The 72,089-nt window shown below is 38.9% G+C and overlaps 1 protein-coding gene and 1 non-coding gene across 5 annotated transcripts; one reads left to right on the top strand and one right to left on the bottom strand.

Annotated features, from left to right (window-relative positions):
- Window positions 1–6,888: 6,888 nt before the first annotated feature.
- LOC123648750 lies at window positions 6,889–6,991 on the top strand. Its single transcript, XR_006738764.1, has one exon. It is a non-coding gene; the product is annotated as a small nucleolar RNA U13 (small nucleolar RNA).
- A 29,383-nt stretch (window positions 6,992–36,374) lies between these two features.
- On the bottom strand, window positions 36,375–71,395 carry SREK1 (splicing regulatory glutamic acid and lysine rich protein 1). 4 transcript variants are annotated; one of them, XM_045566595.1, is made up of 12 exons: window positions 71,024–71,395; window positions 62,207–62,340; window positions 56,434–56,549; window positions 53,606–53,770; window positions 53,288–53,466; window positions 51,950–52,080; window positions 50,951–51,065; window positions 45,967–46,086; window positions 45,224–45,598; window positions 41,298–41,393; window positions 39,893–40,037; window positions 36,375–38,564 (listed from the first exon to the last, which is right to left on the bottom strand). In XM_045566595.1, exons 1-12 carry the CDS (start codon window positions 71,182–71,184, stop codon window positions 38,415–38,417), a joined length of 1,887 nt encoding a protein of 628 aa, XP_045422551.1. In that variant the 5' UTR covers window positions 71,185–71,395; the 3' UTR covers window positions 36,375–38,414. The 4 variants fall into 4 exon arrangements, with proteins under 4 accessions (XP_045422551.1, XP_045422552.1, XP_045422553.1 ...); XM_045566596.1 differs by having other exon boundaries at window positions 39,893–40,034; XM_045566597.1 differs by lacking the exons at window positions 62,207–62,340; window positions 71,024–71,395 and adding exons at window positions 56,837–56,960; window positions 58,445–60,469.
- Window positions 71,396–72,089: the final 694 nt, after the last annotated feature.

Below are 72,089 nucleotides of genomic sequence, written 5' to 3'. Positions count from 1 at the left end.
AAAACAGGTGGCTGACTGGATTTGACCCACAGGTCATAATTTGCTGACTCCTCGTTTAAATCTGTAATAACGTGATTAGGCTGCATGTCTAAATATGTTCCAAATCTTAGGCAATTACAGGAAGCAGTGATAAAAAGTGAGGTGTCAACTTTGATTTTGCCCAGTTCTGGGTCCAAATTCCAGCCCTGCTGCCATGGGCTAGCTGTGACATTGGGCAAATGACCCAATCTCTTCGAAATTCAGGTTGCTCATCTGTCAAAAGGGATAAATAATCGGGATCTGGCAGGGCTGTTACAGGGCATAAATGAGAAGTGTGTGTAAAGTAGCCACTAAACTGTACATGGTAGTTCTCAGTAGTGACAGTTATTGTTACTAGGTAGCTCCTGTGAATCCCCATTAGACCGTGCATCCCTTGGGGTCGAGGGCTCTCTCTTTTTCCATTTCGGGGTCTCCCTAACACCTAGTTCTGGCCTGAAGATATCTGTACCGGGCATTTTATGAAAGAAAAGTGAAAAGACACATCACTTTACATAGTGCCTGGTAAACTTCTGAACTCGAGAAGTAACACAGATTTTTTTAACCAAGTTCTGGAAGCATTTAAAGAAATGAGGCTTAAGGACATTGCGGCTGTGGAATTAAGATACCAATATCGGGAACTAGGAAGCCAGCATAGTTTTCTCTAGTCCTCAGATACGGGTAGAGACTGCAGATTGTCACTTCCATTCCAACGCACTGGGAGCCTTGCTGCACACGCTGGAGGCTGGCGAGCAAGACTGCATTTCCCTGACCCCTTGGAACTCAGGCTCTGCCTAGGACCTGGCTGCCACCAAGCAGACACTCCACATGATACTTGCAAAGCCTCGGTGAGGTGGCTTTTGCACTGGCAGAGCACAGGGTCCGGCTTATTGGCTCAGATGCTGGCTGAGGCCGAGGTTTACTGCGTCCCCAGCAGTGGAAGCAGCACCCTTGGTGAGCTAATGCTGCACTATTGTTCTGGAACCTCCGCCCCTAGCCCAACCAACAAAATGTATCAAATCCGTGAATGCTAAAACCAATCAGAGTGATTGCTGCCACCTGAAACCCTGACTGACACAGCTCCTTTATTAGACGCCTGACCGGCCACTTCAGATCATCAAGTCTCTTTCATAGCATAGAAGAGACTCGAGATATGATCTCAGACTGATTCTATTAAATAAGAAGAGAAAGGCTTGTCCTTTGCAACCAAGTGGAGTGTGGAAGGACAGAGATTTAAACAGATTGAGACAGAAGCAGGCAGGGAGGCCCGTGCTTCCTAACCCTCCCTCTGCAGGACAGCAGGCAGAGGGAGAAGGCGCGGTGGACAGGTTCTGCCTCCACGCAGGGAGCTCAGCATGAGGAAGAGCCCTGCCCGGGGACGCCTACGTGAACACGGGACAATCACAGAACTAGCTCCACTGGGGTCCTGAGGTTTTCAGAAATTTTCACATGCCTGTGCAATGAGGTGAAATGCAATTAACAGATTAGAAAACAATATTGAAAAGGAAAAACTCATTTATCTCTACACACGCTCACAACCCTTTACTTCTGACACCAGATGTGTGGGGAGTTTTCTCACCAACCAACTCGCCCCCTCTCCAGATGCCAACTGACTGTCCCACAATACAACTGCAACCCTACCTGGAGTCAGGGCGATGCCGCAGGTCCAGCGCTCGGTCCCACAAGACTGCCCCCCATTTCAGGCAGCAATCACAAGTATGGGTCCCCATGCTACCCACAATTCTGTCCAACTTGGCTACTAATTGGGGGTTCCCATGGCCCCTTCCTCATGTTCAATAATTTGTTATAATAGCTCACAGAACGCGGGGAAACACTTAACACTTACTGGCTTATTATAAAAGATATGATACAGGGTGGAGATGAACAGCGAGATGAGGGAGTACGTAGGGGGAGGTCTGGAAGCGTCCCTGGCGCAGGAGCTTCTGCCCTGTGGATTTGGGCTGTGCCACCTCCCTGCCATGTGGATGTGCCCACCAGCCTGGAAGCTTTCTGCATCCCGTGCTTCAGAGATTGTGACGGAGGTTTCATCACAGGCACAACAGACTAATAACTCCCTCTCCAGCCCCTCTGAGAGGACGGAGGGTAGAGCTGAAAGCTCCAGGCTTCCAGGCAGGGCTTGGTCTTCCCAGTGACCAGCCCCACCCAGGAGGCCACCCAGACTCACCTCGTTAGAACAAAAGCCACTCCTGTCACCCAGGAGATTCCAAGGCCTTGGGAGCTCCGTGTGAGGAACTGGGGTCAACTACTAGAGCGCAAATGCTCTTAGCACCCCTATCCCTCAAGAGATTAGGGGAGTTTTATGAGTTCTGTGTCAGGATATTTCACAAATATCAAGGCAATATCATTTCTGTATTTAAAAATGGGCTCTAGACAGTGTGTTTGTGAACTTTTAGTTGTTCAAAGAAAAAGTTCTGATGTTAAATATCAAATTGTGAGCAGTGGTTACTTCCCAGGAGAAACGGAGAGAGAGGGAGGGAGGTGGAACCTTCACTTTTTCTGTTATAACGTTCAGTACTGTGGGAATTTCAAAAAGAGAACACGGACTTCCTTTGTAATTAAAAGAAAAAAAACAACCGTTTTTTGCCTCCTTCACAGCTGTTGGCCAAATGGAAACCACCAGGTGTGGATAGCTGATGTCAAGGTTTGTTACACTGTGATCTGGTCCAGGCACTTTATATTCAAACATCAATACATTAATATTCTAAAAGTTTCCCTCTGTCATTTCTAAGAAAAAGGACACTGGTGATGTCAGAATGGTTAAGTGAGCCTGTCCCCCAGGCCAGTGTTTCTCAAACTTGAGCAAACAGAACCCCCTGGAGAGCGCGTTGAGGCAGAGACTGCCGCCCCTCACCTCCGGAGTTCCTGGGTCAGTGCATTTGGGGTCAGCCCAAGAATGTGCATTTCTAGCAGGTTCCCAGGGGGTGCAGCTGCTGCTGCTGGGTGCCGCACTTGCAAACCTTCTGCCCTGGACCCTGCTGCTCAACCTGTGGTCCCAAGACCAGCAGCAGCAGCAGCATCACCCGGGAGCTTGTTAGAAATGTGTAATCCTGGGCCTTGCCCCAGACCTCCTGCAGCAGAGCCTGCAGCCTAACAAGCTCCGGGGCTCCCACGTATGTGACAGTCAGAGAACACTGCTCAAGACCTCCAGAGCCGTCAGCCTAGCGCTCGGAGATGTCGCCCCTAAGCACAAAGCCCTCCGTGAGCTGCCACTCACGTCCTGGCCTGTGGTGCTGAGACAGGACAGAGCCCTGTCGGTGCTCAGGCCTGGGGGCTGGGGGAGGAAGGAGATCCTGACCATGACAGAGAGGCCTCGACCACAGCCTCCGAGTGGCATGGAGCCGGGAAACACTTTCCCTCTTGGCGCATTTCACAGCCTGTGTGGAGCTCAGCAGTGCTGCCGAGCTACATCCTCCTGACCCCTCAGAGACGCAGAGGCTGCGCCCCATTCTGGATGGAGCCCCCAACGGCACCAGGCTGGAGCCCCCTGGCTTAGGTCCTCCCACCTCTATCAGGCTCTCTCGGAAATGTGTAGTCTGCAAAACCGTTGCTCAAGCAGAATAAAACCCAGCCAAACTGAAGGCCCTCTGGACATTTTAGAGACAAAACAAGCATGATTTCTACCAATTAATTTTATCTCAGAGTCCAAGTGATAAGATCTATGATGCAGGCCACATGCCAAACCTAGTTAAGTGCCTGATGGTTGTCAAGCTTTCTACATCCAGATATTCAACACCATTTGTTTAGGACAACCAGCCTCCTCAAATACACGCTCGGTTTCTATGGTCCAGCGAGACACAGAGAAGACTTAACTGCCTCCCTCCTGCCCCCTGCCCAGACCTGCCTCCAAGCCCTTTTTCTGCCGCAGGGATTACGAGGCACACAGGACCCCATGCAACCCTGCAGGATGCAACCACATCAAAATGTTAGCTCTCTCCCTAGAGGACCAACCGGGAGAGGAAAATGAAAATTACAAACAAACAAACAACAACAACAACAACAAAACCTTCAGCTAAATAGGTAGGTTTTTCTCAGTGAATCGACAAAGATGTGCTTCTCCACAACTCATTTAAAAGGATCAATGCCATCCCACAGAGAAACAGAGTGGCGTCAACTGCTCTTCAAAACAGTGTCTAGAACTGGCTGGCTTGCTGAATGTTTGAACAAAAATCAACTGGAAATAAAATAATGATTCCCAAGTGAGTAAGCAGGTATAATTCTTCTATATATTGGTCTAATTGCAGTTTTAAAAGAAATCCTAACCCTTATCAACACTACCACCTATTGAGTGTTTACAATGGGCCAGGCACTGTGCTAAACAATTTACAGGATTGACTCATTCATTTTCACAACCCTGTGCGGTGGATACTGTTCTCTTTTTTTATACAGATGGGAAAACTGAAGTTCAGAGACGTTAATTAACTTGCACAAGACCATGGAACTAGTAACCTGGGTAGGCTGATTGATCACACGTCTATACCGCCTTCCCATCTCATGGCCTAATGGGACATCTGTCTTGAGGGAGAAACAGAAAACACAGTGAAGGGAGGGAGACCCAGATGCCTCTGAAAATACTGGAGGGGCCACGTTGCTTTTGTGTAGGGGTGGCAGTCACCGCACATAGTTGTGGTGTGGCATATTTTGGAGTATGCTAAGGAGGCCCAGACGGCTGGTGTGTTGTTTGTTTACTAAGGAGGCAGTCACCCCAGCATGGGAAGAGGAAACAAAGGTGTGTCTCAGCTCCAGACCAGCTCACCACGGCTGCCAGCTGCAGAAACAATTCATTTGGTCGTGACCCGCACGTTAGTGCTGACCGCTTTGACGTGTGAAGAGGCTCCAGGTTATCAGCCCAGAATGACAGCACAAGGAGACTTTCTGTTTCTCAGTCCTGCTCTCTATGAGACTCATTCTTCAGTGCCAGAATGACAGATTGCCTTGTGTCATACTAAGGGAAAAACACATGCGTGCGTGCACACACACACACACACACACACACACACAAACAGGTGATGCCTCAAGGAAGCCCAGCTTCACGTGAAAAGCATGAGGTAATATAAATTAAGGAACGCTGCTTACATAGGTAATTTCATATGGGAAAAGGGAGCTGGTTTTTATTATTAAACCAAAGAATGATTTAAAACATGTTAGAGAGTTGGCAACCTCACGGTAGACAGAATCATTTTTTTGTAAATGCTAACCTCAGAACTTCAAGTCAGACGTAATTCACTAGAGAAAAAAAATCAATGCCATTCATGGGTAAAGTGCAGAAAACACCCAAACCCATAAGAGTTCAAGAGAGCTAGAAGGGCAGTGGGAGGGCAAGTGGGACTGTGGTTGTAAAGAAAAGCCAGCTCAGTGTTTAAAATTGGCCTCAAAGCAGATATGACATGGCATAATAATCACAAATTCGCTCAAATGTCTTGAGACAAAATAGAGCTAAGAAAACTGGAACTATGAGCTGATTTATGACTGGTTATAATAACAAAAAATGATAATTTATTGGTGATCTACTATGTACCAAACCAGATAGATATTATTTCCATTTTACCAATGCGGAAACAAGTTTAAAGAGATGGAATAACTTGCAACAGATGCCCCAGATGATAAATAGCAGAGCCTGAATTCAAACCAAGGTTGAGGCCTGGCGCGGTGGCTCACGCCTGTAATCCTAGCACTCTGGGAGGCCGAGGCGGGTGGATCGCTCAAAGTCAGGAGTTCGAGACCAGCCTGAGCGAGACCCTGTCTCTACTAAAAATAGAAATAAAAATTATCTGGACAACTAAAAATATATATAGAAAAAATTAGCCGGGCATGGTGGCACATCCCTGTAGTCCCCAGCTACTTGGGAGACTGAGGCAGTAGGATCGCTTGAGCCCAGGAGTTTGAGGTTGCTGTGAGCTAGGCTGATGCCACGGCACTCACTCTAGCCTGGGCAACAAAGTGAGACTCTGTCTCAAAAAAAAAAAAAAACAAAAAAACAAAAACCAGGGTTGAATAGAACACAAAGCCCATAATTGTTTTAGACTATGCTAGAAATGGCTACAATTTTTTAAGACTACAAACTGGAAAATGGCACCCAATCTGAGGTATGCCTAGATATGCCTAAAGCAAACCTGTTAGTAACCTGTCCAATATCCATTCTCCCTTTGCTCCTTCCTGCCCAAACCTCAATTATGTTTGATATTAATCATGTGATTTCTAATTCCCAAAGGGAGTTCTGATTGATCTAAGATGTTCCTTGATTAGTATTCTTTTAGCATTTGTGATTGGTCTATGAGTGAGCACGTGACCTTAGATGGCCCAGCTATACTGAAGGGAGGAGCATATATTCAGTGCTTGGGAGATAGACTTCTCTTTCTCCTGCATAGAAAAGGAAGCGTGTTGCCCTCTGGCTACTGGCAGCCATATTGTGACTATGAAGAGAACCTAAAGACAAAGCCAACACCCCAACGATGGCATTATGGCAAACTGGAAGAAAAAATTGGGTTTGTGGGAAAAAAACCATTGAGCTGCTGACTTAACCAATTTTGGAAACTGTCCTACTTCTAAATTTCTTATGTGAAGTAAATTGTGCCATTATTTTTAACTAATTTAAGGCAGAGTTTCTGTCACTGACATATGAAAGCATCCTAACTGATATTGGCTCCATGCCCAAATTAGCTTCTTGAGTACACTACCAAGTCCTGTGCCTCACAATTCGAGATTTATTCCTTTGAATGTTTGTGTTCCCTAATAGGTAATAGGTAAATAACTATATAATTTTGGAGAGGGAACTAATTTTCTCAGCATTGCCCCAAAGAAAATGATTTATAAAAGAAAATATTAATACATTTAACTACATAAAAAGTTAAAAGGATCCTTTGTAGTTCATAAGTGTGATGACTGGGTTTTCATACCCATGTGTGGAATGTGCCTCCCTCAAACCTTATTACGACATTGTCACATTACCCATCTAATGTGAAAAAAAATAATTAAAACTTTTGGTTATAGGAATGTGCTAAATAAAATTTAAAAGGAAATAACAAACTGGATAACAATTTTTATGTATACAAGGAGTTAATATTCTTTCTATATAAAAAGCTCTATAAATAGATGAATTCTTTAAGAGAAAAATATACAAGGGATGTGAACAAGCATTGGCCACTAAATAGATTTTTTAATGTTCAATTTTACTTGTAATCAAAGGAATAGAAATTAAGATACAATACTAAGTTCATTTACCAAACCTGTGGTTGTTTCCTTCATAAGGGTCTTTGGTTATCAGCTGGGTGCCCCAGCCCTCCGCAGTCTTCATCAAGCCAGCCCCCGCTTGCTACCACGGCAGAGGCAAGGATGCCCCCTAGGCCACAATCACTTCCACTGCATCACATCAGCCCAAACGAGTCACAGGCCAGCAGAGATTTGAGGGAAATTGTACTGCCTCTTGATGGGAGGATTTTCCAAATCACATTGCAAAGGTTGTATTTACAGGGAAAGGTGGAGGGGGCCAATTTTCAATCTATCACAAGTGTGTACTACATTATCCCAATTATGCGTTCATCAAAAATTTTATGTGATATATGTATATACATACATAGGCCATCCACTGAAATCTATACCCAACTGAACAGGCACAACACAAAAGAGAACATCCAAATGGCCAATATGTCTATGGAAAGATGCTCAGTAGCTAGTCACCAGGAATGGAATGTGTCCATTTCTACTCAGTTGAGTACATGCACACCCTATGACCTAGCAATTTCACTCCTAGGTAAAATATATCCAAAGGAAATGCACATATGTGCATCAAAGGACATGTTTAAGAATATCACAGAAGTGTGTAAGTGTATGATAGCCCAAATCAATTTAAATGTTCATCAACAATAGATAATAGATAATGGATAAATACAGATGCTCCTTAACTTACAATGGAGTTACATCCCACTCAAACCATCATAACTTGAAATACTGTAAGTAAAAAATGTACTTAGTACACCTAACCTACTGAACATCATAGCTTAGCCTATCTTAAAGTCCTCAGAACACTTACATTACCCTACAATGTGGCAAAATTATCTAACACAAAGCCTATTTTATAATAAACGTTTAATATCTCATGTACTTTATCAAACACTAGACTGAAAGTGAAAAACAGAATGGTTGTATGGGCACTCAAAGTATGGTTTCTACTGAATGTGTACCACTTTCACACCATCATAAAGTGGAAACATCGCCAAGTTGAACCGTCAGAAGTTGAGGGCCATCTCTAAATTGTGAAGTTTTTTTCCACAAAATGGAATATTACACTACAACAAAAAGAACAAATACTGCTACTAGCAACAACCTTGATAAATCTAACAGACATAAGATTGAATTTAAAAAAAAAAAAAAAAACCAGAGCAAAAAATAAACGTATAGTTGACCCTTGGACAACACGAGTTGGAACTGCACAAGTCCACTTATACATGGATTTTCTCCCACCTCTGCCCGCCCCCCAGACAGCAAGACCGTCCTCAACATACTCAGCATGAAGATGACAAGGATGAAGACCTTTATGATGATCCACTTCCATTTAATGAATAGTCATCATATTTTCTCTTCCTTATGATTCTCTTAATCACATTTTCTTTTCTCTAGCTTACTTAAATAAAGTACATATACATATAACATATAACATAGATAATATTTATTAATTAACTATTTATGTTATTAGGAAGGCTTCCAGTTAACCATAGGCTATTAGTAGTTAAGTTTTTGAAGACTTGTGGATTTTTAACTACACAGGGGACAGCCCCCCAATCCCCTCCTTGTTCAAGGGTCAACTGTATATACCTATGATTCCATTGATATAAAGTTTAAACACAGGTAAAGCTAATCTGTAATTATAGAAATCAAAATAGCAGTTGTCTTTGACAACAGGCTGGGTGATCCAGACATGGCACAAGGAAGGCCTCTAGGGTGCCGCTTACACACTGGTTTTGACCGGGGTTGTGGTTTTACAACACAAAACTTCAAGATATACACTTAAACTTGGGCTCTTTGCTTTATTTATGTTACATTTAGTAATATTTACAATGGCAATATTTGCAAAATAATAGTAAGAATTAGATTTGTTTAAAAGAGTCTCCTATCAAAATGCAAATGCCTCTCAGGAAGATTCCTCATTCTAACCCATTGCAGAGCTCTCTTGAGGAGACATTGGTTGGGCACAGGCTGAGAGACAGATAAGAGCCTGAAGTGTGACCAGGTCCAAAAGACCCAGCATGTAGCGGGGTGGGAGGAGAGGGCCTCTGAAGGGACCCACAGGAAAACAACAAGCACTGCCAGTGGGCAATAACAGCAGAGGACTCTAGAGAGAATATGTGTGCAAAGGGCAGGTCCGTGTCCTTGGCTCTAGATTGCTCTAGTTACCCAGGTCCTTCCTGCTCTGCTCCCCGTCCACTAATCAAGTGCGAGGCTTGGCTTTCATGATCTCCCTGGCTCTTTTAAATTACCCACACACAGCAGAGCCATTATGCCAGTTTCTAGTGAGAGTTGCTCCAAAAACATCATGAGAAGTGACAGCAAGTTTAAAGGGACCCAAAGGCACCCAGCTGAAAAAGCTCTTTCTTGTAGCTCTCTTCCATTTCCCTCTCCTCTTCAAGTCTAATTTTCTCCACCTAATCCCTCATTGTCAACACATTTAGAATTTTCTCATTGATAAAAATGAGATCCATGTTCCCTAGGCGGGGGACCACCTAATGGATATTTGGGACAAGTTGCTAGTATGCAAGGAAGGCTAGAAAAAAAAAAAAAAAAACAGAACTCATTCGGGAGGACTCTGCCATGAGGCAGATTATTAATATAAATCATTGCATTTCCATAACAGTAGGGGAAATTTATCATTTCATTTATTCAGACTTCGCTCAACAATTTTTAAATGTGCCACAGCTTGCCCCATAGGCGTCTGAAAACACATGTGATGTTAACCAGTGGAATGTTCGAGTGTGTCTGGCCTCCGTCAAGGTTGATAATAAATTTGATTTACTAAAATATAGCAAAGTAGGTCACTGCTGTCGGCAAACACAGCTCACGGTAATCAAAGGAACAGAGAGAGAAAATGATGGGAAACTAAATTTCAAGGTGGAAAATCAAATAACGTACCTTTTTTAGACAGATAGAACCCACTGCAAAAGCACAACACTGATTTGCTTTTGAGCCACCAGGACCTATCCTTCCTGTAGCCATGTGGGACTAAGTCCCAGGGTAGTGTAAATAAAATCAGAAACCATTTGGCAAGTAGCATCTTGAGAGGTTATATTGACTTTGTGTCCTTCATTGTGTCTCACTATGTTAAGCCAACCAACGCTGCGGGTAAATCCTACCCCATGTAGGCAGGGATTATACAAATGTTTTATGGCCAAAGTCATAGTGACTTCCCAAATACCCCCCTGCAGTCTCACCCACCTCCTGACAATGTCATGACTCCCATATAACAGAGGAATGGCAGTTACGGGGATGCCCTGCTCCCTTGCCCATAATCCCAAGGGATCTGATATTTCAAACGGGCAGCGTGATCAACTCAGCTCTCAGAGCTAACCTCAAAGACACTAAATTCTAGATTTCATACACCAATCAAAGGAAAACATAGTACTCTTCTATCCAACTATAGCTATGTTTATCAAAGGCTACAACTGGGTCCAAAGCCTGGATTGAGCAGGTTCAGGTAAAGAGGGTGTAGATATCTGAGGAATGCAATCCTGTTTTCATTTTCATAAGATTATTAGTTACAAACTCTGCTTCACGAATCTTCACTCTCTCGCCCAACCAGTGCGTCCCGACCGTCAGCTGCGAGCTAGAAGCCGTGCCAGGGTGGGGAAAACAGTGATTCCTAATAAGACACAATCCCTGGCCTTGAGAAGCCTTGAGAAGTGGGAAGACCTGTGTGTGTGCACGTGCTCAAAGTCAGTCATTACAATCGAGTGTGCAGGTGCTGTGGCTGGGGATACGAGGGCCGGTAACACATGTAGGAGGCTGACTAATGGCCGGCCACAGAGGTCAGGTCCTGTCCCCTGGAGCCTGTCAATGTTGCCTCATAAGGAAAACAGATCTTTGCAGATGTGATTAAGTTAAGGATCTCGCTGTGGGGAGATTATCCTGATGGGCCCTAAATCCAATCACAAGTGTCCTCATAGGAGAGAGGCAGAAGGAGATTTGATACAGACACACAGAAGACAATGCCATGTGAAGACGGAGGCAGAGATGAGAGTGATGCAGCCACAAGCCAAGGAATGCCAGAGGCCACCAGAAGCTGGAACAGCCAAGGAATGGATTCTCCCCCAGAACCTTCCGAGGGAATGCAGCCCGGACCACCCTTTGATTTTGGACTCTGGTATTCAGAACTGTCACAGAATACATTTCTGTTGTTTTCAACCACCAAGTCTGTGGTCATTTGTAACAGCAGCCACAGGAAATACACCAAAAAGTTGGGAAAGACTTTCCAGGGAAAAAAAAAAAAATGCCTGAGCTGAGTTGCAGAGGGAGTGGGGAAGGTGAGGAGTCCTGGTCAATCCGGGCTGGTGTATAAAATGCAGGCAGGAGGGAGATGAGACCAGGCCTGGGCTAGATTATGGGAAGCCCAGTCTGCTTTTGTTAAACATTTGTTTTGGTTGACGTTTATTCCCGGTGGATGAGGGAGAGCTATTGCCGGGAGTTAAGCCATGGACCATTCAGATTTGCACGTTAGGAAGCTCTCTCCATCTGCACCGTGGAGACTTTCTCTTACAACCAGCACCCTCACGTCCAGTCTATTAGGAAGTCCTGCGGGCTCTATATTCCAAATATATCGCAGTTCCTACTTCTTTCCCTGTAGCCACTGCCACCATCATCTCTTCTGGATTTTGAAAAAGGCTTCCATCTGGTCCCCTGCTGTCCGGAGCCTTGAGGCCCGGCTACAGCATTGCTCTGACGCCTGAGCTCAGTAGTTTTCCACTCCACAAGCAGCAGCACAGTCAGTTCCACTGTGGGAGGAGCTGACATTTCCCGCCTTACTTAACGGCCGCCTTGCGGTTTGCCCTTACCCCGCCTTTTCTTTTCCCGCCTTGCTGACCTATATAACCTGCTGTTCAGCGTACAATAAATGAGACTTGATCAGACTCCTGTCTTGTCTCCATTTCTCGCGTCTCTTGTCCCCCCAATTCCCACTCCCTCTTCCAGGGTTCGCATTGACAGTCCTGCGGGTCGGGACACCCTGCTTCTCTTTTTGCCTGCCTGCAGCCTCCTCTCCCAGCAGTCAGCACAACCCTAATAAACTTAAGTCAGGCCATGTCACTCCTCTGCTTCCCAGTTCACTCAGAGTGAGATCTAGAGCCCTTAGAATGTCCCTTCATGTGCTCCCCTGCCTTGCACCACTGGCCTGACCACTCTCGCTCACCCTGTGGCAAACACAGTGCCTCCTGCTGCTGTCCCCAGCACACACCAACGGTCCTGCATTAGGGCTTTTCATAGACTGCTTTCTTCGCTGGAATGACTCATTCCCCAGATATCCTTTACCTCCTTTAAGTCTTTGCCTAAATGTTGCCATCTCAGTGAGGCCTACCCTAACACACCGTATTTTAATCTGCAACTTCCTGCTCCTCTTACTCTGCTCTTCTTTTCTTTTCTCCATACCGTCTAACGTATCTATAGTTTACTTATTATGTTTATTGTTTAATGTCCATCTCCCCCTCTAAAACATAAGCTCTGTGAAAAAAGGAATCCTGTTTCATTCACTGCCATAACCCAAACATCTAGCACATAGTAGGTGCTGACACACAGTAGGTGCTGAATAAATATTTGATGACTGACTAAGCAAACAAATAAAGGGGGACTGGATGGAACAGCTTCCTGGAGCCTGGGAAGCCAGATGAACTCAGATTAAGTGACTGATGACAAGCCTCTAACAGGCAACTTGAAGGCAGGGCCTGGTGGCTCATGCCTCCTAGCACTTTGGGAGGCTGAGGTGGCAGGATCTCTTGAGGCCAGGAGTTCGAGACCAGCCTCAGCAAGACAGTGAGACCTCATTTCTAAAAAAATACAAAACGTAGCCAGGCATGGTGGTGTGCGCCTGGCCTGTCCCAGCTACTTGGGAGGCTGAGGCAAGAGGATTGCTTGAGCCCAGGAGTTTGAGGTTGCAGTGAGCTACGATGAAACCACTGCACTCTAGCCTTGGTGATAGAGCGAGATTCTATCTCAGAAAAAAAAAAAAACTTTACAGTTTGATAAGAGAAATAAGATATCTAAAAGATTGTCACATATCCTAGAGGGTTTTTTTAAGTAGTCTGTTATAAGAATCTGCATAAAAATATAGCAACTATAAACAAACAATGCTGAGAAAGCCATTCTCATATACAATATGACTTGCTTGAATAAATTAAAGCAACGTCTTTGAAAAGCATTTTGGTAATCCATTCTAATAGCCTTAAAAAAATTCATTCCCTGATCTAAAGTAAGGAGAAAAAAGTACATAGGAACAAAACAAACTGAGAAAAATACACCAAAATGTTAACAATCATTCTTTCTAAAGAATAAATCACCAAATTTCAGTGACTTAATCCAATAGAGTTCCATGTAACAGTAAAATCCCAGTCGTGGGCAGGGGTCAATGACTCACACCTGTAATCCTGGCACTCTAGGAGGCTCAGGCGGGAGGATCGTTTGATCCTAACCAGCATTGCAATGACTTTGAGAACCGAGGTAAGGGCCCCACTGTCAGAGTGGGCACTAGGTCATGCATGCACATACACACACACACACACACACACACACACACACACACATGGGACAGCACTTCAAAGGCTTAGAAACCACAACCCACAAAAGGCTGCTTAAGAACTTGCAGCCTGAACCCTAGTGGGTCAATTGGCTTTTAATATACATTTTTAAATGATAGTGATTAATTTGGCATAAGTGCAGGTATATGCAAATTCCAAAGAAAAAATAACAACATACTCCACAGATTTAAACAACAAAGTCTCATAACAGAATAGTCAAAATGTTCAATATTAAATCCAAAAATACTTGGAATATGAAGAACCAGGAAAATCTCAGATTCAATGAAAAATGACAAGCAACAGATGCTAACACAGAGATGATCTGACACAGATGTTGGAATTATCTGATAAACTTGAAAGCAGCTATTATACAATTCTCCACCAAGTAAGGGTGAACATCACTGAAATGAACAGAAAGATAGAAAGCTTCGGCAAAGGAACAAAAGACAGGAAGGAGAGTCAAATGGAAATTTTCAACCAAAAAATACAATTACTGAAACTAAAAACTCACTAAAGGGGCTTTTTCTTTGGGACACATTCTTGCCCTGTTGCCCAGGCTAGAGTACCATGGCATCAGCCTAGCTCACAGCAACCTCAAACTCCTGGGCTCCAGCAATCCTCTTACCTCAGCCTCCTGAGTAGCTGGGACTACAGGCATAGGCCACCATGCTGGGCTAATTTTTTCTGTTTTTAGTTGCCCAGCTAATTTTTCTGCTTTCAGTAGAGACAGGATTTTGCTCTTGCTCAGGCTAGTCTTGAACCCCTGCACTCAAGCGATCCTCCTGCCTTGGCCTCCCAGAGTGCTACTATTACAGACACAAGCCCACTAAAGGGGCTTAATAGCAAATGGAGATTGCAGAGGAACAAGTCAGTGAACATAAAAATAGATCAACAGAAATTATACAAGTTGAGAAACAAAGAGAAAAAAGGATTAAAAAGAATGAATCTGTGGGTTCGTTCAGAGACCACAAGACAATACCAAAGGTCTAACATTCATGTCATTACAGTCTTGGGAGAGGAAATATTGTAATGTAAAACAAATATTTGAAGAAACAATGGCTGAAAACTTCCTGAATGTGGTGAAAGACATAAACCTAATTCAACAACCCCATTAGGATGAACCCAAAGAAATCGCACTGAGACATGTCATGATCAAACTGCTGACAGACAAAGACAAAATATCCCAAAAGCCATAAGAAACGCACTGCTGACAAGGAACGACAATTTGAATAACTGCAAATTTCTCCTCAGAAACCCTAGAGGCCAGAAGGAAAAGGAGCTACATTTTAAGCGCTAAAAGGAAAAGAACTATCAGAATTCTATATCCAGGATGATATCTCGCAGGACTGCAGGTAAATAAAGATACTCTCAGATGAAGGAAAACGAAGAAAACTCGTTGCTAACAGACTGGCTCTGACAGAATTGCTAATGGAAGTTCTTCAGACAGTAGGGAAATGATACCACAAGGAAACTTGGATCTTCAGGAACAGAGGAAGAGAAACAGAAATGGTAAATATCTGATAAATGTAATAGACTATTATTCTCCTCTTGGGTTCTTTAAAATATGCATGAAAGTTGAAAAGAGCTAACATTGTCTGATGGGGGTTTTGTTGTAAACAGGCACAATATACAACCACAGCGTGAACAGAGGAGGGTGAGGGACCTGTGTGGTGGTGAGGTTAGAATAGAACTTTATTAATGGGAAAGATATTTATGCTCTAGATACAAATTGGGAGCAGGGAGAATATTCTCCAGACCACAGCAAGACCTGTGACCAAAAGGGCTGCTCCCACCTTCACCTACCAAAATCCAACTTTATACACCCTTCCTTCCTTCCTTCCAAATCCGTGAGATCATTGGGAAGTTTTTCTCACCTTCTTCCACATCACCCTATTAGTATTTGGTTTATAACTCTCTGTGGGTCTTTAAAGTAAATAATAAATGGTAATAATAATAGCAGCCACCAACTATTAAGTATCTTCTTGCCACTGGATACTGTGCTAAGTACTTTACATGGATTATTTCTAATTTTTACAAAAACCCTGTGAGGTAGATAATATCCCTCACCCGACCAAAGAGGAAATAGACTCAGTGTGTTACAGTGATTTTTACACTTGTTTTATCTACAATAATTAGGCTTACTAAGTTCTGTTAACTTGTATCTACATTGGAGCATCTTCTTGGTTCACAGAATCCAAGCTGGAATGACCTTAGCAATGTGCTTGTACAACTGACAAAATGGGATTGGTTTGGTCTATTCCAAACTTGAGTTTAACCCATAGACCCAAAAGAAGTACAGGCCAATAAAAGTTCTGTGAACTGGTAGGTCTTGGCTATGACTCTTAAGCCTCCTCTCGGATCCCAAATAACATGCCAGAAAAGGCTGAGGTGGTTGGAAGGAGCTTTGTGCAAACCCTAGAGCCATTCTTGATTCTCACTGAGATCGGGATGAAACAAGTTACGTTTCTGAGCATCAATGCCTTTGACTGACCTTACTGCTGAATACTTATTGTGATTTTTGTGCTGCAGCACATTCCAAGTTCAAAGTAAAATGGATCTATCTTAGCAATACGTGTTGGAGCAAAATCAATTTCTATGATAAATGGTGTGGATCCTGTCTTGACTCGGGGCAGCGTTGGCAGCCCTGTCTGAGCACAGAATATTCATTCCCGAAAGGCCACAGCTCTCCGTGTGCCATAAAGGACTTGTTACCTTTGAATGTTTTAGGCTGAGCTGCGGCGTGCAGGGAAGAAAACCGTAACTAACCATTCAATCATAATATCTGAGGGAATTTTTCATGGGCCCTGAAAGAGAACTGGAATTTGGACTTGTGGAAATGGGACTGGAGGGGCTGGGTGCAGAGGACATGCCAAGCTGAGAAGACAAGGACAGGAAAGGGCCACGTGGTTGGGAGCAGAGTCTGTAATCAACAGCAGAGAAAGGAACATGGACTGGAAAGTCTGATGGGGCCTGCAGGAGGCAGGACTCTTTCCGTGGAAGTAACTGAAACCCAGTTCAAATTAGGCGAATCCAAAAAAAGAGGGAATTCATCATCTCTCCTAACTGGCCTGTCCAGGGATGCAGCAGGCCTCAGGCAGTGCTAAAAAACGCCAGTTTCCCTCTGTCCCCTTTCCTCAGCTGTGTTCCCCGATCGGTGTTGGCCTCACTCTCCCCCTCTGCAGGCCAACTTCCTCCAGGCAGCCCAGTGGTAAAAGGCAGGGTGCGCACCCAGTCCTGGCCCTGGCATGCAGGCCGGGCCGGGGCTGTGCTTTGAAGGCAACGGCAAGCCACTGAACGATGCATTCACGGGAGTGGCAGGAGCAGCCCCAAGTGTAGAAAGCCCGCTGTGCACAAGGGCTAGACGTGGGTGGGAGAGACAGATGGGAAACTGCTCGAGCAATTGGAATGAGACTGACGAGGATCTGAACCAAGGCAGGAGGGGAGAGGGTGGAGAGCTGTCGCTGTCTCGCCTGTGTGAGGGACGTTCACAGACAGCAGGACGTGGTGGCAGTGGGGTCATGAATCGGGGCTACTGATTACAGGTTTTGGTCTGAGCTGCCACTGGATGGTGATACCATTCGGGGAGACGGACTGTGGGACGAGAAGAGCTTGCTTGAGCTCCAGTCTGCAGTTGTGCAGTCTTTACCACTACAAACCGGCACTGACTTTCCCCTGCCTGTCGGGTTAATTGCATCCACTTGTGTCTGCCACCGGGCGATCCTGTCACACCCACTAACACTAGGGAGGCCAGGTGGGTAGCAGCATGGCCCACTGTCAGCCCAGCCTTCAGCCCCCACCCCCTCCCCAGCGCCTGAGCCTCTGGGAAATGCCCAGCCTTGTCCCCGGTGCACGCCTTGCTGCCCTGGGGAGCGAGTGTCCTCTGGTTCTCTGGAGGAGCAAGTCAGGTGGTTCTCTGGCCTTCCCAGATAAATCCATTCTAACGTTCCCAGTGCCCCGAGCTCTCTTCCTTGGCACGCTGCTCAGGGAGCTCTGCTTTCTGCCTCACTAACTGCAGGCCAACCCTGTCCATGTCTCAGAGAGCAACTCAGCAGCCTGTTGGGATGGGCCCAGGTGCCTTTTCCAGGAGGGCTGGTATGTCAACACATTCTCCCCTTCCCACTCTTATATTCTGTCAACCCCAGTTCCAACCCCTCAAGATCTACTTCACACTCGGCCCCCAGGCGCTGCTGCCACCTACTATTTAGGCCTCTCGACTTTTACTGTGTTCAGTATTTCCTCTGGGCACCGAGCCATGCTTCCTGCTGCCTCTGGTCTTGATCTGGAGGCAAGTCTTGGTGGGGGCAGATCTTGAAGAGGACAAATGCCATCTGGCGAGGCTGTACCTCTGTAAGTGTGGGGCAGGTTCCCTCAGGTGCCACATGGCCCAAGAGGATGAGGGCCAGAGCAAAGAGGCATCTATACCAAAAGGCATTTGCTAAGCAATTCCAAACTTGTGTACGATCTTAAAATGGCTAAAGCTTGCTTTAGAACTTACCCAGTATTTGTCAGCATCTCACATGCCTCAGGCTCACCATTTTACCCTTGCTTTCTTGCCCTCCCCACCCTCCCCTCCCTCCTCCCCACCCTCAGCCCCCTCCTCCCCCAGCCAGAGGACGAACGGATTGGCTCCCTGTCACTGTTCTAGTGGGCTTGGTCTGGAAACAAGGACTCAGAGGCCTGCGTGGAGCACGCAGCGGGGAAGTTGGGCCCTGTGGAGCCAGAGAGCACGCTCAGTCATTTTAAAAGCTTGTTATTTGTGAGGCCCCAAGCTCCAGAAATGAATTTAGAAAGAAAATGAAAGGTAACAAGACAGATGGCAGGAGTGCCGACGCCACTAACAAAGGCCGACAGCTGAAACCAGTTTGGACAGCTCGGCTCAGTCTCGGCTCATGAACTCCGCTTTACCTCAGAACAGCCTTTCATGCACACACGCACCCCCCTCACAGAAGGCAGGACTGGGATTCAGGCTTATTCAGCATGAAAGAAGCAAAAGAAGCTTGCTTCCTCTTATTTAAGTGATAGTCTCTGTGGTTTCGACCTCGGTAACTACGCTATTGTGATTTATAAGAAGAAATAATACAGTTTGGTCTTCATCCAGTTTCATGGCACAGAGCTCCTCCAACCTTTGGAATTTCCCAAGTTATAAGTATCTTTTTGCATGCTGGGGAGACGACTGGTGGCCGCGGCTCCCAGACAGTCTCAAGATGTCAGGAGAACCAACTGTGTGTTCAGAGGGTTGGGACTTTAAACCGCCACACACCCCTTTCCTTCAGGGAGGGGAGAGGGGCTGAAGGCTGCGTTGATCACCAATGGCCAATGATTAATCAATCATGCTTCTGTCGTGAAGTGTCCATAAAACCCAAAGGACAGGGTTCAGGGGGCGCCCAGGCACGCCCAGAGTGGGCATGGAAGCTCTGAGACCCTTCCCTCAGGCCCTGTCCTCTCCATCTCTCCCTTCTGGCTGTTCCTCTGTATCTTTTGTGATATACTTTATAACAAACCAGTAAATGTAAGCAAAGCACTTTTCTGAGTTCTGTGGGCCACTCTAGGAAATGATGAACCCTAAGAGGTCACAGGAACCCCAGTTTCTAGCTGGTCATCAGAAGCACAGTTCACGACCTGGGATCGGTGTCTGAAGTGGGATACAGTCTTGGGGGACTGAGCCCTTAACCTCTGGGGTCTGACTCTAACTCCAGACAGATGGTGTGAGAATTGAGCTGAGTTACAGGCCACCCTGTTGCTGTCTGCTGGAGAACTGGCTGTTGGGGGAAATCCTCCGACAAATTTTGGTGACCAGATGTGAGGTATTCTGTGTTGAGTGTTGAGAGTATAGTAGGAGAAAACACTTTGTTGTTTTCCTACTGCTATGCAGGTGTCTTAAACTTAATATGTCAAATACTGAACTGTTTCTTTACAGCCACATTCTCCCCAACAAAATCCTTTTCCTGCCCCAGGCATTCCCACTTCATGTATTGGCACATCCTGCAACCCAAGAGCTGAAGCCCAAATGCTGAATTCATCCTGAATTCTGTCACCTTCCCACACATGATCAATTGGTGTTCTGAGATACTACCTCCAAAAGATAAGAAAAATCTCACCACTACTCACTATCTTCTCATTCACTATCCAGCTGTGCAGCTGCATGCCAGGAAATATGTCAGAGGTATTTCTTAGCTGTAGGGCTGCAGTCGAAAAAGCTTGGAAGCCACTCGGTGCCCACTGGGTTATGGCCCTTGCCAATATGTTTAGTCTCATCTTCTATCATCTCCCCCTCCTTGTTCCTTTAGTGCCTGGAAAGTGTTGTGCTCTTTCCCACCTTGGAGCCTTAGTATTTGCTGTTAACTCCACCTGGAACACTCCTCTCCTTATCCTTATCCATGGCTGACTCACTGTCATCCTTCAAGTCCCAGTTTATATGTCATATCCTCAGAGAGGCCTTCCCTGACCACAGCGTGTAAACCATGTTCTCATAGTATTTTCCATCACTACGTGCTATCGTCTGAATGTTTGTGTCCCCCCAAATTCATATGTTGAAACCTAATCCCCAGTGCAACAGGAGTAAGCGGTGGGGCCTTTAGGAGACGATTATGTCATAAGAGCAGAGCCCTCATGAATGGGATTAGTGCCTTTATCAAAGGGGCCTGAGGAAGCTTGTTAGTCCCTTCTGCCATGTGAGGACTCATAGAAGGTGCCACCTGTGAGAAAGTGTCCCCTCACCAGACACCAAATCTGCTGGGTCCTTCAACAGTACATTTTTGTTGTTTATAAGTTACCCAGTTTAAGGTATTTTGTTACAGCAACCCAAATGGACTAAGGCATTATACATATTTTCTTCTAATGAATATCTATGGGTTGACTTGTTTATCACCAGCTTTTTCATGGGACTGTAAGCTTTCTGAGGACTTATGGTTTATATATGCAATTATGCCCTGCATCCTACTTTCACCTAACTCAAGAAGCCCCACAGAAAGTTATGGTAATTAATGCCTGCCCATAGTGTCTTTGTATTTAGAAGTAGCAGGGTTGCATGCTGCAGTGGGTAGACTGGTGTTCCCCAAAAAGAGATTTTCAAGCCCTAACCCCTGGTACCTGTGAATGTGATCTTATTTGGAAACAGGGTTGTTACAGACATATTTAGTTAAGTAATACTAGAGTAGGATGGGGCTTAATCCAGTATGACTGGTGTCCTCATAAGAAGAAAAGAAGCTAGGCATGGTGGCTCACACCTGTAATCTCAGCACTTTGGGAGGCTGAGGACAGAGGATCACTTGAGGCCAGGAGTTTGGGACCAGCCTGGGCAACATAGCAAGACCCCACCACTACCAAAATTTAAAAATTAGGCAGGTGTGGTGATGTGTGCCTGTAGTCCCAGGAGGTTGAGGTGGAGAATTGCTTGAAAACTGCAGTGAGCTATAATCGCACCACTGCACTCCACCCAGGGCAACAGAGTAAGACCCTATCTCTAAAGAAAAAAAAAAGGAGAGGAGAGACACAAAAACACACAATGGAGAATGTCATATCATGTGACAATGGAGGCAGAGATTGGAAAGCTATGGCCTCACAACCAAGAAACATTGAGGATTGCCAGCTATACAAAAGCTAAAAGGAAGGCATGGGACAGACTCTCCCTAGAGCCTTCAGAGACAGCGCATGTCCTACTGACACCTTGATTTCAGACTTGGAGCCAGAACTGTGAGAGAATAAATGTCTGTTGTTTTAAGCCCCCTGTTGGTGGTACTTTGTTACGGCAGCCCTATCATCTGCCATTTGGGTAAAATAAGATGATAATAGAAATATTTCTAAAATGAAATCTAGCTCTGAGGTGTGTGGATTTTATGAATAGTAACTAGTAAGGGAATGAAGGTAAGCACAATAAAGGATATGGAGGATCAGAAATGATTTCTAAGGCATGTCTTGTTCCTTGAAGGTAAAATACTCTAACCAAAACTCTAATATTTCATCTGCATCAATGTTACCCCAACCCTTGGAGCAGAAAATAAGACCTATATGATTCATCAAACGATTAAATTGCTCATTAAACTTTTGCCACCTGACCTGAGAGAACAGAAAATCATATTAGAGTGATGTTAGAAAATGTTCTCATTGTTTATTTTAATAGCTACAGTACTTCTAAAAGTCACGTACTGATAATAAAGTTACATCGGCCTTTTCAGGACATCTTTGAACACAAATTGCATTAACTGGGTTATCTCACTTGGTTCATTAAGAGTAATGGAATTATTACTGCCAGAAGCCATGATTTCCATGGAAATGGAAATTGTATTTTTCCAAATACTATAAATGATGTTTGGAAGTCCTGTAATCATTGAATCAGAGAACTTACATTTTTTCTGTATTTTCAAGATGAATTGTAACATAAGGGGCACTTTGAAAGAAAATCTATTTATATTTTAATTTATAAAAACGGTAGTTAGATATTGGAAAGGAAATGGCTAGTGGTTGAGTTCTGGGTCATGGCAAGAACATGGCCTAAAATCACAACATTCGGGTCCTCTCCAGACTCGGCTACTCACCTGGTGGTGAGACCCAGGGCTTCTCACCTCCTCTTTGAGCTTTGGAATTCTTAACATGTAAAGTCAGAGTAGGAAGGGAAGAACTAGATCATTTCCAAGATCCTTTCAAGCTCTCAACTACTGTTGTCTGTGGACAGTTTATTCTTATTTCTCTGCAGCATATTTATACGGGCTCAGGATTTCACATTAGGTTTTCATCCTTTTTTAAGCCAATAAATCTCTTACTGAACTGTCAGTCCATCTACCTGTCAAACAGGCCAACCAGAGGCAGGTTACTGGAAGAGGGAGACTTGAAGCAGCCTCCTGCCACTGGCACCCCCTACAATTGTGTAGTCTCCTTATTGCATGACAATGCCCAGTCCAGGAGACAAGGGAGCCTGAACTCCAGACTGAGCTCCACTTGCCAAGCCATGCACCTGTGAGGCAGCACCCTTTCCTAATTCACCAAGGCACCAAAGAGGCCAGCAGCGGCCCTACTCCCACCTCCCTGGATTCCACAGTTTCTTTGAGAGGCTGCCAGATTCCTTTCTTGTTTCAGAGAAGACAGTTAAAAAATATATTTCTTATTATCACTGTTAATTTATTACTATTTATTATCACCGTTCTTAAGAACTTATGAAAAGCTTACATGCCCACGAACCTAGAGAATGTTCCAAACAAACACACTAGCTATATAATTTCAAAATTCTAGTTGTCCTTAAATCACCAGACTATACACGACAACAATCTAAGTTGTTAGTTGTTTAGTTAAATTGTTTAGCTTGAATCGTTAGTTTCATGATTTGTTCTATAATCACATTATTGTGATTTCAGTGTACCTCACTGTAACCTCTATTCAAGTTTCTGATATTAGCTTGCTCTCACTCCATGCAAGGAGTGAAGTTAGGATTAAGTAGGAGCTTGAGGTTAGGACAAAAAAGATATAGGCACGCAACACAGATTCAGCTCAAGTGGTACTGTGAAGTGATACCTCTTCTAGGCAGGTGAGCAACGCCTGGGTGGATGGCCCCACCTCCACCTGCCCCTGAGCCACCTGGACCCTAAGCTGCTTGACTCTGGAGGCACAGGTAGATCCACTGGATCTTGATACCAAGCTACTGGCTGAGAGGCTTACCTGGATCTTCAAGGAAACGAGTCTTTATGATCTGTCGAGGAATTAGTCCTTGCAAACATTGCCTCCTTCATCGGTTGTCATTGGCCATGTTGCATTCAGGGAGAGTCTAATTGGGCGGGATGAGGCCTCCATCCTGCTGGTTCTTGTCCTTCTTCTTTTCCTAAATAAGACCCAAAGATGGATTTACTGTGAAGTTAATAAAGTTTAAGCTTCAGTACCTCCTCACTTGTACAGCCTTTCCAAGGCTTTGGGAGGGACCTTAGCAATGTATCTACATGGTCAATTTTTTTGTAGGAAGTAAAATATATTATCAGCAAAAAGTTTGCAGCCAAAAAACATAGGCTAAAAATTATGACAGTGGACATCCACTTTGGGGTGAAATGGAATAATGAGAACTGTGTTTACCATCCCACCTGAAACAACAAAAAACTGGGCAGGGGAGGGCAGTATATATGTGTGTGTTTGTGTATGTATGTGTGTGTGTGTGTGTAAAATGATGGTTTTCAGACATTGGACATCAGGCAGTGTAGGTTAGTTTGCAACAAACAAGGTAAGCCCTGTGATTGCATGAGCTTAATGCCTAGAAAAACCTTCCAGGCTAAAGTAAAGGGAGAAGGAATCCAGGCTGAACCCAGTGGTCTGAGTTGAATAAGTGAAGTTTGGAGTCCACTGAAGCCAAGGTGACCAGAGACCACAGGACAGAGTATGGTGGAAAGAGCTTCACAGAGACAGAGCTTTGAAGATCAACAGATGGGACTACTCTGTGTCAAAAAAAAAAAGTAAACTGTAATAACTTTAAAAATACACATACACAAACACACACACAATAAACCATAAAACTACTTTAAAATTAAAACAAATAATTATAGCTAATAAGCCAACAAAGAAGATAAAATGGGATAATAAAAAGTATCCAATTAAAGACCAAACTATATGCTACCCACAAGAACCACACTTTAAATATAAAAACACAAGTAAGTTTGAAGTAAAAGGACGGGAGAAGATAATACAATGCCAGTACTAAAAAAAAATCTTTCTTAACTCAATGCTAGTACTAATATCAGAAAAAAATTCAAAACAAAGAATATCAACAGGAATAAAAAGGGTAATTTAAAAATGATAAAATTGTCCATTTGATAGGAACACACAATAATCCTAAATATTTATGAACCTAATAACAGAGCTTCAAAATACATAAAGAAAAAATAGAACTCAAAGGAAAAATAAACAAATCCACCATCTAATTAGGGATTTCAAGACTTTTAATTGATAGAAAAAGCAGCTGGGCATGGTGATTCATGCATGTAATCCCAGGTAAAGTGGGAAAATCACTAGAGGCCAGGAGTTCGAGACCAGCCTGGGCAACATAGGAGGATACTGTCTCTACAAAATAATAACAATAATAATTTTTTAAAAATTGATAAAAAAATAGGAAATCAGTAAGACTATAGAAGACATGAATGTCACATTCAACCACCATGACCTAATTACTTCACCCTCAACAGCAGAAGACACATTCTTTTCAAGCACACACAGAACACTTACCAAAGTAGATTATTTCTGAGCCATAAAACAAATCTCAAAAAATTTAAAAGGAATCAAATCATACAAACTAATTTTCCTAACCACAATGGAATTAAGTTAGAAATCAGAAAGATCTTTGGAAATTCCCAAATATTTGGACACTAAATAACATACATTTAAATAACCTAGGGGTCAAAGGTAAAACCTAAGGAAAAATTATGAAATTTTTGAACTGAATGAAAATGAAAACACAACATAACAAAATGTGTTGGGATACAGCTAAAGATTTCCTCCAATGTGCTTAGCGGGAAATTTATAGCACTAAAAATGCCTGTATTAGAAAAGAAAGTTCTTAAGTCAATGACTCCAGCTCACATTTTAAACTAGAGAAAAAGAGCAAACTAAATCCAAAAAAGCGGTAGAAAAATAATAAAGAGCAGAAATCAGTGAAATAAAAAGAAAAATTGATGAATGCAAAATCAGATTATTTGATAAAATCACTAAATTGATAAACCTCTAGCTATATTGATCAGTATAAAAAGAAAGACACAAGTTAACAACATTAAGAATGAGAGAGGACATCACTATAGATCTTACTATTAATAAAAGATAATAAGGCAATATCATGAACAACTTCATGTCAATAAAGTTGACAACTTAAATAAAATGGACCAATCCCTTTAAAGACAGACAACACCAAAGCTCAAACAATGTAGACCCAGCTACTCAGGAAACTGATGTGGCAGGATGCCTTAAGCTCAGGAGTTCAAGATCAGCCTGGACCACATAGTGAGACCCTGTCTCTAAAAAACAAACAAAAAACCTAAGAATAAATAAATAATATGGATAACCCTATATCTACTCTTAATATTAAATTTGTAGTATGAAAAGTTTATTCCAGTCTCAGGTGGCTTTATAGGGAAATTCTACCTAACAATTTGACACAAATTGAAGATTGAAAAGGAGGGAACATTTTCTAACTCATTCTATTAGGCTAGCATGACCCTTATGCCAAAAGCAGAAAGGCATTACAAGAAAACTACAGACCAACTAAAGAAGTTTAATCAAGTAGCAATCTATGTTGAAATGAATTTGAAAAAGCCAAGGTTGGAAGCCCAATTTCTTTTTTTTTTTTTTTTCAAAATATTAAGGGGTACAGATGTTTTTGATTGAAATTATATAGCTAGTGTGAATGTATGTTCAGTTGTTTTGGGGTAGAATGTTCTATAAATGTCTGTGAGGTCCATTTGTTCTAGAGTCCCATTTAAGTCCAGTGTTTATTTATTTTCTCCTTGGATGATCTGTCCAGCTCTGTCATTGGGGTGTTGAAGTCCCCAGCAATTAGAATGCTGCCATTTATCTCTCTGCTTAGATCTAGTAGAATTTTCTTTATGAATGTGGGTGCTCATGTGTTAGCTGCATAAATATTTAGGATTGTTATGTCTTCTTGTTAAACCTCCCTTTACCATCAAATAATTACCATCTCTGCCCTTCTTTAATATTGTTGATTTAAAGTCAATTTTATGTGATGTGAGAATGGTTACATCTGCTTTCTTTTGGTTTTCACTTGCATGGAATACATTTTTCCCATCCCTTCACCTTGAGTCTGTATGAGTCCTCGTGGGTTAGATGTGTTTCTTGGAGATAGCAGATATTTGGGTTGTATTTTTTCATCCATTCAGCCAGCCTGTGTCTCTTGAGTGGGGCTTTCAGACCATTCACGTACATTGGTAGAGTTTATATGTAGGATGCTGTTCTGTTCATCATGTTGGGTAGTAACTTATTGCTTTATTTACACACTTGTGATGTTGTTTTATACGTGCCCTGAGCTTTAGCTTTTGGGTTGTTTTACAGTGGTGGGTGTCTATTGTGCTGACCTATGTATAATGCAGTTCTGAGTATTTACTGCAGGGCAGGTCTAGTCTTGACAAATTCCCTCAGTGTTTGCTTCTCTCAAAAATTATTTATTTCTCCTTCATACATGAAACTTGGTTTTGCAGGATACAAAATCCTAGGCTGGTAGTTCTGTTTAAGAAGAATGAGGATGGGACCCCAATCCCTTCTGGCTTGTAAGCTCTCCATTAAGAAGTCTGCAGTTAGTCTGATGGGTTTTGCTTTGTAAGTTACTCAATGTTTTCACCTCATGGCTCACAGGAGTTCCTCCTTTGTGTTGACTTTGGCCCGTGTGATTAATATATGTCTTGGTTATTGCCTCTTTGCAATGAATCTGCCAGGTGTTCGTTGAGCTTCTTGTACCTGGATGTCTAAATCTCTAGCAAGACCAGGAAAGTTTTCCTCAATTATTCCCTCAAATAGGTTTTCTAGCCCTTGTGCACTTTTTTTTCCTAGCTGACACCTTGATTGCAAAATCTGTGCATTTTCTTCTTCACCCTCAGGGATGTCTGTGATTCTTATATTTGGGCATTTTACATAATCCCATATTTCTTGTAGGTTTTGTTCATTCCTCTTAATTCTTTATTCTTTATTTTGACTGACTAATTCGAAAGAGTTGTCTTCAAGTTTTGAAATTCTTTCTTCTGCCTGGTCTAATCTATTCTTTAAGGTTTCCACTGTGTTTTGCATTTCCTTAAATGAATTTTTCATTCCCAGAAGTTCTATTTGGTTTTTTAAAAATATGTGTATCTCTTTATTAAATTTTTCATTCATTCTCTGAATTGTTTTTCTGGTTTCTTTGAGTTGGTTTTCCATTTTCTCTTGGATGTCATTGAGCTTCCTTATAATCCATATTTGGAATACTTTATCTGTCATTCCAGTATGTTCATTTTCATTGGGATCCATTGCTGGATAGCTGATGTGCCCCTTTGAGAGTGTCCTTTTGCTCTGATTTTCCATACTTCCAGAGTTCTTGTGCTGATTCCTTCTAATCTGGAGCAGCTGTCACTTCCTGTTTGGGGATCTTCTTCTTCTTTATTTATGTATTTATTTATTTTTGAGACAGACTCTTACTCTGTCACTCAGGCCAGAATGTAGTGGTGTCATCATAGCTCACTGCAACCTCAAACTCCTAGACTCAAGTGATCCTCTTGCCTCAGCCTCCCAAGTAGCTGGGACTACAGGTGCACACCACTATGCCCAATTAAATTTTCTATCTTTTGTAGAGGTGTGGTATTGCTCTTGCTCAGGATGGTGGTCTTGAACTCCTAGCCTCAAGCGATCCTCCCACCTTGGCCTCCCAGAGTGCTAGGATTACAGGCATGAGCCAACATGCCCAGTCTTGGATTTTCTTTTGTTTAGATAAGGCTTTCCCCCACCCCTCACTCATAAGGGTGTGTCTGTAGCATATGTTGGGTAAGGCACCTTTGGCTTTGCTTGTGGGTGCTTTGATGGTGGTCCAGCTTCTGGATGGATGCCTTGGCTATAGATATCCTCAGTGTGGTGGTTTTCTCAGTTGCTAGCTGTTTGTAGGGTGTAGCAGTGGCTAGCTGTGTGTGTGTGTGGGCAGATTCCCTGTCTCTTGTTGATGAGGGAGGATGGAGGTCTCTGAAATCCTTTCTCTTTCCCCAGCCCTGTAGTCTTCTTAACAGTGTGAATTATATTGGGATGCCCAGTTTAATCTCTGAGACAGTAGGTGGAGCTTGTGGGTAAGAATCAACCACACCCTGTATGATTGAGTCAGTAAGTGTCGTAAAGGGCTGTACAAATTGACCTCCCTGCCAGTATGTGGTTCTTGCCAGAAAGAACCAGCTGCAGTATTGTTTTGGGGACCTGTAACTGGCTCTAGCCCCTTAGGAGAAGCACTCAAATGCCTAAGGTGGTGGGTAGGACCCTGGAACTTCCACGAGTCTTTAGTTCTCCACTACAGCAGAGGCAGGTGGGGGAGTGAGGCTCGGTGGGGCTGGATTAAGTGAGCGTGCCCTCAGGCTCCACATAAGCCGGTGAGGTAGCTGTCTTGGCAGGGGCCCAAGGTCTGCTCCCAGGCTGCTGGGGAAAGCCACCAGGGAGGAGCTGAAATGGCCCCACCAAGCCAGAAAGTCTCCTTGTGGGGACAAGTCCATCTGAGATTCACAATCTGGCTGTCAGGAGCAGATTTCACTGTTCCCTCAATGCCCCTGCTCCACGATCTCCCTTCAGCATCTGCCAGCAGGCAGGAACCCAAACCAGTTGAGCTCCCCAGCAGTGGCACTGCAGGTTGGGAGCTTCGCTGTCCCAAATCCCACCCTGGGCTGAGAGCACGACCTTCCTGTGGGGGAAGGGGTACTCCACAAGTATGCCAGGGCTAGGACCTACACTGCACTCTCCTCTCAGTTCTGCCCATACAGGCTCCCTTGTCTCCAGAGATTAGTTCACAAAACTCACCTCCATGTCCCTAAGCAACACGATTGAGTCCTGGGGGTACAGGATCTGGCCTGTGGGCCTGTCCCCGGGTCCCTAAAGATCAAGCCCTGAGTGTGCCAGGAAGAAGCGTACTGATCCTGAGTTGCCTATGGGATATTCAAGCAGGTTTGATGTCCCTCTGCTTCAGAGCGTGCCCTGCTCTGATGGAGCAACCAGGCAAGCAGCACCGGGGAGGGCCAGTGAACGGGGAAACTCAGGGTCTGAGCACACCTTAGTCCGCTGCAGGTCTTTAAGAGGAAAGGTTTGAACCCTGCTCTCTGTGGAAGCCTCAGTGTGGTGTACACACCGAGAGGTCAAGCAGCCACACCTGAGAGCCGCAGCTCACTTGTCTCGCTCAGCAGCCACGGGCAGGGGAGGAGCAAGGGAAGAAAAGAGTTTGAATGGAGGACAGCTAGCCCTCTGGTCATCTCTGTCCCTGTCTCCGGAAGGCAGCCGGCCAAGAATGTCCAGACTCTGGGGTCACACAGATCCCCTGGGACCCACCCACCCCTGTGGCTCCCACAGTCTGGGCCAGCATTGGGAAATGTTTGTGTGGGAACCAGCAAGACAAAAACTGAGGGGCTGAAGCTCCCTGGGGAGGACAAATCACACAGTGGGTAGAGAAGCAACGTGGTGCCTGCCGTCTTGGCTTGGGTCTGTGGTAATGGGAAGCGCCACTGCGGGGCTGGCAGCCTGGTGCTTTGTCCTCAAGAAGCTCGCAGTTCACTGGTGGCAACAGCTTCGGGGCTTGAGGGTAGAAAGGCTCTCCAGCAGCTCGGGAGCCTGCTGACTGCCAGAGATGTGAAGGAGGGAGAAACACCACCCCCCCACCCCGCAACCTACCTTTTCACCTGGCTCCAAACCTCTTGGGGGGTTGATCTCTGCCAATATCTAGCTCCTTCTTGTTTGGCTCCACAACTTCTTCCTGTGGAATCTCTGGTAGGTTCTGGCACTTTTCCCTCAGAATTACTACACCTGATCTATGTTTGGTTTGTTTGTTGTTGTTTTTTTTTTTTTATTTCTTTTTCATGTAAAACTTTTTCTTCTTTCTGAGACAATCTGGTAGCTGATGTCTCTGGTCAGCCATCTTGTCTCCCTCTTTTTTTTTTTTTTTTTTCTTTTTTTTTTTGAGACAGTATCTTGCTCTATCACCTGGGCTGGAGTGCAGTGGCATTATCATAGTTCATTGCAACCTCAAACTCCTGGGCTGAAGCAATCCTCCTGCCTCAACCTCACTAGTAGCTGGGACTACAGGCATGTGCCACCACACCAGGCTAATTTTTGTATTTTTTGTAGAGATGGGGTCTCACTGTTGCTCAGGTTGGTCTCAAACTCACCTCAAGCAATCCTCCCACCTCAGCCTCCCTAAGTGCTAGAATTACAGGCATTAGCCACTACACCCTGCTGCAATTTCTTAAAATAAGACAATAATGTAGTTTGATGCATCAAATGGCTTCCTTTCATGAATTCTCTGTAGCATGCAATGCTGTTTGATAGCATATTACCCGCAGTAGAACTTCTTTCAAAATCGGAGTCAGTCTTCTCTAACCTTGCCACTGCTTTATTATTAAGTTTATGGCATATTCTGAATTCTTTGTTGTCATTTCAACAATTTCACAACATCCTCACCAGAAGTAGATTCCATCTCAAGAAACCACTTTCTTTGGTCATCCACAAGAGGCAACTCCTTATTCATTCAAGTTGGAACGTGAGTTTGCAGCAATTCAGTCACATCTTTATGCCTCCATGAATCATGATGTTCTTAATAGCATCTAGAATGGTGAATCCTTTTCAGAAAGTTTTCAATGTACTTCAACCAGATCTATCACAAAAATCAGTATCTATGGCAGCTACAGCCTTATGAAATGATTTTTTAAATAATAAGGCCTGAAAGCTGAAATTACTCCTTGATTCACGGGCAGCAGAATGGGTGTTGTGTTAGCAGGCACGAAAACATTAACCTCCCTCTACATCTCCTTCAGAGAGGTGCATTTTCAATGAGCAGTAATATTTTTAAGGGAATTTTTTTTCTGAGCAATAGGTCTCCAAAATGAGCTTAAAATTCAGTAAGCCATGCTGTAAACAGATGTGCTGTCATCCAGGCTTGGTTATTCCATTTACAGAGCTCAGGCAGGGTAGGTTCAGCGTAATTCTTAAAGGCCCTAGGATTTTCAGGATAGTAAGTGAGCATCGGCTTCAACTTCAAGTCACCAGCTGCATTAGCCACTGGAGTCAGCCTGTCCTTGAAGCCTGTCCTTTGAAGCTTTAAAGCCAGGCATTAACTTCTCTTCTCTAGCTGTCAAAGTCTTTAAGTGGTATCTTCCTCCAATGTAAGACTGTTTTGTCTACATTGCAAATCTACTGATTCATGTAGCCATCTTCATCAATGACATTAGCTATATCTTCTGGATAACTTGTTGCAGCTTCTCCAGCAGCATCTGCTGCTTTACCTTGAACTTTTATGTCACAGAGATGCCTTCTTTCCTTAAACCCCATGAACCAACCTCTGCTAGCTTCCAACTTTTCTTCTGCAACTTCCTCACCTCTCTCAGCGTTCACAGAATTGAAGTGAGTTAAGACCTTGCTCTGGAGTAGGCTTTGGCTTCAAGGAATATTGTGGCTGTTTTGACCTTCTAACCAGACCACTAAAACTTTCTCCCTATCAGCAAGGCTGTTTTGCTTTCTTAGTGTTTGTGTGTTCACTAGAGTAGCACTTTTAACTTCCTTCTACTTTTCCTTTGAATTCATAACTTTTCCTTTAAATTCATAATTCAATATACAAAACCCTCAAATCTTGGTAGTAATTTTGAACCCTGGAAAAGCCTATTGCCATCTTTCAGTTATAAAGTTTGGCACAAGAGGCCTAGCTTTCGGCCTATCTTGGCTTTTGACATGCCTTCGTCACAAACTGAATCATTTCTAGCTTTTGATTTAAAGTGAGAAATACGTGACTCTTTCTTTCACTTGAGCACCTAGAGACCATTGTAGGGTTGTTAATTGACCTACTTCCAATATTGCTGTTTTCAGGGAATAGAGAGGCTTAATGAGAGGGAGAGAGATGGGGGAACGGCCAGTTAGTGGAGCAGTCAGAATATACACAATACTTACTGGTTAATTTCACTGTAATATGGGCACAGTTGTTGGCATCCCAAAACAATTATAATAGTAACAGCAAAGATCACTGGTCACAGATCATCATAAGAGATTTAACAATAATGAAAAAGTTACCAAAATGTGACACACAAACATGAAGTGAGCACATGCTGATGGTGACACAGGGTTGCCACAAATCTTCAATTCATGGAAAACACAGTGTCTGTGAAATGCAATAACATGGAGTATGCCTGTAATGGCAGCAACGTGGAACTTAGTGCGGTGAAAAATAATGAACAGCAGAGGGATGTCCTTGGGATTGGAAATTGAATGGTTTGGAACAGGATGAATTTAGGGTAGTAGTAAGATATCCAGCATTATAATAGCTAATATTCAAACAGTTCTTTGTATGAGATAGTGGGACAGTTAAGGCTGAAGCTCAGAAGAGAGGGACATACAGTACTAGAGGTCATACCTATATAACTGATTTCATATACCACCTCTGATTATCATACTGTCACTATTACTACATTAAATAGAGTAGCATACTTTTTAAGACTTAACTACATTTCAGTCAATCTTAGGATGTTTTTCCAAAGGTAAGAAAACGATATATTTAAAAACTAAATGTTCTATCGTTACACTCAAGTAATTATAACTTAGTAATCCTTCAAAGATAGCAACATAAGAGATTCTGTATGAAAGTCAGCTGTCAAAAGCAGCTTCTACTTCAACCTGGCATTCCTCTAGGAAGTCCTGTGAGAAGGTCACACACAGAGAAGCCCAATCCCACTACTGGGCAAAGGGTACACTTTAAAGGCCTCTCCTCTCCTACCCCACAATTACAGTTTAATATATCTGAAAACCAAAATGGCTCATGGCCTTTAACCACAGAAAGGAGCTGTAATAGCTGGCCTGCGTAGAAAAATCAATATACATGGCCTCATCATCTCTGGGCCAACTAACCCATCAGGTCATACAGGATTCTAAATTTACATAGCTGACAGGTAATTTTTTTTAGAGGCACTTTTGACTAATAGGCTGTCTCACTTAAATAACCACCCTGAGCACACAGCTCATCCACCAAATGATGAGCTACACTTTTGATAAATGGGAGAAGGTATTCCACTTGCTGTTAAAAGACAGTAACAATTTTCATTGTACAAACATACTAGTTAAGAAGCTGATTCTATGGTTAAAAAAAAAAAGGGAGATTCAGAGAGCAGCTATCACTTACTCAAAACACTATAAAATGTTTAGTATGAAAAGCTGAACTAGAATTATTGCCACACAACATGAAGATTGCCCAATATACAAACCCCTCAATTTTGGTAGTCATTTTGAACCTGGAAGAACCTATTACCATCTTTTAGTTACAAAAATAAGGTATAAATATGCAAATAAGCATCCCAGAAACAGGTGAAATTATTACTCAACAGTTGCAAGATTTTAAGATTTTCATTTTATTAAAAATATAGCAACATAATAGCAGCATTTGATAATTCTTTACTAGTACCATTTAAAAGTAGTCCTACTCACAAATATACACCACCTATGCAGCATGTTTATGTTTACATTTTAAACTCTTCCCTTGATAATCCACAGCACTGTTCTATTAAACTAATTTAGATTAAGGAGGTAATTATTTAACCATTAAATTGATCTATACAGCTACACAGTATACTCAAATTTAATAAATCAGGAATTCTTTAGGTTACTCCCCAACAGTGTGCTGCCTACCAGTAACCTCAAACTGGTAGAAATTTCTTGTAATTCTTCCAGTATGATTTTCATGAATGTGAACTTATATATATAGTTAAGAAATTATCTGTCTAGCAAATAAAAACTAATCAACCATAGATGGAACTACTAATCCATTCTAATCCTGGAAAAATAAAATTTAGAGGTAAAATATGTGAAGTCTCCCCAAAGTTGACAATTTTCAAAACTAAAATATTAGCTAGATATCAATTTAAAAATCAAGCAACAGACTACAAACCTACTTTTAAAAACATTATATTAAGAAATGTTATATTAGATATAAACTAATAATTATAACAAATTAGTGGCTAGAAACCATGAAAGTATCTTAGAATGGAATCGAAAGAAAGCTAGTTATTAGGTACTAAATCCAACCTGACTAAATATGACCCAAAATCATAAACAGTTTTAGCTTTGACTTTTAAAATAATGTATTACTGTTTAGGCAAATCCACCAATAAAAGTATACTAAAAACAAACAAAATTACTGAAAAACCCAAGATTAAGCAGGGAAGTCAATTTTATTTTAAAAGATTTTTTTATTACATTTATACTAGATGCCTGCTTTCAGAAATATAACTTAGCCCTTTTAAGAGCACTACCTTTTGAAATCTGAAAATAAAGTTTAATTTCAAGTGAACACTACACTAGTAAATAAATATGAGAAAATACTAAGTACATATGTAAAGAAAATTAAAAATATTTAAAGACGTAAGAATATGGTCACTGCATGTTTACTTTTGGGGAATGGCTCTACTTCATAACCCAGCCCGTTAAAATCATACACTATCTTTTAAGGAAAAGAAATGACTCACCAGAAATGTTAAGCTCTTCAATGCATCTCTCCAAAAGGACTCAATTGCCAATTCATCAACTAAAGATGATTAAATCAAATCATATGCTTTATTTCTGGTAGATTGAAAACGCTTTTAAAAGCCTATTAAGTATACATTATAATCCTTAAACTTAAATAATATCTTCGGTTGGAAGGAAGTTTGGACTAGGGTTCTTTTTCTTTTTGTTAAGTTTTAAAATACAGCTATCAACATATACACAGGAATGACTGAGGGCCCTGAAAGTGATTACTATCGCAAAAGAAATTACTCTCTTGACCAAAAAACCCCTTTGATTACAAATGCCAGTTTTTACTTTTGACTGAGCATGTCAAAATTGAAACCTATGAGACGTCTAAAGATCAACATACCAGATATTAAAACTCTTCCAAAAAAGAATTCTAAACACAGGGAAGATCACAAGCCGACTAGTGTTTGCAATTATAAGCCAATTACATTAGATGATAATGAAGGTAAGAATAAGTTTGGGGTTTTTTTTTTTCCTTTTTTTTTTTAAGTAAAAGGAAAGAGAAGTTTATTAATTTACCAGTAAATGAGGAAGGCAGTGGACTAGCATCTCAAAGACTGCCATCCTCGGGATTTGTAAGTTTTGACATATGGAACTGACTGGCTAGCTTATGAAGGACCATCATCTTCTGTTACCAGTTCAGTGTGCATTGCTGAAAAGCAAGAATAAGTACCAACAGAATTTGTCTAGAATGATAAACAGCAACTGCAATTTAAGGAAGAGTAGTACTCTCTGTGTATAATCAAGCTAAAAAAGATAATTACAGAAGGTATCAAGCGTAAAATGGCTGTCTTCTTGGCCTTACCTCAAGTTTTCCTGACATCTACCTGAGATTAAAAAGAATAGTCTTTAAAAAAAAAATACCTTCAAAGAAAATAATAAATGGAAACAAATGAGCTCGTATAAGTGAACAGAGAAAATAAGTCTCTCTCTCTCATACACACACCCCCCTACGCGCACACACACACAACACCCTAGACCCTAGAAAGCTTTGCTTCCGTAAACCCACATAAGGAAATGTCAAGTCCCACATAATAACCTGATTTCACTTTCTCCAGATCACTTGTATTCCTATTCATTCTCTGCTTTTACAAATCAGAGTCTTTCAAGATTAGTATGGTTATTTTAAAGCTAAATAAGTATCAGCAAGAAAAATATTTAGCAGCATAAACCAAACTGAATGTTAATAACCAACATAAAAAACTAGTCCAGAGCACAAAAAACACTCAAACTTTAAATGACTGTTTTATAGACACCATACAAACACACTCTCCACGTCAAAACAATCTCTATGCCAACTAAAACAAGAGCAGGATGAAACTAAAATGTTTTGAAATGCATAAACAAATATTTTCCTCTAAAATACTTAGCTTTATTAAAGAAACAGTACTAAAAATAACAAAGATTTCAAACATTTGCTCTATGCTACTTACATATCATAAATAAGATAGCTGTTGATGCAAGACACACACTCTTTCACAATCTTTCCATATGCACCCAAGCATTCTTATATCAGAATAAGCCGTTTACCAGCCAACCGTATGTGGTTGAATGATTAAAATGACCATCTTATACTTTACATAGTAAAGCATTTTCCAAAATTTTAATGTACACAGTGACAAAAAGGAAAAAACAAAAACAGTAATTTTGAACACATGAAGAGTGATTAAGCAGCTTCATAATCAAACCAGGCTTCATTACTTGCAATAAGAGCAACTCTTTCCATTCTCCACCAAATACTTAAGTTTCAATAGTACTAACATTAAAAGAAAACTCAAGTTGAAACCAAGTAACTAACGTGCTACTCAGCTTTTTAAATCTATAAAAGTAACTCTTCCCATGAGGTAAGGCAACCAAGTAATTTGATTGTATTAGATTGCATTAAAATAATTATACTTGATTTTTTTAGTAACATGCTAATTAAAAGATTACATTTTGGGAAATATAACCACAATGAAGAGTTCAGAAATGACAAGTTATAGATTGGGAAAAAACAACAATGTTATCATTTTACTATTAGCATACTTTATGCAAAAAGTGAACCTTAGAATGATGGATGACCTATATGATAAACTCAAGTAAATGTATCCTTAAACATAAAACAAATAACCTCCTGTGTAGTCCTACTCCTCCCTTAAAGTATAATTTCTGCACATCATTTATGAGAATATGATTGAGAGGTAATAATTAAGGCCATCCAATGTAGACAACTAAAGGGTTTCCTTTGATTTAAGAAAAATAAGAACACGTTTCATTTTCAATTATCACAGTATAAAACTGATGGTCCCAAAACTGTATGACTCTAAATAAAGCCATTCTTGAAAACAGGACTTCCTTCTCATATTAGGTGAAACAAGTAAGAAGCTCTTCTGACATACCACTTGCACACTTCTCTATGGGTATGAATGAAATATCCATCTAGATTCCATATGATTGAGAATGACTAGCACATATAAAATTCTAGAAAACAGTATACCACATTGTAGAAGGCACTAAAGCTTCAGCTTGTGCTCCCATAGCCCATTTTGAAAACCCAGTTTCCTTTTTATAAGGGCACCTTTGCCACCTACAGCTGACAAGACACACTGCAATATTATTCATAGTAAGCTTGGAAATGTCAAGAAAGTTCAAAAAGAAATGCTCACTTTGTGGGTACACCCAATGATTCTAAACACTGAATACTAATACATTAATATTAGTATTCAACACAGTTGTTCTTCCTTTTGAAAGATAACAGTAACATGCATTGTCAGTTGTATTTTTAATCCACTTATTTAAGCAATTTTAATCTGCAAAACTATTTTAAAGAAAAACCGTTGTCCTAAACAGTGAGCAAAAGAAAACACAATAGTGAGAATTTAACACAATCACTGTAAATCCTGTGAAGTAAATGTTAAAACTTCTTACATACTTTGCACTTACAAGGATGTGTATATGTTTGCACCAATTTCAAGCACATCATCAAACTGTATATACTGAATTTTTTAAAAAAAAGTAAAATACAAAATTCAGTAACTTGCATTTTTTAAAAGAGCCTCCAATGCTTATCTCCAGTCTTTCAGGATGGTACAAATTTGGATCTTTGATGTTCGATTTATTTGCAATGGTTCTTGGCAAACACTAACAAACCACATGACGAGTGCGTCAGCCACCATGGAAATGCACAGATTTTAGAAGATGAGTTTGGGTAACATCTGTTGTTTTCACGATGTCCATGCTTTATTTTCTTACTCAGCAACAAGATGGCCACAGTGTCACCTAACAACTGGAAAAGCTGTTAGATCCTATCTTTATGCTCAACTAGAATTCTTCCATGTCTACATCTTGTTGAGAAAATGAAAAGCTTTGGATTTTATTCCAGCACTGAGTGTAAAGGTGCACTTGTTGGTCCTATACTGCTTCTGTTTTGGTAGAGAGGTTTTCTTCATTTGGCTGACAATTCCCATTTTGCTGTACTTTGTTTTCCTCAGTCCTTGGTGCATCCTTGTCATCTACTTCTTTGCTGATGCTTGAATCTGGTTCTTTATTGTGCTCCTTCTCCTACAAAGAATATTAAAGCATACGTTTAATATTTTCCTGAAGAGTTTCCTGCTATTATGGCTAAAATATGTAACTTAATCTTTTGTGAATTAATAAAACTGAATATTTTCTCCCACTAACTTTTCATATAAAAAGAATATGCAAACACCATCAATTTGCCCTTTGTATTCTCATAAAAGATGGACAATCCATGGAAACTAAATTAGAATCAAATAGGTAAACATAAATTCTAAGGAAGCACTCAATAAATGTTACTGACAGACTTGAAAAAGTGGGATAGATCTGCTAAAAGAGCCAAACAGTTTCTAAACATGCCAGGATAGATTTGTAACCTGGATATCAAAGAAGCAAAAATAAGGGAATACAGAAAAGGAAGTCACTATTCCTCCTAAAAAAAGAACTGTTCAGGAACACTCCAAATTCTGCCCTCAGCTTAACAGAGAATTAAATGGAAATGAACAATGTCTGGCACATAGTAAATGCTCAATAAATGCTATCAATGTAATTGAAAATTATGATAAACCTCTATCAGCATAAGAATAAATAAATCTGTAAGATGAAAGCTCAAGAACACATAATTAACTTCCAAATACAAGTATATTATACCAGCATAATAAGAAAATTAACATAATTCACAACTTCTTAAAATATTTATCCAAGGAAAAGGTTACTGGCTGGGTACAGAGGCTCACGCCTATGATCCTAGCACTCTGGGAGGCTGAGGCGGGAGGATCACTTGGGCTCAGGAGTCCGCGACCAGTCTGAGGAAGAGTGAGACCCCCATCTCTACTAAAAACAGAAAAATTTGCCAGAGGATCACTTGAGCCCAAGGAGTTGGAAGTTGCAGTGAGCTCTGATGCCACTGCCCTCTACCCAGATAAGACTCTGTCTCAAAAAAAAAAAAAAAATCTTGCTTGGTGAAATCTGGTTTTCCATTAAGTATTTTAACTCAACAAGCCTAATTTTAACTATATTTTACAAAACCAATGCTAACAGAAAGTCTTTTCAAATTTGCTGAAACATATATTGAGGAAAATGGCATAAGGTAGAAAGCTTATCAGTATAAAATCAAATACATTTGTTACCTATAGATTTCTAAAAATGTTCATATTGCATGCCATGTTATGATTCTTTAAATAAGGAATGCAATTGTTTCCATTTTAATTGGCTCTCATCTCTCCAAAATTTACTTTAAAAAAATTATCAATTTCAAAAATTTAAAAATACCAACAATGTACAAGACACTGTTGCCCTTAAAAACCTTTTAGTCTAAAACTACTTCTATGCAATAAAAGACAATGCCCAGACACTGAATGACAGCTGCTTACTTTAAGTGAAGTACTGTTCTTCTCCAACTTCTCCTTCCCATCTCTGTCATTAGAACTCTTTCTTGTAGAGGTGGAACGTTCTCTCTCTCTTCTTTCACTGATGTGGTCCCTTTCTTTTTCTCTCTTTTTATCCTTCTTATTTCTGCTATAAGAATATTGGTATGTCAATTAACTTCTAGGAAATTAAAAACCTATTATATTCTTGACAAAATATCCTTATCTCACAAAGGGTATATAAAATAATTCATTGTTAATAAGTATACTTACCAGTAGTTTGACAAAATAGCATGAACGAGTCACATAACACAACCTTCTCCACCCCTACTCAGTTTTTTAAAGTTACATAAGTGTTTTTTGCAGAGGCCACCATGTGTTCACAGAAAACACAATTTGGCATTGCCAGTTTATTAGTTTTGAAATACTCAAGATTTATCTATCTAACTGTAATAAGGATAAAATAAAACCAAATACAGTGTTTTCTTACGAAACTTTCCAAAGCAATAAATAAAGAAGAAAGGAATTAAAAAGAATCAAATGTGGCTCCTAGGCGGGGCTGAATGATTACTAGCAAAACTTGGAACTTCAAATAACCTACTGTGACACCTGCCCTCCTCATCCACCATTAGAAAGAAGTCTCACACATTTAAGAGCAAAAGTTAAACAGATGATGGAATAAACACCATATCCATTATTTTTAAAAAATAACATACCCTGAAGATTATAGGGAAACAACAATCCATTACATAGTTGGGTAGAGTGCAAACTGCTGCCAACTCTTATGAAGAGGAATTTGGAAATATATCTGAAAATTACAAACACATTCATTCTCTAAACTAATAATGCCATTTCTGGAAATTTTTCCTACACATCTGCACACAACAAAACAATTTAAATCCAAAGCTATTCAGTACAGTATTACATAATTTATAGTACGAAAATTCAGAAAACCCTTTCTACTGCAGGCTAGTTAAATAAACCAAGGTACTTCCATACAATGCAGTTATAACTGATGCAGTTATAAAAAGGAATGAAGAAGCTCTCTCTGACCAGTATGGAAAGATCTGGTAGCTAAGTGACAAAATCAAGTGCACAACAGTGTATATCTTGTGTTACTTTTGATATAAGGAAAACATGATACATTCTCATCTTGTATCTGTATATAAAAACTAGAAGGATGTACAAAAAAACTAATAAAAGTCATCACTTATAAGGATAAGAGTAGATGGGCACATAAGTGGAAGATTTCTCAAAGTGTAACTTTTTATATTATTTAACTTCTGGATTATGCAAATGTATTACTCATTCAAAAGATAAAGTTTAATAGATTAAAGAGAATTTTTAAAAATTTTTTCATATTTCCTGCTTGCTTCCTCCTCTTTAGTTTTAGCACATGCTTGCAACCTACCTCCTAGGGGATGGAGATCTAGAAGATTTCCTTTTTATGGTTTTTGATGTTCTTGGTGATCTTGAAGAACTCCTGCTCCTCCTCCTACGCCTTTCCCTGAAAGCCAAAAAAGTCATTTCAGAAAATAGTAATTGAAGTAAACAGCAATTCAAATACATAATAGCAAAAGGGTCCTTGAGATGCTCAAGTGAATAGTATGCCTTAGAGGCCAGTTAAAACTCATGTCCTTGATGAACATGGTCTATTACCTAATTTTAGGGCAGGTCAAATTGTGAACCAGGAATTTCAATGACTGATGAAAATATCACCTATAATTTCATACTAGAAACTAGGGTAGAGGGTGTCCTTTTCATCTGATTTACTTGAACAATAATTTATTGAGTAGAAAAAATATTAATGATGTTTCAGTTTCTCTCAATTATATTCTTTCTTAGCACCTAAAACATGTTTTGCTTATCAGATCCTTTGTCATGCATCTAGCTCCTTGCTGCCCCACTGTGGATTATTTTGTAACAAAGTTAACAGGCCCTTTTCAAAAACTGAAAGATAAGTTTGCAAAATGTGAACTTTCTAGACCCAAATATTTAGAAGGGCTCCAAAAAGTAATTACATTATATCATTATAGGGAAATTGCTTTTCCTTCCAACTTCCTACCATTTCATTATTGTTGTTCAACTAATTTGAAATTGAGTAAACAAGATGTTTAAGTTAAAAAGTTAAAATCTGGAATTTAAAATGACAAAGTAAGAAATAATTAGTAAATAGATTAACAATGTTTACTGTTAGAAACTATTTTGTTTAACGTATTAGCAAATGATGAATACTCTAAATTATTTCATTGATAAGGGCATTCAACTTAGAAACAATGAACTTCACTATGTCTATAATTTAGATGAGGTGTGAGGATGTATTAAATGATTGATGTATTCAATCATCTATCTCACAAGGAGCTCTGATAATCAGTGACCACATGGCTGAAAGAACCAAATCCTCTGGAATTCAAGTTCTTTTTATCATATCACCCTAGTAAATTGATAATAAGAGACTAATAAAACTTTTCTCTAAGTTTTTCAATTATAAAATAAAAAACTAAATAATGTTCCCATGTGGTATATATGGCAGATGTCTGTAAAAGACCTTATAAAAGCTCAAGAAATTTGAGAACACAAATCAATCAATTCCAACTTGACCTAAGGCTCTCTCTCCATTACCCACTTCTATTCCCAAGACATTCCAAAATCATACTTCCTAACTAATGTGGAAATTAGATAATGATATTTCATTCATTCAATGCCATCTGTAGCAGCTCACAGTGAGAACCAAAAGTAATTTTTTCATTGCATGAAAATGTCAGCATAATCCAGACTTTAAGTTTACACACAATGGCTCTGCCTTGATCAGTTTAATTCTTCATTTGTGTGTTCGGAAAGCACAATGTACAGGTGGATGTCTAATTACTACCAGGTGATGATAACAAGAGCTAAGGCTGAATAGACAGCAACCTAGACAATCAATTACTTAAGAAAGAAGCTGTAAGCTATAGTATGAACTGGAGTTGCTTAGACTTACTTAAATTTTAGTTACACAACTTACTAGCTGCACAACAAACGTCATGTTATTTAACCTGAGTCTGTTTGTTCAACAGCAAAATGGAGATAATTAATAACTCGAGCCTTTTAGAGTTGTTTTGAGGATATGGGATAATACCTGGAAAACACTATGTAGAGAGTCTGGCATACAATAGGTATTCAATAAATATTCTCTCCTTCCCTTTCTTGGTCTTACCTTTATTGACAATAACTTTTAAGCAATAAACATTTTTTAAATATTAAAATTTTCATTACAAATATAGGTTAAGAGACAATGTTGAAAATTAAAATATTAAGTAGACTGTTTTTCTGAATAGTTAAAATATTTCCCATTTAATAAATCAGAGCATCTAATAAGCAAAAAAAACAGCTAAAAGATGAGAAACTATAGCTCTTTAACAAGCTCTTCTGAAAGCGGGGAACGTTTCAAATTGCTGAAACATGAACTAATGTCAGTCATCTTTTATTCTCCAGACCCCGGAGGCCGTTTAAGAACACATTTAGGACTGAATGTGAACACTGGAACTTTCCTATAAACCAAGCAACTTAAAATGGCCTGTGAAAAAAATCAAACATTTCAAAGTTAGTCAGAAAAAATAAATTCAAGTTCTTAAAAAGGAATCAAAACATTATCTGGTGCTGTAAAGGGTAATTTCTAAACAATCACATAAACAAAAAGGCATGAATAACACACAATCAATAAAATCACTTTGTAGTAAAGGTACAGTTATAAGGCTCAAATGATACCCACAGCAGAGGTTTAACTCATTTTTCAATTTTTGGTTCAATGTGCCAAAATTCTACAATGACCTGTTTACTCTGAGCCCCATTTATGATTCTGAGGCAGCTTTTAAAAGCAGGTACCAAGTACTAGTTAGAAATGTTTCAAACTTAATCTCTATGAAGAAGAGAAAGAGCTACTATACTTCTGATATTAAAGTATAGGGGTGAACGAAAACCTTTTTCTAAGCTTCACTTTTCTCGTGTATTAAACAGTGATGATAATAGTCTTCTATGTGAGGATTAAATAAGGTGAGACATGAAAAAATCTGCTGAGACATAATATCTAGCATATAGTAAAGCACCCAATAAATGCCTGCAATTATCTTTCATTACCTAGTCAAAGGTTAGTATTAAGAATAAACTATCAGCCGGGCGTGGTGGCTCACGTCTGTAATCCTAACATTCTGGGAGGCCAAAGCAGGTGGATCCTTCGAGCTCAGGAGTTCGAGACCAGCCTGAGCAAGAATGGGATCCCATCTCTACTAAAAAAATAGAAAGAAATTAGCTGGACAACTAAAAATATATAGAAATAATTAGCCGGGCATGGTGGCACATGCCTGTAGTCCCAGCTACTCGGAGGGCTGAGGCAGAAGGGATAGCTCAAGCCCAGGAGTTTGAGGTTGCTGTGAGCTAGGCTGATGCCATGGCACTCTAGCCCAGGCAACAGAGTGAGACTCTGTCTCAAAAAAAAAAAAAAAGAATAAACCATCAAAACATACGTTTAAAAACTAGGAAATATACATTCCTTTATCTCAAATTGTTTTCTATAGAAAATCATCTTTTAAAATATCTTTAAACCTTGCTAAAAATATATGCACATTTAATATCTTTAAATGTGATAGTTAAACATAAGTTAGAAACTTCTATTTATTTATAGTCATCCTATCATCCAAAGTAAGAGACATTCAAATCTCAAAGTTGGTTCTCATTTTGCAGCTGTTACTATGGCAACTTGCTGCCACCTGGTGGCAATGTACCTATTAACAAATTGAGAGAACAGTCCTAAGATGAAAATCTAACCATTAAAACTGACAAATAAAAGACAACCAAAATTTAAATGTAATCCAGTCAACAAAAGAGGTAAAAAATTACTCAGATGACAAAAAAGGCTAACACTGCAATTTTAGAAAAAAATTTGCATATTAAAATTCACCACACCATTCCAAACAAATATAGAAGTCTAAAGAGGTCAATTCTTCTATACTCTTTAAAAAGAAAATACCTTCCCCCGCCATCCCACCCACCAAGAAAATAACAGCAGCAATGTTAATAACAACACTTAGCCAGATTAAAATAGTGGGTTACAAAGGATAGTTGAAACTTTTAAAAATAATGTTGCCCAGTATCATTTCTTCTTCCAAATAGTCGATCAATACTGTGGCAATCCCTCTGCTAGAGAAATGTTTACTCTGTAATTAGGGGAGAATGTTCTGATATTACCTGGTATTACCGTACTGGTTCCATTTATACAGAATAACCTTTCCCCACTCAGTGAAAAGTTGTTTTCACAGTCATCAGTAAACCCTTTGGTAAAAATACTAAGCATTATCAAACCTGCTGGAACTACGAGATCTTCTTGATGCATTATAACTTCTGGGTGGTGTTCTGGATTTTTTATCCTTCTTTCTTTTTTCATCTGTCTCTTTGGATCTGTCCTTTTCTCGTTCCTTTTCTTTGTCCTGTTCCTTTTCTTTCTCTTTGTCTCGCTCCTTTTCATGCTCTTTTTCCCGCTCGCTCTCTCTGTCCTTTTCCTTGTCTTTTTCCCGGTCCTTTTCCCGTTCTTTGTCCCGGTCTTTATCTTTGTTTTTACCCCGTTCCTTTTCTTTTTCACGTTCCTTTTCCCTCTCTCTCTCTTTTTCCCTTTCCTTTTCTCTCTCTTTCACTCTTTCCTTTTCCTTGATCTTTTCTCGAGTGTCTTTTCTCTTGTCCCTTTAAAAACAACAAAAATAAATTTGTAACTAAAATAATTCCACACCCCAAAAGTACCATCCTCCTTTTCCTCAACAATCACCAACACAAAACAATTTATAATGGCTATATAGACATTACATATAAATTTTTATATAATTCAGGTGTCCGAGAAGCCACTAAATGAAGCAATTATCAAGCTGAATTGAGTAGTTTGGAAACGTCATGTGTCATACTGACATCCAGTTCAAATCACTAGCAATCAATATTAATCCTAGATTACTGAATCAGGAAAAAAATTTATTTCTCTCATTAAAAGCCTAACCCACAACAGATTTTTAACAAGTGAAGCCAACGAAAAAATTATGCTTAATTTCTCTAAAACACACCGTGAACGTGACCGACTCCTTGACTTCCGTCTCTCTCTTGATTTAGAACGTTTTTTATGTGGGCTCTTAGATCTACGTCTGTCTTTCTGTCTTGAACGTGATCTATTATGGGATCTACTCCTAAAGAAAAACAAATTGTTAGAATATCAAAACTTATTCTTAGAATTTCAATTTTTAAAAAATTTAAGATGTCTTTCAAAGAAGAGAATTTAATAATCTGTCCTAAGAGTACTTATCAATATTTTAAAATTTTCTCTTATATATAATGCTTTTGTTAGGATTATCTGAACTAAGTTTATTAGAAACTTTACCAGATATTTTTGTTGTCTAAACCACAGAGACAGAAACAAAGAATTTAACAGTTATTTCCTATGTCAGACTTAAGTTGATATTTTAAGGTGTGGCTTTCTTTTGCTAATCATACGCCTCAAATTAGTATAGAAAACTTTTCCCATGGTCCACGTTTTCATACTATAAATTGTCTTTAGCTCTTGATTTCCATGTAATTTGGTTATAATGCATCTTAACAGGGAGTAGTGGTTATATAGTTCAAATGGCTGTGTGCTGTTTGTCATAAACATATTAAGAAGAATATATAAGGAAGCATACTACTAATGATGGTGGCTAGTGTGACAGGAAAATAAAAATCATTACTCATAAGTTAAAACTAGATATAATCAAATGTTAGATCTGCAATGCTTTGGTTTTATAGCTTTAACTGTAATCATAGCTACAGGTTGAGTACCACTTATCTGAAATGCTTTGGACCAGAAGTGTTTGAAATTTCAGATTCTTTCAAATTCTCAAATATTTGCAATACATACATTTATATACATTTACCAGTTGAGCATCCCAAATGCAAAACTCTAAAAATCCAAAATGTTCCAATGAGCATTTCCTTTGAGCATCATGTCGACACTCAAAAAGTTCTGGATTTTGGAGCATTTCAGATTTTCAGATTTTGGAGGCTCAACCTGTATTTTAAAAAACTATTATTGGAATTCTTGCAAGAAAAACAACTGTTATTTCAATTTTGACTAGCTCCCCACCCCCCACTGAAATAACTGTTTTAATAATGATTCTTTTTCCTCCATAAGGAGGTATCCTAAGCACTATTTATTAAAATGTAACAAAATAGATGCACACAACTTAAATAGGAAAGTGATTTAGACTCACCGGCTTTGGAGTCTGACAATCTGGCTCTGAAACTCAGCTCTGCCATACACTAGCTGTGAGAACTCTGGCTAGTCACTTAAGCTCTCTAAGTCTGAGTTTCTTCATCTATAAAGTGAAGTAAGAATCATACCTACATCGCCTAGGGCAGTCATGAGGATTAAATCTGAGGATGTATGCAAAACTGCCTAGCAGCCTCTAGCACAGAGTTAATGCTTGAAACTCTTAATTCTCAATATCATCATTAAAAATTAACATAAATGTAATCTTTAAATATTTATTCTAAGGAGGTCAAATGAACTTCCACAGTATGCTTTCTATAACTAAAACTCAACTGAGCAAATATCTACAAAACATACTTAAATAATCATGCTTGTGGTATGCCATGAACCAGAATAATCTCTACAATCCTCAATTAATGACAAAACTTTGTTTTTTAAACACATTTTTAAGTTAGTCAAAATTTGTTTTCCAGGCCCGAAGCAGTGGCTTACACCTACAATCCCAGCACTTTGGGAAGCTGAGGTGGGAGAATCGCTTCAGGCCAGGAGTACAAGACCGCCTGGGCAACACAGTGAGATCTCGCCTCTACAAAAAAATTAAAAAATTAATCCAGATGTGGGGATGTGCACCTGTAGTCTCAGCTACTTAGGAGACTCATTTGACCCCAGGAGTTTGAGGCTGCTGTGAGTTATGATCATGCCATTGCATTCCAGCATGGACAAGAGAGCAAGACCCTGTCTCTAAAAAATAATTAGTTAAAACAAAATTTTTAAAAATTTAAAAATGTGCTTTCTAACATTCATTTGTTGTATGGCTTTAAAATAATACACTTGTCATCCAGTCACATTTTTAATACAAGATAATTCATAGTTTATTGAAGTCTTTATCATTAGTAACTTAAGAGACATGAAAGTAAAGGAGTAAATCTTAAGGCAAAACCGTATAACTTAGAACATTATTAGTCCATTTACAGATATCCACATAGGGTACTCTTTTAAAGTGCCTTTGCTTCTATGTACCTTAATAAAAAGTCTTAATATACAGATTTCTGTTCCAATTATCCTTGCTAAAAATACAAATAGTTTTTCCTCAAAGCAGTGCTTTCCCATCTTAAGCAAAGAAACTTCTTTATCACTTGGTTTCTCATCTTACCCTGTAGGTCCTGAGATTCCAAAAATCACTGCTCAAGGGTAACTATTACATTTTAATTTTGACATTAAGTATTTTCACGTCTCTATCTCACCCACTCCAATAGTTTTCTGATTAAGAATGCTAAAAGTAGTCAAGAGCAGATCTAATCCAACCAAAGATAAAGATTTGTGTTATCAGCAGTTCCCATTTTTTAATAATGACAAATTATATTCCCATTGTTCTGAATAATGCAAAATTATACTTTTAAATTAAACTATAAATAAATGGAACTTACCATTATGTTGCATCAAAGTTCATTTGTAAATCAGTTGTTTTCCATTAAATCACTACAAAATGTCTAATAGTTTCTATGCTGATCTGTAAAGTTACTTAACTTAAAAATACAACAATTATAGTGCTATACACCTTTTCTAACACTGTTTCTATTAATAAAACATGTATCAAAATTTGGACAAAATGGAAACACAATTCCTCAGTCCTAGCCAAAGTCACAGTAACAAGAAACCCTTTCTTCCCTCTTTATAGTAAGTATGGGAAGGAATAGAGAAAGGTTGTACAGGTGGCTAGAAGGTAGGAAGCACAGCTCCGGAAGCACATGAAGATGGTGAAAAAGTAGAAGAGGCTGGGCCTTTAAGAGAAAGGGCTCCTACAACCCACACTCCTGCTAAGTCTAATAGGTCAGAGCAAGCCCAGAGGACATCAACTCCCACTATCATGGGAGGAAAAGTCAAGAAAGGCCTGTCATTCCCTCCCAGGTGCCTGGGGGTTGGAGTCCTTCTAGGTCAGGACCCTTAAGCCAAATGTTTTTAGGTAAGGGATTCTCTTTTTTCTCCTTTAAAGAGACCTCATCCTCTTTTACATTAGCATTTGTTTATGAGAGCTTAGTCAAGGTTTCCATATGCACGTATAAAAACAGAATATGCTAACAAAAATATGTATGTATATATATGTGCCAAGAGCTAACAATTTCTAATGCTATATAGACATATCTACAAGAACGTACTCCCATGAATGAGAACACTAATCAACAGATTTTAATTTAGACTGAATAACCCCTCCCTACTAACCCTTAGAAGGGGAAAATAGCCAAATATACTTAAAATAAAAACAAAAACCTTAAAGTAGACAGCTAACTTATTTGCCATAATTTCAATATGCACATAAAGCTTCACACAGATTATCAAAGAAACAACGACACTACCAATCAAGTTTTCGTTTTTTCCTTGGAACTTAGCTCTCTTAAAAATCAACACAAAAATGAGATTCAGGTCATTGCCCTTTTTTTCCTCCGAAAGGAAGTTATTACTCTTCAGCCCAATTTTATATTTCCTTTATCTCCTTTACCCTCACCACATCCTGTCAACATATGGAGATATCCATAGTCTAGTACCACTGCTGCTTCTGTTCTACTTCCCTTCTCCAATTCTGGCTTCTGCTGCACTGTCTTACTCCTTGTACATGAAACAATTTCCTTCACTTGGTTCTGAATGTGCCTTACTATAAGACCCTGGATAGAGATAGTAAAACCATATTCCAAAGGAGATTTTGCAAACTAAGAATAATAGAGATGTATACACCAGTATAGCGAGAAGTACAGCTCACTAGAATTAAAGAAAGAACATCCTACTTTCCTATTACATTCTTTGAATTTTCTCGATCATCACAGAAAAACAGACTAAACTGAGCTTGACGGTAAGGCTCAATGTACAGCACACTGGGTTCCTTTTTGCCTCCCCTGAAACATTTCCCCTTCTCTAATGCACACAACATGCACACACACACTCCTCCCCACCTCCTTTCTCAAGACATAAGTATGAGCACACATAATACACAATTAGGATCCACTATAGACACTTTCACATTTCAACAGTAGTTGCCCTCCATACCTTAAAGACAAAATTTTTAACTTAGACATGATTTTCAAGGTACTGCCAATCAAGATAGTGTTGCAAGTTTACATTTTGAGGTCCTCTTTGCACCAAACACAAAGAAAAAATAAAAGAAAATCAAAATGACAAAGCTATGATCAAAAATAAGATAAACAGAGAAACTGAGCTTAGGAAAAGTACACCAGTTGGAGCTCAAACTGCAAGTTATTCCTGTGTTTCAAGTCCAAAAGTGGGCAGCGGAGGCTCCTATCACCAGAAGTACCAAGGACTCAAAGTGTTCCACTGGACACATGGTACTGGAGATAGGGAATTGCTTGAAACCAAGATCTGGGGTGGTGCTCCCCAGACCTGGAGTGGACTAGGAAAAGAAAACAAAAAACCTGCAACGTGAATAATATTTTCAGCATGGACACTAAATATGTTCCCTTTTCTCAATATGATGAATAAAAAGTTTCTGCAACTTCCATATACATAAGGACTAGTTCACTCTCAGAAAACTCAGAAATAAAGTATATTTAGACAGAAAACCAACTTCTAAAATTAAAAATTAGTTGAAATATTAAAAATTAAATATAATTAGACAAAATTTCATTCTTTAAACTATAGTATTATAATTAGAGCAATATTTAATGGTAACCACATACTTCCAGGTGAACACTACTGAAATTTCTAAATTCTAGTATTTTGACAAAAAACTCATAAAATCTTAACTATTTTAAATACAAAGCTAAAAAAAACTATTTAAATAAGACGGTAGAAATTCTCACCTGTGTTTTGATTGTGATCTTTTCCGTCTAGAATGGGATTTTGAGCTAGACCTGGATTTTGAGCGAGAGTGGGAACGAGATCGACCGCCTTTTCTTTCATTGTTCTTTCCAGACTCTGGGAGGAAAAAACCACTTTGCAGTGTAAGCTCAGAACAATTAAAGATCCCAGTTAATAATTAGGCACAAGTGGAATGTACCACATATAGTGCAAGGGGCCTACTCTCTGTACATCCTCCTCCTGTGCAATTATCCTTCAGAAACATCCAAGAAAGTCATTGCATAAACTCGTTGAGTGCAGCCACCCTGCAGCAGTACATATAAACCAGATGATTATAAACAGCTGTTCGTAATATTTTGTTGCTGCCATAACGTACGATTATAACATGTCTGTAATTCCTATGACAGTGATTTTAAGACCTTTTTCCATTTACTCTGCTAGAATTGAAGCTTAAATTATGAGTGTTAATTTAGAAAATCTGCTCAAATGTAAATCACCTAGACATTTTTAGATTGGATTTTTAAATTATTTTAGTTAGCAACACAAAAATTTGAATAGGTGTTTCTCTACCATGCTAAAACAATATCTGTGGGGTTTTTTCCTAAATCATGGACTCTCTTTTCTATTTTTAAAGCTAAAACTTTGAAGAAAAGTAAACCTACAGAATCATAACATCTTAAATATATTTACTCTCTTTTTAGCCTCTCAACATTTATATTTTGCTTTTAGCAAATCAGTTTTGAGCAGATTGTGCTATTAAAATATAATATTTAAAGCTGATTAACTCAGACTAATGTGCCTTGATTCGGTATCATGGGAAAAGACAGGATTTGTGCTAAGTTGTTCTTTGACATGAGTAAGTCACTTACTATTTCTTGAGTTTCAGTCTTCTTGTTTGTAAAACGAAGGGACTGAACAAGATAACTTCTAAAATTCCTTTCAGTTCTAAGAGTCTGTAATCTTTAAACTATGACCTATGCAACAACGCTACATGGCCTTACCTGGTTCAATAGCTGCTGAGATAAATGACTGAGCCTCTCGTACTCGCTTCATTACTTCTTCTAACTCCTTAGCTGCAGCCTGAGGTGTCATCTCAGGGGGTTTTACTATTGCATTGTTGGAGTGATTTATTCTAAATTAAAAATATTAGCATATCACAAACACACACCATATTTTATAAAACATGAAACAATCAAATGTTTATATGATACACATATTTATAAATCTGAGGACATCTTAGAAACACATTAAGAATGATATAGCTATATACAGAATAACCAAAAACAACCTTAAAACCATGATTAATCTCTCATCTCTACCTCCCATCATCTCATTAACAAAGCCAAGAGAAAGGAATAGAGAAAAACTGAACCCCAGCTGACTTTTTTAAAAACTCCAACAGACCAGACCAAGTGCTTTTTGATATAGCTTAGAATTATATTAAAATGTTGATACCAATACTAAAATGAATCATTTGTATTTTTAGATAAGATTTTATTGATAACCTGTACACCCTGGGAGGATGAAGGGAGAGCTGTTTATCATGTGCATCACTTTAAGTGACCCTCAACCACGGCTAAGTCAGACACAGACTAGAATGTTGGTGGCATCTGACAAAACCCTTCCTCTACTAGCTAACAGTGGCTTCTCTGATGCACCTAAATGAATTTGATGTGTCTTGCTTTACCCCTTCCACACAGAGAAGACAAATATCCACTAAGAAGTTATTTAACCTTTAACAGCAAAATTCTGATCAAATTGTGTAACTAAGGCAATCATCTATGAAATTCAGACAAAACTATGTTTGCCTCAATAATCTGCATAAAATAGAATTTCTGTATCTGAAAGGCTACATCAATTTTTTGCAAGGATATGAGCAAACCTTAAAAGTCAAAATGTTTGGTTTACAACATTTCTGGGTACTTAATATTTTATTTTCTTCCTGAGATTTTGAATTTACCAAACTTCTTATAACTAGAAGTATTGTAGGTTCAACTTACACGTTAAGTTGCCCATTAGTCTAGAGTCATAATGCAAAACCAACTGACTTGTTAAAGCTTATGGAAAAAGACCTACAACCATTATGTAGGGTATATAAATAATGTTAACATTAAATTAGACCTTATAAAATAGAAAATGATGACGTAAATGTCTTTAGATATAGGTATTTAAAGGCTAAAATGATAAGTATCTCATGTATTTCATTTGTACTTAACAGTCTTTCTTTCCACAAATTGCCAATTACTATTAATATCAAAAAGAAAAAAAGCCTTAATTACATAAAAAAAAACTTCACATTTTTCAAAATCATTAAAATTTCTTTGTTTAGGATTTCTTACTTCAGTGGCCTGTCTCCAAACATAACTCCATTAAAAGCAAGGGCCCTTGGGACAGAATTTTGGTCTGCAAATTCCACAAAAGCAAACCGAGTTGGCTGAGTCTCATCACCTGCCATCCGCACAAACTTCACTTCCCCAACTTGTTTAAAAAATTCAAGCAGTTGATCAGCTGTCGTTGTCTGAGGAAACAAAGTGACACTTTAATAAAATATATTCTTTCAAAAAGCAGGTCAATACTACTTTATGAACTGATATGATTTTTATGAAGAGAAAAAGAGTAAGAGTTTCTACTGCTAAACATCTTCTTAAATTAGTTACCTGGGAATTCAAATTTCCAACATAGACTGTTCTCCTAATTTCATCAATCTTGGAGGGATCTACATTTCCCATAAGTGGTGGCTGTGGTATCTCCCCAAGTGTTGCAATGTTGGGGTCTAGTGCTGCTGCTGGTATAGCTCCCAAACTGCTAAGTGAAACACCAAGCTATTAAAAGAAAAAAACACATAGAGCACATATTTTCTGTTAGTGTCCAAAATTACCATTCTCTAATCTTGAAAAGAATGGATCAACTCAACAAGAACGGAAGGATACTAGGGACCCCTAACTTTAAGCCACGTTTATTTCTGAATTATTAAGAGAGTGAGGTCACATTAGTTTTAAATGTAATTAGAAATGTATTTCTTAACTGTCAGATATTTTAGCTATTTTTCAACTTGACGCTGAAAACAGTCGATTCTCATTATTTGAGGTACTGAACCATTGTTCCCAGGGAAAATACAGGGTGAAGTTCCTGCCAGCCTCTGGTCACAACATTTTCATCAGCTGATAAATACGTAACCTTATTTTATGTGTGTTTTTGTTTAAAGATGCCTTGGTTGTTATACATTGTTGATTCGTTAACACTGAACTCACAACCAGCAGCACCGTAAGTCATGCCTGAATGAAGCTCAGCTAACACACTTGTATTTTCTCCACAAGGCACATCACAGACTTCCTGCACTACAGAGAATTTTAGCATTACACGTGGGGGCAAATCACCAACAAAAAGCACAAAAATTTAAAAAATGTGGCACTAAACCGCGAAGAAAAGTACACTTGTTTACAGCATGAGTACCAAAACAAGACAGAGTTTGACCTCATCTGGGAAAATGCACATCAATTGACTCAAATTTTTCATCACTCTGTGTCCACAAATGACCACAAAAGCACTTTCAAGGATTGATGTGGGGAGTTCCTAAAAAATTTTACGTGGTAAGTGAACTCATAAACACAGAATTCACAAATGAGGATCAACTGTACCATGGCCACTCAAAAACACAGATTGTGTGAGTTCCAAATAGTTAACAATTATCATGGCATCTAATTTTGCTGAGTTATTAAAACTTAATCCTCATATCAACCTTGAAACATATATTATTATGCCAATTTCACAGATAAAGAAAAAGACTTAAAGAGATTAAATGATTTGCCTAAAGCTATTCAGTGGTAAAAGCAACGTACCACCATCACAGAATGAAACAAAGTTTACCCAAGAAAATAAATCTAAAATATTAAGCTCCTTACTTACATTATGGTAGGAAAACGACAAAAACCTTTTAATGATCTTTCCATAACATTATTACTAAATTCAGTTTTTAGTTCAAGTATAAAGGAAAATATTAATTTTAATGTTAACTTAAACCAGCAGAGATATAAGAATTTGAAAACAAAAAAAATTTTCAGAAATAACAAAAAGACCTTCCCATGGGTGAAAAAAGAAAACACAACCACTTTTTTCATTTCTGCTTATGCTATTCAAGAAAATTTTGACCACTAATGACTATACATGTGAATATGTTGGAAAACTACTAAAATGTAACAACTGTTAAGTAACAGCACACTTCCTAAAGGTGAAAACACAAGCTTATGAAACTAATGTCAGTCACTATTGCTGTTGTAACAGCCAGTCTGATCTTTTCAAATTGCCAAATTATGCCACACTGCTACTTAAAACTCAACAATGGCTTCTAATTACCTTAAGAATAAATTTCAACTCCTTTCCCTGGTCTAAAAAGCCCTACATAAAAACCTAAAATTCTGCACTTTCAAGTTTCAGAAACTACTTTTACAATCTGGATTAAATTAACTACAATCACAAAGCTTATCTATTAAGTTTACTCCCAGGCCGGTCGCGGTGGCTCACGCCTGTAATCCTAGCACTCTGGGAGGCCGAGGTGGGTGGATCGCTCGAGGTCAGGAGTTCGAGACCAGCCTGAGTGAGACCCCATCTCTACTAAAAATAGAAAGAAATTATCTGGCCAACTAAAAATATATATAGCAAAAAAAATTAGCCGGGCATGGTGGCACATGCCTGTAGTCCCAGCTACTCGGGAGGCTGAGGCAGTAGGATCGCTTAAGCCCAGGAGTGTGAGGTTGCTGTGAGCTAGGCTGACGCCACGGCACTCACTCTAGCCTGGGCAACAAAGTGAGACTCTGTCTCAAAAAAAAAAAAAAAAAAAAAAAAAGTTTACTCCCTATCCAGCACCACCAATCTATATTCAACTTCCAATTAATCTGAGCTTTGTATTTTGTTTTAGGTTTCTCAAGAAAATGGCCCTTCTTTTAAAATAAATATGACCAGAATTTTTTATACAAAAACCAAGAGCCCAGTAACAGTAATATCCTTTTTTAATATCCTACTTGGAAATCACAAAGGAGGCATTAAATTACTATTTAATTCTGCATAATTAATGGGAAAATATTTTGGCCATGTTCTCACCTTATTGCATTTCTTAAATATCAGACAAATGCTTCTCAGATATTTTTTCCCATTACCAAGGTTGTGGATCATTTCATTTAAAAAATGGATTTGGTCCTCATGAACTGGGAAATACAGTTACCTACATCCTCCAATTCACCATACTATCCAAAATACTGCTTCAATAACTGATTTTCTAATGAATAATCTATTTGAATTCTCAATTAAGTGAATCCCCAATTACTTGAAGAGTAATTCCAAAAGTTCAAGTCAGTGATAACGTGGGAAAAGAATTTAAGTAACAATTTTGAATTCTCTCCACTTAATGGAAATAATTTTCTAAGCTCTTTATACAACTGATTATAAAGTTGAACTTCACCCCTTTCATAAAAAAGCTTATAGTACTTACTGTAGTCAAGGGATTTGGGGTTGGTATGGGAAGCAATCCTGCACCAGGCATCAGACTTGTCATGGTTGGAGCAGGAGCCAATAAAGAGAGGGCTTTGGATTCCTCTGGGATTTTACCTGCAGAGGCAAGTTCCAAACATTACAGAAAGCAGAAACACCACACAAACTTTACACTATGATTTTATAATTTACCCTTGCACTTAAAAAACAATAATAATAAATGAATCTATCTATCAGATCCATATAAAGAAATAAATAAAAACTTAAGTCTTTCCTTTTATCCTGCTCTACTAGGAAAAATAAAAGTGAGCAAAACTTCAAAGATTAACAATCTCATTAATGGAATATTATTTTAAAAACTGAATAATGTAGACAATTATTTAACACTTTGAGCTATGGGTCACCTGTACTGGAAACTTAATGTTCATGAACCAAACGATATCAAGCATGGACGCTTTCCCAGGACGGTGTTTTCGCGGTGATCGAAAGTTGTGTTACACATGACAACCGTTCGTGTTGGCTGCATCACTAATAGCACACAGAACATCAGATACAGAAAAGAAGAACATTTTTTAAAGTTTAATCCCCAGAAATGGCAAATAACCAAATTAGTCAAAAAAAAGAAAAAGAAAAAACAAATATGTGCGAATTGAAATTTGTTCCTTAATGAGTGCCCCTATCCTGTAACTGAACTTCCTTCTTGTGATGCAAACAATTTTGATAACCCTCCAACAGATTCCATTCAATTTCAAACAGAAGAAAACAAAAACCTACTTCATGTAATCAGCTTCAATTTAAAAGGAAGCCTACATCCATTCAGTTAATAAGGCATCTCACCAATATAAGAGATGCCTGAGAACTCAGTTCCAAAATATATGCCTTGGGAAATTGCTAAAAAATTTTTAGAGTAACTAACAAAAAAAGTTCCTTAGTCCCAGGAAACTTAAAATATTAACTTACAACTAATTTATGCACACTTATCTGAAGAAAGGAAGTTAATGTCTAAATGTCTTGCTTATAAACATTTCAACTGTCTAACAGCAATAAAAACAGGGACAACAAAATTATCTTAGGCACTAAAAAGAAAAAAATCCCTAACTTAAAAAATAAAAAACTTACTCTGAAATAAGTCCAATCTGCCATATTAAATTGCCGAATTCTAATCAATTAATTTTGATAAGGACTGCAACTTTCACACATTTCCTTACCCTCTTAGCCAAAAAAAAAAAAAAAATCCTTAAATAATTGACATGTGGATACATTTAGAAGAACTACTCATGTGGTAATTGGCTATGCATTCCCATTATGAATTCTTCCAAAGTGTTTTAAAACACACAGTGTACTAAATCACACTAAACTCAAATACAGCATATGCAGTAAATTTTCAAAAGCACCATGCCGGGCTTCAGTGGTAAAAATTATATTTAAAACAACCATATGTGCAGAGATAACTCTCTCAACAATATTATCTGAATATATCCCTTAAATATAGATGGAATTCAAGATGACATTTAAAACTTGCTTTAAATAATGCTATGTCTTATTTTAGGAACAGACCAAAAATTACCTTTTATTAGCTTTAGCAAATGCCTACTGTTTTCTAATTTTGCAGCATCTAAGTTTTTACTACTTTAATTTACTAATTTCAAAAACAAAGTTATTTTATCTTTTCTATGTAATTCTTCAGATTTCTTAACATGCATAAAAATAAACAAAAGGTAGGTCTTAATGAAAACATCAAATAACAATAATCTATTTTATATGTATTAGTTATTAGTATGAACACATGTATTTATGTATACCCACATATACACTATACTATTTATGTTGATATTACACCTGTTTTATCTGTTATAAATAGGTTTTTTTTCCTAATACTTATAAAACCTAACATTCTTGATAAATCAACTGAGGTCCTGAGGTGGAAACCCTAAGCTTCACTACCCTAAAGTATGCACCTAAAAAAAATAAAGAAGAGTTCCAATCTAGTGATGTTCCAAATTTAGTATTACCTGTCAATAAGCAAATCTATCCATTGAAGGCAGCGCAGAAAGACTATACAAACAAAAAGGGTATTCAACACAGGCCAAAAGTTAATTACTTAGTATTATGAAGTCTTTCACTTCTGCCTTAAATAAAGTATCAGTAAGTTGTCATACTGTCACTGACTTTCACAATAGTAATCAACTACTATAAATCTATAACTCTAACAGTAAGCACAATAATGTTTGCCTTATTCTAATTATCATTAAAGGTACTTTAAGTACAAGTTCTGTTGCTTAATTTCCAAGATCTATCAAATTTACCCTCCAAATACTATCAGAGTATATAAAAGTATAAAACAAATAAGCATTTGGCATTTTCCCCAAACTGCACTCCTCAAAGACAACTGAGAGGAAAACATCATCTCTCATGGTATTAAACTGTTAGTCCTAATCTCAAAATCCACTTAGAAGCTGGTAATCTTTGAAGAATTTTCAACAAAAAATTCAAGCAAACAAAAACACACACGCAAATAAATAATCAACAGTTTCTCAGATATCCATTCCCCACATAGGCAACAAAGTCTTCATAAGTCAAGGAAATAAGTTCTGTAATTAATAACAGTCAGAAAAGTGAAAGGCTCTTCTCAACTCCCAGATTGTAGTAACAAATTTCCTTATTTTCCTTGATGATTTTGTATGCCTAAAATTCCTGGGGGAAGGATGAAAATTAAAATCTTTAATTTTTATGAGAGATGTAGACTTGAAAAAAACTACAAAAATGTTGTAGTGTTCCTAAGATTACCTAAGATTATTATCAGTGCTGTAACATTTCAAGAACAAAATGTACCTGATCATTCATAAACACCAATCAAGACTCACAATGAGCTTCACAACACTGTACCTAATTTACTTCATCAAAATTTAATTTATCTTAAGGTTGAGCTCTGCTAATCATCTCCCAATATAATCTGCAACACGTTATGAACCCTTAATGGAATACCATTTACAAAAAACTGGAAAACCAGCTCACAAGTTAAAGTGAAAGAGATTTAACAAAACAAAAACAAAAACAAAAAAAAAAGGGACAAAATAAAGAAAAAGAAATGAAATTAAAGTAAAACAATAAAAAACAGAGACAGGGCGTCCATCTTCTGCGGTTCAGACTTCGATCTCATTTCCCCAATGAAGGTTTCACTTGACGGCAGGTTTAGTGGCATGGCAAACAATGCCTAACTCAGGCAAGTGTAACAGGTCTGCCTTGGCCAGTCTAGTCATCTAATAATGCACAAATATCACATAGAGAAAACATACAAAACCAAATTAATAGTCAAAATCCATCTACCAGAAAATGTGGACATAAAGTTATGACTGATGATTAGGCTGACACCTTGTTATGTTTGACCTTATCTTTTTTCAAGTGTTAACATTTATAAAAAGAAATCTGAAGTGCACGCAACAACAAAAAGAGGTCATATTTGGACAAGTATAATGAATGTATATTTTGAAATGGTATGTTTTATTAATAGTTAATGCTTAATATGCATGAACCTATTACACATCAAACATTACTTTTACAGCTTATGATCTTCACACATTTATGTTTGCACTAAAAAACAGCAAATTGAAAGAAACTGAAAAAACTTAAAATTTTTTCTAAGGTTCTTCTCATTTATGTCATGATGCTGTTTGTATAACATCAAGGAAAGGATGCAGTCAAGACTGCTTACAGCACCATAGTACATACATCTCCTCTTACAGAACTTACTCTACTCCACTGGAACACTTTTCTTTGGTTATTTCAAAATCAGTCTGCTATTTTTAGCAAAATAACACATTCTTTGCTTACAGTGCATAATCAGACTTAACAAATTCTTCAAGTTCCATAAATTCCATACATATATGAGTTGTATGTATTAAATACAACTCTGTTGCTGTAACCAATAAAAAATATGTATCTGATTGTTTTGCTAATTCCGGTTATTTTATAGGTTAGTGTTCTAAAATACTGACTTACTTAAAACTAAATTGCAATAAAGGTATGCTTAAATTTTCATGTTCAAAAATAGTAAAACTTTGTATCAAAATAGTATTAAAAATATCAAAAAGCTGTATCTGAATGTGCATGTATTCATCCCTATCTAGTAAAACAAACAATGAAAGGGACCTTTAGATGTCCATAGCCTTGAATATTTACAACAAATCACTGTCAGGGCTTCTCAGATCTATGAAAGATTCTATGGGAATATAGCAAGGTCCCAACCAAGCAACCGTGTTGAAATCCTTCCTTCCAATTCAGTATGACCTAACATAACACATCTTGTGCTGTTGGTGGTATAATTTTCTGATATAATTAAATTTCCAGTTTAATAAACCTTCTACCTGATTTCTTTTTTCCCATGCAGTTTCTTGGTATGAAATTTCAGTACAAAGTATGTAGAATTAAACAATTAACTAGCTCCTTTTCCATCTCACTCTCCAATTCTGGGCTCACTGTATCCTTACAAATCAGCAGACAGGAATATATTTAGCAAATAATTAACTTTAATCCATTTTTATTTTCTCTAACCACTTTAACCTGAAGCATGGGAAACATACTTTCAAATTTATCTGAAAAAATCCCGAATGTCCTATTCTGGGACTTCAAAAATACTAACCTGGAACTCACTGTAATTGATTGTAATGTTTTTGACATCCCAGAATAGGAATTCTGAAATAAGCATAAACTCTGTAAGTACAGAAAACTGCTTATTACCCACTAAGATATTTTAATGTTGACCTGGCCACTAAAAGAGGGTTTAAAAATTACATATGAAATCCCATTAAACTGTTTTAGGTAAACTTGTATACTGTAAAATAGTTACCATCATCCATGAGAGAAAATCTATTTTAAGGACATTTAAATTTACAATAACCCAATTCTAAAATCCAAGTACACATGCCATAGTCAGTACTCTGAATAAAAGCTAATTACACACCAGACCTGTCAAAATTCAGCACAGCTTATTATATGAGTGGCTCTGTAAATAGAAGTTACTAAAGAGTATTAGTAATAATTAGTTCTTAAAGCAGTCTGAGTCATAAAATTTAACAAGTAACTGTAAGGTCTTTATTCTTATCTTGAACAACTATCTCCTTGATGGAGACTCTAGAAAATTGCTTTTTGTTTTTACCCTCCCCCAACAAAAAAGCCAATAAAAGAAAAAAGTAAGTTCCAGTTTCATAGTAAACAATTACAATGAGTATAAAATAATGGTGTCACAGTAACAATTAAGGTAAATTACCTTAAAAGGGTTCTTGAAAGTATACATTATGAGTATTTTTCTTATAAATATCACTTAACCTCAGTTTGGCAGAAAGTGTACACTGTTTTAATTTGTAATAGTACTAATAGGGAACACATGGAGTAAAGGCTTACTAATGCTTTAAAATAATTTCCCATATCAACTATTTTTTTAATTTTAGAAAGATTTCTTCATATTCTGCAAGTTGACTACAGAAAGCCAAAGCAAACCAGAGAAGCCAAATAATTTATGAACTTTTTAAATGTTAAGTTGTAAAATCTCAAACATACATAAGCCAAAAATTAACCATTTTAATATAATTTACTATTAGGTAAAAATTTTTTCCTTCAAATTTCATTTTTGTTTCCTCTCTCTCTCTCTCTCTCACACACACACACACACACACACACACGAATACTGTCTACTTGCCAATTTCTAGGAAAGCCAAAGGCAGTAACAGACAGGACAGAGATTAAAACAATGGGGAAAAAACATGAGAGATACCAACCTTCTGCACAAGGTACAACTATCAGAGCTCTGTCAATAAAAACCGTGTTAGTTAGATGCTGGGCCACGCCAACACTTGATGGGTCACGAAACTTAACATAACATACTTTGGAGGAAAAAGCAAGAGGTGCGTTGCTGCAAGATAAAAAGAAAAATAATTAGACTAATAAACATTAGCTTGGTTTTGTCACTTTCATTTAAAATTTCTTTCTTAATTCTTACATAATCTCACATAATCAATTAAGAAATTTTTGTTGCTAAGGATCATTAAGACATAAAATAGCAAAACGTAGTCATTTGATGGTGATCTGTCTGCCAAGAGAGAAGGCAATGCAGGCAGGCCTACAGCCTTATTTGTAAAACTTAAAACTCAAAATTAATCTGTCCTTAATCTGAGTGTAATGTATAATGTTAAGCCAATATAACCCAAAGATGTTCAACCAGTGTATCATAAGTAGGCAAAATCTTTATAAAATCTCCTGTCCTCAAAACTTCAAATTTTATAACTACTCCAACTCTTCCTAAATATGATTCCCCAACATTTAAATTACTAAAATCTTCACAACAGTCCTAGAAACAATCAGACAATACAGAATTAAAATCAAGGTCTTTTGCCTATACCAGACTGCTTTAAGCTGGACAATGTAATTTTCCAGACAAAAAGATTTTACAAACAAAATTTTACATACTTATATGCAAAACAGCATAGACTCTAGCCTTACTTGATTCAGTTCAACTTAGGCCTATGGTAAAAAGGAACCAGACACAGCATAAATGAAAGGAACTTTTCCTAATGAGTCCATCTTGTTAGACTCCAAAATATACTATCTTCATAGACAATCATTTTGTCAACCTATCCATAATTATTTTTCATTAAAGTCTGTGATTGTCTTTAGCAAAAAAAAAAGGCCCAAACTAAATATATATCTAATCTATAACATAAATGTACAATCATTTGAAACATAGAGATCACTTGAAAAATATCTTATATGACTTGTACAATAATATTAATTTACTCTGGTTTACAAAACAGGTCAAGGAAGTTGACCACAATCCCAGAACAAGCAAATGGAAAAGATTTGAAATCTAATCACTTAATTCCAAATCTCATGCAACCATAATTATTCAACTAATCAAGAATTTAAATATAATTTTGATATATTATTTAATTAGCAATTCCACAAATGGTCATTTTTAAAATTCAAAAATCTTTCTTTGCAATCCTTCACATATAGCAACAAATCCATCTTTAAAAACAATGTAGAATAACCACATTAATAATGGTTAAATTTATACATATTTATGCTATTAACCAAACACTGTGATGATAAAATGTATTTGTATTTAGAACTTGAAACTATTTACACATTAACATAATTAGTTAATTAAACTTGGTAAAAAAGACCTCTACGGCCGGGTGCGGTGGCTCAGGCCTGTAATCCTAGCACTCTGGGAGGCCGAGGCGGGTGGATCGTTGGAGGTCAGGAGTTCGAGACCAGCCTGAGCAATAGTGAGACCCCGTCTCTACTAAAAAATAGAAATTATCTGGCCAACTAAAAATATATACAGAAAAAAATTAGCCGGGCATGGTGGCACATGCCTGTAGTCCCAGCTACTCGGGAGGCTGAGGCAGTAGGATCGCTTAAGCCCAGGAGTGTGAGGTTGCTGTGAGCTAGGCTGACGCCACGGCACTCACTCTAGCCCAGGCAACAGAGTGAGACTCTGTCTCAAAAAAAAAAAAAAGACCTCTACCTTTTTCACACCCAACTCAACTCACTTCGGCCTAAGGCCATCCAATTCAGTATTCACACCAGCTCTCACAAAAATCGCCCCTTATCCAATTCAAGATCTAAGTCAAAGCATTTTATGTGTTATCACTGAGGTAAATAGATCCCATCCAGACTTAACTCACCACGCTACATCATTGAATCTCCAATTTATTAGGCCTCGAGTGAGCTCTAGTCCCCCAGATCCAAGTGCCTGCTGGAGTACTACACCTTGATGATTACCAGGGTCACCTTTAAATCATTAAGTACAGAATACATTCACCATCCTCTTTCCTTACCAACCCTGCCCTTTTTCCTTTATTTCATATCTCAGTGAAAGATGTCATCGAATTACTCAAGCCTTAAATCTGGGAGTCACTAGCGTCATAGTCATTAGTGCAGTTTACCACGTATTTCTAAAGCTCTTTCTAGGTTCATGATAAAATTCTATTTTTCTGCTCCTTTAAGTTAGGTGTGGCCACATAACCTCCCTTTGACCAATTAAGTATGAGCAGAACTAATGTGTCACTATTCTGAAGATGCGTGAAGAGCAATTGCTAGGCTCTTTTCCTCTGCCACAGTGACCATCAACATTCAGAAGATTCATCAGCTTCACCCTAGAGTGAGTGATCACAATAAGCAGAGTTCACACTTCTACCAATTTAGTGTAAGAAATAATCTGTTTTGTCAAATTACTGAGATTTGGGGTTGTTTCCAAAACTCTGCCTATCCTACTGATAAACCATTCTAGACCTTTTTGTACCCTTATCCAATAGGTCCATAAATCCTGCTAAGAGTACCTCCCAAATATTTATCACATTAAGTATTAATGGATTAATTTAATTAATTTAATCATTCTCACTATCAGTGCCTTAATTCTGGCTCTCATCATTTCTCATCTGGATTACTACCATGGCTCCTAACCACCCACACTGCACCCAACCTCAACCCCTTATTAATGGTCTTCCACAAAAGCTCCCAGAGTGATCTTTCTAAACCCTAAATTTCATCATGTCATTCCATAGCTTAAATTTCCTCAAAGGCAACCTTCTGTTCTTGCTTCATCATCTAAATGCACCCAAAAATCCAGGCATACAAATACTTGTGGTTCTGAGAACACATGATGAACATCTGGGTCTTCTATAAGCTGTTCCATTTGGCTGTGATGTCCTCTAACTCCCTTTTTGAACGGTAATTCCATTTTTCCTCAAGGCTCAGGTTTCCAAGTGGGTAAGCCATCTTAAAATACCACAATGATAAAAAAAAAAAAAAATACCACAGTGATTAGGTACCCCTCCTATATGTGCTACCAAGACATTCTGTAAAACTTCAACACAGGCCTTATCACAGTTTCCTTATGTGAAATCTTCAACAGATCTTGTAAACTTCTCTAGCCACAACTGATTAGCCACCTGTCACATAGGCCCATTTCACTGGGCTGACCAGCAACCCACAATTTGAGTAGTCAGGCTTAACCAAATGAGCTTGGAACAATCAGATTCTCTCTACTGGGCTGGAAAGTTACATAGAATCCCCTTGGGCCAGATACACAGAAACAAACTGAACTGACAATACTCTTGAAAGCCAGAGATAGTCACCTTGATTGCTGATACCTTTCTGGTTGCCAGTCCTAGTTCCCAGGAGGTCTGGCTGTACTACAATCTTCATTTTTCAATTTAATGAAATTCTTTTTAAGAAATAATACCTCTTCTTGAACTAGACTGGGTAACACTTTTTCTGTTCCTTGCAACCAAAAAAATTTAGGATTACACTGACCTACTTAAAGCCCTATCAATTGGAACAGGAATACTCTTTTAGCCCTGAAATCAAGAGCCTGACAAGCCATCTTTGAAGCTACGTTTCCTAAACTGAAAGATCCTTTTCTGAAAGAATGTAAACATAAATAATCACTATTGAAAACTAAAATCACATTTCTAAATACCCCTAGTTGAAACTTACTTCATTTCAAACTTAAACATCAACAGAAATAGGAAATCTGAGCCTAGTTTGTAAAGCAACTACATATAAATAGACATGTCACCAAGATTTGAAAAGCCTGGAAACTGGTTAAAAAAAACACTGGTCTGTTCTGAATGGCATAATGGAAGTGTGGGTAGTAGGCAGGACTACCCCATTGCTTTAAGCAATTTTCTTAATCTTCGTCTGAAATCACCTCCCTTAAAATAAGAGAGTAAAGGCTAATTTATATAAATATCTGGGCTTTTCAGGAGAGGGAGTAACACTTTTTTTTTTTTTTTTTTTTTGAGACAGTGCAGTGGCGTCGTCATAGCTCACTGCAACCTCAAACTCCTGAATTCAAGCAATCTTCCTGCCTCCACCTCCTGAGCAGCTGGACTACATACAGGTGCACCACCATGCCCAGCTGATTTTTCTATTTTTAGTAGAGATGGGGTCTTGCTCTTGCTGGTCTCAAACTCCTGAGCTCAAGCCATCCTCCTGCCTCAGCCTCCCAGAGTGCTAGGATTACATTCGTAAGCCACCACACCCGGCCATAACACTTTTATTTTTAACATTATGGACTAAAATATGATACGGTGGCAAGCCTACACACAGATGATAAATAGCCCAGCAAACAAATATGTACTTATTTACAAATCCGTATGTTTCCAAATCTTGTATTTAGATCCTTCTCTTTAGTATATCTAAACTACCAAATAGATTTACTTTTTTAATTAATCATTTAAAAATGTAATTTTGATCTACAGTTTTAATTTTTAAAAGGAGGGTTACATATTCCATTTGGTCTAAATGTATACATCTATAGAAGGTAGCAGTACTTAAATTTAGAAGATTTTAGTTTGACCTCATTTAATGACTCAAACTTTTTTTTAAATATAAAATCTTACCATTTTTCAAAAAAAATTAGAATTTCTCTCTGAGTTGTAAATGCAGAAATCAAAGAACCAACTTTTTGACCATCAGTTAAATTTCCTGGGCCCTAACGAGTTATTTTGTTTTTCATTAAACAGGGTGATGGTCCTGTATGATATTTTTAAAAGTCAATGTGGTAATAAAATGTCCAGTATTTTATTAGTACATTACATTACATTAATATATCCTTTAGAGGATCTATCAAAAGGGATATAATCCAAAACATGAGCAAAGTATATAGTTCTAGGACAAAAATATTAATCGACACTTTATTTATAATAGGGCTTCAATGGTCCTTTGGTAACACAATTCCTCCTTGTACAAGACTTTCTTATGAATTGCTGACACCCACTAAATGCCAGTAGGCCTTCCAATCATAGCAATCATAAATACACACTTCCAAATGCTTCTAGCTAAAATTGACTGATTTGCAATACCAAAAAAAAAGCAACCAAAATATCCAGCAAAACACAACACACTTAGAACAATTAGTCTTTAAATATTACTATAAATAAAACAGCAATATGAAACATGCTTATTACGGGTTAAGTGAAGAGTTACAATCACAGTGTAGGATTCCTTCAACTGCACTGTATTACAATAAATGCATATAAGGACTGGAAGGAAATACAAGGAAATGGAGAAAGGTTTTGATACAGTGGTAGAATCACAAGTGTTTCCTTTTCTCTATTTTCCATAAGGTATCTATATTGGTTATATTAATTTTTTAACTAAATAAACTTAAATAAGTAAGTAGTTGATATATTTTATCTTTCTTTCTTAGAATCTTTGAAGACCAGAGAAGTGAAGGAAACCTGTAAGCAAAAAAATCAACACAGGCAAAAATCTCTGGTGTTAGGAATCAGGACAGGATTACCCTTGGGGGTTAGTCACTTGAAGGGAGGCACAAGGAACTTCCACGGTGCAGATAATCCTGCTCTGTGTGGTTACATAGCTATGTTTACTTTGTAAAAATTCATCCCGCTTCACTTACGTGCGCTTTTCTGTATGTACATTATACCTCAATGAAAAATTTACTGAAAAACCAGATTTCTTACTAATGTAAAAAGGTTTTCATCAGCTATGACATTCATTTATTGTGCAAAAAATTACAATAGTAATTCTGGATACTTATCTGGCAGTACAAAAAAGGACGACAAATTACAAATAAGAATTCTTAATGCTTATAATGAATGTTTACATGAATGCTTAATGTTTAAAATTTAAAATAAATCTAATCACTGCCTCATGCCAAAGAATTAAACTTAAAATGTAAATTTTCATATTAGCAACGGAAATCATAAAATTTTAATGAGAAATTATTTTCATATTCTATTGAAGAAATATATTTCCAATTTTAAAACCACTGAATTTCTGCTCAGCTTCTAAAGATCAATCATAAAATAGTTTATGTGACACTGCAAAACATTTATCTCTATCTTCAATACAACCTACTACTACTGTGTTTTTATCCATTTAAGCCCCAATTTGCAAACACATCTTTAATATAAGAACCAGGTAATGACAACTTCATTACAAAGCAGAGAACCTGTTAATAAAGCATGTCAATATTGAGGCAAAACAAGAATGAGGGATCTAGTGTTGCACTTATGGAAAAACTGGTTAAGGATTTTGCCTGGCCTGTGTTACATTTATGCTACAATTTTGATAAATGTATTACAGTTTGTGACTAACTCCACTTTAATGTTCCATATGTTTAAGTAAAAAGCTTCTTATTTTCTCTGACATTTAAACACCAGTAACTCTTGATGTGTCAGTTAATAACTGGCAGCATATTGTCACCCAAACCCAGGTGTCAACCATATAAGTAGTATGTTGGCAATTAAGAATATTCTGATATATTTTTTGTACCTATAAGATATTACCACAACATGGAAAGCAAGGTTACTTTACAAAGGTTCACGTACAAAATATTTTACTGACTGATTCCGATTCTTGCAAGATACCAGCACTCCTCCAAATACTTCTCAATTAAGAAATGTTCCGGCAGGGCACAGCGGCAGCGGCTCCCACCTGTGATCCTAGCACTTCAGGAGGCCGAGGTGGGAGGATTGCTTGAGGTCAGGAGTCCCAGACCAGCCAGAGCAAGTGTGGGCCCCGCCCCCCCCATAAAAATAGAAAAATTAGCCTGGTGTGGTGGCATGCGCCTGTAGTCCCAACTATTCGGGAGGCTGAGGCAGGAGCATCGCTTGAGTCCAGGAGTTTGAGGCTGATGCCACAGCACAATTGCCCAGGTGACAGCGAGACTCCGTCTCAAAAAAAAAAAAAAAAAAAGAAATGTTCTGAGTACTTAAATCAAGATGGCTGAAAGCATTTTCAAAAGTTCAATAAGGCCAGGCGCGGTGGCTCACACCTGTAATCCTAGCACTCTGGGAGGCCAAGGCAGGTGGATCGTTTGAGCTCAGGAGTTCGAGACCAGCCTGAGCAAGAGCAAGAGCCCGTCCCTACTAAAAATAGAAAGAAATTAGCTGGACAATTAAAAATATATAGAAAAAATTAGCCGGGCATGGTGGCGCATGCCTGTAGTCCCAGCTACTCTGGAGGCTGAGGCAGAAGGATCACTTGAGCCCAGGCATTGGAGGTTGCTGTGAGCGAGGCTGACGCCAGGACACTCTAGCCTGGGCAACAGAGTGAGACTCTGTCTCAAAAAAAAAAAAAAAAGTTAAATAAGATATTCAAAGCTATAAATGCCATGGCTAATCAATCACAATGTATGTGCATGCACGTATAAAGTATTCTTCCCAAGAAACGTATTACTTGAATCTCATCATGAAGAAACGATCTACATAAACTCAGACTATGGGTCATTCTACAAGCAAAAGCCAACTCCAAGGCAAAATGTATGAAAGATTTTTAAAAGGTGATGGGATTTGTTCTAGATTAAGGGAAATAACTAAAAGGATTAGTTGGAGCTTTAAAAGGAGATAGTATAATTATATACTCGATCAAAAGAAAAAAAGCTTTATTAGAACAACAGGAAATTTTAATAATCAACTATAGCAAAAAATGGACAAACGCACGTTAAGGGAACATGGGTGTTCTATGTTATCTGTCGACTTTTCTGCACGTATGAAATATTTCAAAATCAAAAGTAGAAAAGAAAAATGTAAAAGGCAAAATTTAAATATCCAAATAACATATCTATACGGTAGCACTGCTATAACTTATAAGTAGAAAATTAAAGAAAACTAGGTCTATAGGCATCACTATGAAATAAGTCAAATCAAATTTTTTAAAAAAGAAAGAAACCTTGGGCAACAACTACCTCTTCCTTCAAAGGATTTTCACATAATGAACAAAAAACTGAGAATCTTAAGGTTCTAAGACCTTAAAAAAAGGATATTTATGCGTGTGAGAATATGAACAACACCCAAACCCGTACAAGTTTTTTGAGTAGATAACATTGTACAAGGGAAAATCTTACCACCTCAAAATACACCACTTGGGAAGTGCCCACGACCTGTGAATGCCAGCCAAGATGTGGACTTTAAAAAGTACAAAGCAGGGATAATGCTGCACCTTTTCTGAAAGGTCTGGGGCAGCGTGACCTTCCAGGAGAAATATTTAATCTGTTGTCAAAAGGGTAAATAGACACGATCTTTAATACCAAGATGCTAAATTTGTGAGACCGCCCTGGGGAACAAATACAGTCCTAATCCTATCATGTCATCAGCCGCAGGCTTTCTCGTCAGCAATAACGGCCTGACACTTAGGCCTTAAGAACCGATCAGTTGCTCAGGCGCAGTTCCTGCGATTTTCAGAGCGCAAAAACGCTAACAGGCGTTTGCCATGAGGACTACTCCGGGCCCACCTGCGGCCATCTTAAGTTCGGGGGGAAAAATGGAAGAGGGGTGCACTCAATTCGAAGACCTGGCAGCGACAAGTCCCGGAGGCGCGGAAAAGGCAACCAATCTAAATCTTCTCTAAGGGCTCGAAGCAAAGGTTAACCCCCAAATCCGACTCATACGGAGAGTGGAACCGCGGGGCCCCCGTGCCCTTATCAAACATGGGCACCAAGGTAGGCCCGGGCGGTCACGTGACAGGCACCGCGCGCCCACGTCCGCGCTCTCCCCCACGCCTCGGTTCCCGAGGTCTCTATGGCGCCCGCGCCCTTCCCCCAGCCGAGCTCCAGCACTTACTCCGGGGGGTAGAGCCGCAGCTCCTCTATTTCTCCTAGGAAGGAAAAAAGCGTCCGCATCTGCTCGCTGGTCACCGCTGACGACAGATTCGTCACCTGAATCACTGCCGTAGGGGTGAGGCCGAAGCCTAAGCCCAACCCGAAGCCGCCGCCGCTGTTCATCCTGATCCTCGGGCCGCTGCCTTCCCGCTCCCCAACGTCTACGACGCGTCAGCGACGGAGCCGGGAAAGCGGAGACCGCGCGCCCGCGAGCGCGCTCCCGCTGGCGAATGCACAGCGCCGGGCAGGTCTAGCCGCCCATTTCACAACTCCGCTGCTCCCGGGGTTGCGCGCGCCGGCCGGAAGCGTCGCCCCGGCAACGCGGCCGGTCTCGGGCGGCGGCTGTTGAGGCTTTGGGGGGGGGGTGGTCTTCGGGGTCTTTGCAGCTGCTCTTTCCCTCCGCCAAGATTTTTATCAGGGTTTTTGTTTCCGCTGAAACTCGATCAAATTCTTGTGTTCCTATCAACGTGGGAGACTCAGCTCTTTCCAGGCTTACTCTAGAGTCGACTGGGAAACCCAGCGGCCTGGCCTGGAGCGAGGCTGGAAAGGAGGAATGACTCCCCTCATCGCAGATGAGCACTTGACCAAACTCTGGCGCGTCGTTATTATATACAGGCAACTTCTCCTCCCCAACTGGCTTAAAAAATTGGCAGGCGTCCTAATTGTGAAAAACTTGAAAATTTTATTATACAAAACGTGTAGGTTCAGATCCAGTTAAGGAAGGAGGCAGGAAGACTATGTAATTTTTTCGCTTGTTCCACAGGTATTAATATTTATTGAGTGTAATGTCCGAGACACTATTAGACAAGGGCACATAAAACACAGGTACAGACGGTCCACATAGAACTTGAAACCTGATGAGAGGCAAGTAATATATGTGAAACTAGGGCAGCTGTCCCCAACATGCCCTCCGCAAATCCCTGAGGGACCCCAGACCTGAGACCTTTTCAGCAGGTGGGCAAGGTCAAAATGATTTTCATAATAATACTAAGAGCTTGTTGACCTTTTTCACCTTGTTAACATTTGCA

The sequence above is a fragment of the Lemur catta genome, chromosome 12 (assembly GCF_020740605.2).
Source record: "Lemur catta isolate mLemCat1 chromosome 12, mLemCat1.pri, whole genome shotgun sequence".
Taxonomy (NCBI): Eukaryota; Metazoa; Chordata; class Mammalia; order Primates; family Lemuridae; genus Lemur; species Lemur catta.
The sequence above is the reverse complement of the archived record's forward strand: the minus strand, read 5'-3'. Positions and strand labels throughout refer to the sequence as shown.

Coding starts and splice junctions, on each gene's coding strand:
- SREK1 (XM_045566595.1), bottom strand. CDS start 71,184: ATGAACAGCGGCGGCGGCTTCGGGTTGGGCTTAGGCTTCGGCCTCACC. Junction 51,066..51,949: donor CTCAGCAGCTATTGAACCAG/GTAAGGCCATGT, acceptor TTTTCCTCCCAG/AGTCTGGAAAGAACAATGAA. Junction 38,565..39,892: donor AGAACAGTACTTCACTTAAA/GTAAGCAGCTGT, acceptor TATTCTTTGTAG/GAGAAGGAGCACAATAAAGA.